At 38.8% G+C, this 60,336-nt stretch overlaps 7 protein-coding genes across 10 annotated transcripts in view; 6 read left to right on the top strand and 1 right to left on the bottom strand.

Annotated features, from left to right (window-relative positions):
- Positions 1 to 1,574: 1,574 nt before the first annotated feature.
- cfl2 (cofilin 2 (muscle)) lies at positions 1,575 to 4,438 on the top strand. Its single transcript, XM_058399635.1, has 4 exons — positions 1,575 to 1,733; positions 2,866 to 3,173; positions 3,277 to 3,353; positions 3,500 to 4,438. The coding sequence occupies exons 1-4, from the start codon at positions 1,731 to 1,733 to the stop codon at positions 3,610 to 3,612; spliced, it is 501 nt and encodes a 166-aa protein (XP_058255618.1). The 5' UTR covers positions 1,575 to 1,730; the 3' UTR covers positions 3,613 to 4,438.
- Positions 4,439 to 9,760: 5,322 nt separating this feature from the next.
- snx6 (sorting nexin 6) lies at positions 9,761 to 18,210 on the top strand. Its single transcript, XM_058399630.1, has 14 exons — positions 9,761 to 9,870; positions 10,011 to 10,061; positions 11,015 to 11,119; positions 11,465 to 11,575; positions 12,303 to 12,424; positions 12,534 to 12,657; positions 12,839 to 12,934; positions 13,159 to 13,264; positions 14,209 to 14,284; positions 14,785 to 14,824; positions 15,138 to 15,224; positions 16,729 to 16,888; positions 17,052 to 17,137; positions 17,230 to 18,210. Exons 1-14 carry the CDS (start codon positions 9,865 to 9,867, stop codon positions 17,281 to 17,283), a joined length of 1,224 nt encoding a protein of 407 aa, XP_058255613.1. The 5' UTR covers positions 9,761 to 9,864; the 3' UTR covers positions 17,284 to 18,210.
- Positions 18,211 to 19,501: 1,291 nt separating this feature from the next.
- eapp (e2f-associated phosphoprotein) lies at positions 19,502 to 24,466 on the top strand. Its single transcript, XM_058399631.1, has 6 exons — positions 19,502 to 19,676; positions 22,628 to 22,812; positions 22,894 to 23,004; positions 23,088 to 23,202; positions 23,580 to 23,705; positions 23,807 to 24,466. Exons 1-6 carry the CDS (start codon positions 19,606 to 19,608, stop codon positions 24,123 to 24,125), a joined length of 927 nt encoding a protein of 308 aa, XP_058255614.1. The 5' UTR covers positions 19,502 to 19,605; the 3' UTR covers positions 24,126 to 24,466.
- Positions 24,467 to 25,568: 1,102 nt separating this feature from the next.
- Positions 25,569 to 28,672, top strand: sptssa (serine palmitoyltransferase, small subunit A). The gene is made up of 2 exons (XM_058399636.1): positions 25,569 to 25,728; positions 27,602 to 28,672. Exons 1-2 carry the CDS (start codon positions 25,626 to 25,628, stop codon positions 27,703 to 27,705), a joined length of 207 nt encoding a protein of 68 aa, XP_058255619.1. The 5' UTR covers positions 25,569 to 25,625; the 3' UTR covers positions 27,706 to 28,672.
- A 2,854-nt stretch (positions 28,673 to 31,526) lies between these two features.
- Positions 31,527 to 33,070, top strand: LOC131359631 (egl nine homolog 1-like). The gene is made up of 2 exons (XM_058399633.1): positions 31,527 to 32,367; positions 32,744 to 33,070. Exons 1-2 carry the CDS (start codon positions 31,807 to 31,809, stop codon positions 32,753 to 32,755), a joined length of 573 nt encoding a protein of 190 aa, XP_058255616.1. The 5' UTR covers positions 31,527 to 31,806; the 3' UTR covers positions 32,756 to 33,070.
- Positions 33,071 to 33,281: 211 nt separating this feature from the next.
- Positions 33,282 to 43,757, top strand: LOC131359630 (prolyl hydroxylase EGLN3-like). Its single transcript, XM_058399632.1, has 5 exons — positions 33,282 to 33,809; positions 41,953 to 42,072; positions 42,164 to 42,300; positions 42,390 to 42,463; positions 42,550 to 43,757. Exons 1-5 carry the CDS (start codon positions 33,450 to 33,452, stop codon positions 42,576 to 42,578), a joined length of 720 nt encoding a protein of 239 aa, XP_058255615.1. The 5' UTR covers positions 33,282 to 33,449; the 3' UTR covers positions 42,579 to 43,757.
- Positions 43,758 to 55,280: 11,523 nt separating this feature from the next.
- LOC131359925 (neuronal PAS domain-containing protein 3) overlaps positions 55,281 to 60,336 on the bottom strand; it is a 236,202-nt gene continuing 231,146 nt past the window's right edge. For all 4 annotated transcript variants that reach the window (XM_058400072.1, XM_058400073.1, XM_058400075.1 and 1 more), the window contains 3 exons: positions 60,286 to 60,336; positions 59,804 to 59,919; positions 55,281 to 58,648 (listed from right to left, as the gene is read on the bottom strand). The exon at positions 60,286 to 60,336 is cut by the window's right edge and continues 97 nt beyond it. In XM_058400072.1, the coding sequence (XP_058256055.1) occupies positions 57,252 to 58,648; positions 59,804 to 59,919; positions 60,286 to 60,336 (1,564 nt within the window). In that variant the 3' untranslated portion in view covers positions 55,281 to 57,251. The remainder of the gene's footprint in view (positions 58,649 to 59,803; positions 59,920 to 60,285) is intronic.

The following is a 60,336-nucleotide window of genomic DNA, read 5'->3' as shown; positions in this document are numbered from 1 at the left end:
CTTTTACATTATGAGATGACCTCTTAATTATTTTAAAATCTAATTATATTTTTTAATATACATTTCTCTTTATAACTTTATTATTATTATTATTATTATACAAATGTGTAAAACAATGTCCTATATTCTACAATCACATTTTTTTTCATTTATCCAAATTATAAACATGATATATAGATATATATATAGATATATAAACTATGTTTACATTTACAACATTTACAACAAAGTTATTTTATTTTACTGTGCACTGATGGTCATTCATTGATTTGAGTATGGTATTGTATTCACTAGTGGCACTGTGTGTTTATTTGCACTGCAATCCCCACTAATGTACTGGCCAGTGGCAGTTTCCTGTCTGATTGCACTGTAGAACCTATTATTGTATGTTATTGAATCATGTTCTGATCACATACACTATATTGCCAAAAGTTTTGGGACACCCCTCCAAATCACTGAATTCAGGTGTTGGGTTTGTCCCCTTAGTTCCAGTGAAAGGAAGTCTTAATGCTTCAGCGTACCAAGACATTTTGGAAAATTTCATGCTCCCAACTCCGTGGGAACAGTTTGAGGATGACCCCTTCCTGTTCCAACATGACTGAGCACCAGGGCACAAAGCAAGGTCCATAAAGACATCGATAGTGAGTTTGGTGTGGAGAGTCCTGACCTCAACCCAACAGAACACTTTTTGGATGAATTAGAGTGGAGACTGCCAGCCAGGCCAAGTTCACTGGAACTAAGGAGCCAAGCCCCAACCCTGAAAAACAACACCTGAACTTAATGATAGGGGTGTCCCAAAACTTTTGGCAATACAGTGTATTTATTTGCAATCCAGACCTACTTTACTAAACTGTGATTCTTAATTACATACCATGCAGTGGTCTTACACTTGTTTACACAGCAAACCTGTCATCATGCCCAGAACTTCAATTTGCAGTGGTGGTCATGCACCTGTTTGCCTATCATGAGCTACTGTGTAGTGATGGTCTGCAAAGTAGAGTAGAATATACGTTTGCAGTGGTGGTCATGCACTGGTCTGTGTAAACAGAACTGCACTGTGCAGTGGTGGTCATGCACTGGTCTGTGTAAACAGAACTGCACTGTGCAGTGGTGGTCATGCACTGGTCTGTGTAAACAGAACTGCACTGTGCAGTGGTGGTCATGCACTGGTCTGTGTAAACAGAACTGTTGTGTGCAGTGGTAGTCCCGAGCCTCACTGCACCAAGGAAATATACCATGCAGTAGTAGTCACGTGCCTCTTTGCACCCCAGGACTGTACTGTTCAGTGGTTGTCATGTGCCTATTTGTACCGTGCAGTGGCTGTCCCGTGCCCGTTTACATCTCACAACTGTACCGTGCACTGGTCGACACGTGTCCGTTTGTGCCTCACACCTGTGCCGAGCAGTGACCGTCACATGCCCGTTTGCACTGCGTAATTGCACCGTGCTGTGGTTGTGACGTGCCCGTTTGCACTGCAGAACTGTACCGTCCAGTGGTGGTCACGCGCCCGTTGGTGCCGCATAACTGGGGTGTGCAGTGGTCACGCGGTCGCTCGCACTGCCACTGCAGAGTTTGTCCGTCACTGCGACTGTGCAGCGGTTAGCACACGCGCGCCTCTCTGCCCCCTCCCTCCTCGTGGTTTCGGGCTCACACGGTCGCGCGCTCACATTCCCCCATAGAAGTTAAGAAAATTCTCACATTTAGAGGCAAACTAGATACCATCAGACAACATGGTGAGTACTCGGTCTTTTTTATTACACTCCGGATATCGGATAGATCGCCGAAAATTAGCAATACACAAAATATTATTTTAACAACTCTTACATGATCATTAACTTTTGTCGCTCGCTCAGAGTCGGTCACTCCGCTGGACTGTAAAAGAGGCACGCGCTGCCGTTAAAATGAACATTTTAGCTTATTGCGGGTCCCGGTGTTTATATCTACGCGGTCCACTCTTATATCCCTTTACCATTCGCTAATTAAATCAGTTCCAGTTTGGGACATTTACGGTCAGGGCCTTGAGCCCAAGGCGGCCATTTTAACTTAATTTTAGCTATTACTTTATACCAGTAATCACTTTTAATCTAGCCAGCAATTTATTCAGCAAACTGCCCGGAACATTTTATACCACTAGCCAAACTGACACAATCACTGACCGAGAGAGAAGATTTTCTGTGGCGTGTAAATGAAACTTTCCAACTGAGCAAGCTATTTGTGGCCATGATGACTCTTGCAGGGTTTAGCTGTACCTCCACACAGTGCCGGGTTAGTCAGCTAATTCATGGCTACCTGACAGACTAAAAACTTCTTGCTAGCTAATGAGCTGCTCGCAAGCAAACGCAGCTCTTCAACTTTCAGACGAAGACGACAGATTTATCCGAATATAAATAGTCAACATTAGCGTTACATTCTCTTGTTAAATATAGATAATGCCTGCTTCATACTACTGAGTGTCCGGCCACGATGTCCCGGGGAAAGTGAGTGTACTGAAAACTACAGTTAGCAATCTCAGGTTCAGTGCTAACACGAGCTGTAAGGAGTGAAGAGAAACAAATGATGAGAAAATGGCAGGCTACAGGACCCAAGTGAACAACCATGAGCAATAATTAGCTCGTTATGTTGTCCTTAAACATTATTATGATATCTATGTAAGGTTGTTACTTGTAGCTACTACTGTATTAATCCTTTAATTATGCCTGAAGTACGTTTACATTGTGAAGATAAGGCTCAGGTGTCATTCACTGGAACCAATAGGAACCTCTTGAACCACCTGCTTTAGTTATGTACTATTTCTTTCCAAACTCTTTGAGACTTTTCGACTCATATTCATGAAGATTTCACTGTCTGTCCATCTCTCACCCCCAGGCTTCAGGAGTCACCGTTAATGATGATGTTATTAAGGTCTTCAACGACATGAAAGTGCGAAAGTCCTCAACCTCGGACGAGGTAAAAAAGCGCAAAAAGGCAGTGCTGTTCTGCCTCAGTCACGACAAGAAGAAGATCATTGTGGAGGAGGACAAGCAGATCCTCGTGGGTGACATTGGAGAGACTGTTGATGATCCATATGCCTGTTTTGTAAAGCTCCTACCTCTAAATGACTGCAGATATGGCTTGTATGATGCCACTTATGAAACAAAGGAGTCCAAGAAAGAAGACTTGGTATTTATATTTTGGTATGTAATCCCCCTCTTATTGTTATAAGAATATATACATTTTTTGTAATAATCCATTTTATCAATATCTTCTTGTCACTCTATGTGATCTGTGTGTATCCAGGGCCCCTGAAGGTGCGCCATTAAAAAGCAAGATGATATATGCTAGTTCAAAAGATGCCATTAAAAAGAAGTTTACAGGTAAGTTCTTATCTATATATCTCAATAATGTGTCCCTGACAACTAGTATGTATATACTTGATCTACTGATTATTTTGAAATGGTTCACATGGTTTTATAATGGTGAGCAATTCAAAATATTCACTGTTTAACATGTCTGTTTGCAGGTATCAAACATGAATGGCAAGTCAACGGCTTGGACGACATTCAGGACCGCTCAACCCTGGCGGAAAAATTAGGAGGCAATGTGGTTGTATCATTGGAAGGGCGACCATTGTAATCCGAATAGACACCGGCCATCTGGATTCCACTCGCTTTCTATCTTAGCTGTATTTTGATTCTGAAGGAATAGTTTTTGGTTTTCTCTCTTTTTTTAGGGTTTATTTTTTTCCATATGAAAAAGATCTCACTAACTATTTTCAAATCTTATTGGTTTTATTGCCAGCTGATGTTTTCAAACTGTTTTTGTATGTCCCCCCAAAAAAGTTGATCTTGTAGCATGTGTTAACTAACAACAATGCCATGCATCAGTATTTGAATAAGTTCAGTCCTCCCTGCACAACCATACAATGTCCAGTGTTTATTTTTTTTTTTGTATCACAGAGATATCACTGAGATATTACGTACTACTGTAACTGACATGAGAAAGCTTTCTGTTAATGCTACACAGGGTTGCATTAACCAATTGCGAGCACTTTGCACTCTACGTTTTGACGTATTTATTTGAACTGTTCTACCTAATCGGCCTAATTTGACATGGCTAATATGTTGAGTACTATGCAGCTGTGAAAGCCCTTGTTTATACACTACAAGTCGAGACATAACTGGGCATGGGGTCTATGGAATTGCTGTGTTTGTCACCATATTGAATTCACTACCGTTTTCATTCCTGCAGTGCATATGGACAGCCTTATTTTCTTTTGAATGTACAGTACACCACCAAATAAGGAGGAGGTGCTGCTTGGTTGTTGTTTTTTAAACACTAAAAGAGAATGCATAATATCTGTAAAGATGGCAATATCTGCGTTCGCAGCCTTAAATTAATTATTTTTTTTGAGATCTATAAATTTGCCACTTTGCAATAAAACCTTGTGGCATACAAATCAGTCTGTCTCGGTCTGACTGATTCACCCTTTTCCTGACATTTACATATTTAATTAATATTTAGTCTTGATTTATACAAGCTGTTGTTAAAATAAAAATGCAAGATGTGTGTTAAATTTTATTATGTAGGATTCAACGAAAATGAAATGAAACAGCCTTTATTTGTCACATATACATTACAGCACAGTGAAATTCTTTCTTCGCATATCCCATCCTTGGAGGTTGGGGTCAGAGCGCAGGGTCAGCCATGATACAGCACCCCTGGAGCAGAGAGGGTTAAGGGCCTTGCTCAAGGGCCCAACAGTGGCAACTTGGCGGTGCTGGGGCTTGAACCCCTGATCTTCCGGTCAACGACCCAGAGCCTTAACCACTTGAGCCACCACTAATTTAAATTAAGCCTAATTTATATATGAATGTTTTCTTTACCTTGTACAAGTTACTTTATCTACTGCTATAATTTAGCAGGAGTCGACAGCATTTATTTTTAACAGTAATATAGTTTGCCTATACTATATACGTGTCATATAGGCCTGTAATATAATACTCTTGCATAGTGTATACTCAACAAACAGCACTCATTTTTGTTGTCAGGTTTGTCTGTCCTACTTGATGTCAGTTATGACCTTGTGAAGTCTGATATATTTCTTGATGTTTCTTGATAGTTTTTAATGGACCACCCGTCGATGTTCTTGTGCTTCGAGAGTTTCAGTCAAAATGCTATGTGTCTTCCAGTTGAACTAGGCTTGAGGCCAGGGGCTGCTTCTCCCTTTGGAGAATTTGATCTGTCGGTAGCGAGCAATCCTCTGCCGCTTGGTGCTATTTATGGCCAGCATGCTTTTGTGTCTTGTCATCGTTGTCCACAAATGGCAAAACTGAGCATGCCTCCAAAGTGCTGCGAAAGGGAAGCCAGCTTGAGCAGCATGGGCACAGTTTCAAGGAGTGTTTTTCACACTTGTGAATGGTGGCAATAAACAAAGTGGTGCATTTAAATGCACATCTCTAGTCCATAATTAAAAATCAGGGTGAGTGCTCACATTGCCTACATGTCAGCAGTAGAAATAGTGTACGGATAATAAACCTTGTTTATAATATGTGGTGGTTTGGTAGAGTAGCCTGTGATTGTATCTCTATTGGTGTCGCAGATGATCAAGAACTTTCTAGTAGTGAATATGCAACTACCCAAGCTGTAGCCCAGACACATGGCTTTCTGTATAAGAAGTGTTACAAAACCCATCTATCTTAAGCTCTTTTATCACCAGCTCTCAACTACTTTAGTTTTTTGGTGTTTTGTAGGAAGAAATATTTCTGAGTGTTTTAATGTAATTTGTGCAGTGAAACTAGCACGAACATTCAAAATAGCCTTTCATCAAATAAATAGAAGAAAAATAATGCATGAACATAGTTTTACAATACATTTAGACCAATGGTCTTACTTCTAGTGAGGATTTTAATGTAATATGAATACATTTAATTCATCATCACTTAGGGCTTTTATGGGCTTGAAACAAAGGGCCTTTTATGTTAGTCCTGCATCTGTTTGGACAAGCGAGCTGAAAATAAACAAGTGACCTCTCCTTGCACTGAACAAGACTGTGCCCTCTGAAAGGCGGTATGGTGTGAGCACCAAGTTGGAATAGACATTGCAAAGTATAGGAGAATGTTAGTCATGTGAGGATTTGAGTCCAAATGCAGTTAAATAATTCTTGAAATTCCATCTCATTTAACCAGAACAGATGAGATACAGTCGCAGTAAGAATGCTGTGGATGGGGTTCAGATCAAGGATGGTGGAACCTGAACTAAGATGGTGCAATATTCACTTACCTAGAACAACATGGTGCAATACTTACTTACCTAGAACATGTTTTTATAATAAGTCTTCCAGTGTTCCAGCTGAATGTCCACTGCAAAATGTTGCTGTTTTAATCTTTCCCTCTATGCAACATTCTTTATTCTAAGTAACATGTTATGAGAATGTTTATTTGCAGAGAAACATGACTCATGATGGGAAAATTGACACTCTAGAGTCACAAGATTAAACCCTTGTACAAAGTTACTCAATGTGTTACTACAGAGGATGACAGCTGGGGTGATGTCTAAATGATCTTAATGTTGTTATACTATGGTTGATGTTTATAGGGTCAAAAGTCAGTCCAGCATAAAATGGATGTTTGAGTATTGGCTTTATTAGTATTCTCACAGAATTTCGAGACTTACAGTATGTACTTCAAAATGCTTATATGTGCACATTATACAAAACCTACAAACAATACAAGATAAACAACTACTGACCTAATTTAAAACAAATATGATTAAAATAGAAAAAAGTAATGGGTAAACACTTCCAGTAGTGTAAACAAGACATACCATTAAACTAAGGTGTAAATAATACAAATACAGAAAACATGATGTTTACAAAATGAATCACTCTTCGTTCGTTAAATTGTTTATATTAGTTTATATTTTGATGTAATTTCAGTGAATCCTGGCATGTTATTGCATCACTAGAATGTGATTAAACCACAGGACACTGTTGAGCAAGAATCACACCATATCTCCTGACTACATGGGCAGTGATGGCTCAACTCTTGGTTAGTTCTCAGAAGGTCAGGTGTTCCAGCTCCATGGGTGCTGCATCATGGCTAACCCTGAGCTCTGACCCTAGCTTCTTAACAAGCTGGGATATGCGAAGACAAGAATTTACTTTGCTCTAAGTAACACCTCCGCCTTGCGTGTGAAAAGTTTGCGTGATCTCACCATGCTTCTGGGTTTTCCCAGTCCAAAGACATGTGTTGTAGGCTGATTGGCATCTCTGAAATGTCTGTATGAATTGGTGTATGAGGGTGTAAATGTGCTCTGTGATGGGGTGGTACCCTGTTCATGGTGTCCCTCACCTTGTGCCCCGAGTCCCCATGGATAGGCCCACAACACTGTAAGGTAAGCAGTGCAGAAAATGAAAGGAAGGGTGGATGGCCTACACATAATGCTTGAGATGCCACCTAGTGGTTATATTGCACAAACCTCATTTGTTAATCATGTAAACATGCCTGCATTAGACAAAACAGGTATGTTGAGGCGAAAGTACCTAATACTCTTCCTGTTACTGTTCTATAAATAGAGATCCTTGAAGGCATGTGCTTTATGAAACAAGGTGAATATTTCATCACAATGTCTTTAAATGCAATTTAAGATCAGTGGTAACTCAGTGGTAAAGGTTCTCAGCTAGTGATCATACTGTTCACCTGTATTACTGGCAATGTTTTCTGCTTTGCAATCTGGTAAACCTCCCAGCACTTCAGAGACTGCTCATTACTCATGGTTCAGCACTAGATAGCTAGTTCCTACTCCTTGTTGACAAAAAGCTAATCATGATTCAAAATAGCTAAACTAATAGCTAAATTATCCTTTTGACAAAGTCAAAGCTGCTTTGTCAAACAGCTATGACATTTTTATTTAAGTGCACAGCTAATATACTGCACAAAATATAATGCATTGTACAGAGCGTACGTTTAATATCCACAGCATCTCATTGCTTTTTTGTTAGTAAACCACCCCTTGTAAGAAACAGTGGAAAAGATAAAAAGCAAACAAATACAAAGAAGGCCGTCTCAACTGCTAAAAGTGTAGTTAAGCTATTAACATATTAGTACCACTACCTAACACTGATGCCTTGACATCATGTCTCAGTTTTCCTGCACAAGAATCTGCCAAATAAATTAATTAAAGTTAAAAGAATCTACAAGAAAGCCGAAGTGAAGTAGTACTCAGTAGTGTTTATAAGACAATAAATTTATTTAAACAACACAGGGAAGGACACTGCAGTTCTAATCATCATAGTTCATGTTTTTTTTTCTAAAACAATATTTTCATATTAAATGGTTTAAAGCCTGATGCAAACACAGTGTATACATGCAGTACATAATACATGTCATAATAGGAAAAGGGCAAAGTAGGAAGTGCATTTCATTTCTACTTCACTTACATCAAATAATATTTCCTCCTTACAAATACAGACTATACACTGACCAGGCATAACATTATGACCATCTGCCTAACATTGTGTTGGTCCCTAATTTGCTGCCTAAACTGCCCTGACCCATCATGCACTGTGTATTTTGACACCTTTTTTTTTATCAGAACCAGCATTAACTTCCTCATCAATCTGAGCAACAGTAGCTCGTCTGTTGGATCAGATCACATGGGCCAGCCTTCACTCTTCACATGCATCAGTGGCCGTCCATGACCCTGTCGCCAATTCACCACTGTTCCTTCCTCGGACCATTTTTGATAGATACTGACCATAACAGACCGGAAACATCCCACATGTGCTGCAGTTTTGGAGATGCTCTGATCCAGTCGTCTAGCCATCACAATTTGGCCCTTGTCAAACTTGCTCAAATCCTTACGCATGCATTTTTCCTGCTTCTAACACATCAACTTTGAGGACAAAATGTTCACTTGCTGCCTAATATATCCCACCCACTAACAGGTACCATGATGAGGAGATAATCAGTGTTATTCACTTCACCCATCAGTGCTCATAATGTTATGCCTGATCAGTGTATTTTCTGCTATGACATGGTTATGGTTTTTCCTTCCTCAGACACATTAAAACCGTAAGCTCAATTAAAGCTTAAGCATAATTATTTTATATATCTTTGTACTTTGTAGCAGGAAGCATTGTTGCCTCACAGCTCTAGGGTTCCTGGTTTGATTCTGAGCACTGTATTATCTGTAGGGAGTGTCTGTGCACATCTTCCCCACTATATCCATGTGGGTTTTCTTTGGATTCTCCAGTTTCCTCCTGAAACATGCCAGGAGGTGGACTGGCTGTGCTAAACCGTGAACATGTCTGCATGATGCCCTGTTATGGACTGGTGTTCACATCCAGTATGTCCCTGTGATCCAGATCAGGATGAATGAAATCTTCAGTTGTCCTGTCCTATAAATATGGATTATTGTAATATGTTGCCAGTACACTGAACAGAACTGCAGGTTGTAATATTCTATATGCTCAACACAGTATGCATACTTGTGTTAAGTAGGCGTCTCCACCAATACACACTTTGTCTTATCTCCTCAGGCTCACACAGCTCTATCGCCACAAGACATGGGTGCACTTTGTACCACGTACTGCCCGAGACTGCACGCGCATTGCACGCTCGTGATCCTTCAATTACCAAATTCAAGCAGCAATTTTAATCAAACCCTTTATACAGATTAAGCAGATTGTTAGGCACACGTGTTTATTTTTTTATTTGGAGCAATGTCTTTACAAACTGCCGATTTAAAGCATTATTTACTCCGTGTGCGCTAGCTCGTGCTGGAGTAGCAGGGTGACGCTTCTCCGAGGCTCCGCCTACCGTGTTCGCGGCCTCACGTGACGTCACACCCCATCGCCGGATCCGTACTCCACCCGCAGGAGCAGCCATGATGGTAGGTTTTTCTTCACAATTCTTCTAACCTGCTCAGTGTTTTTAGCTTGCATGTCTTTTCTGTAGGTTTCCTCAGAGGTGAACTGTCGAGAAAATGTGTAAGCGACGCATTTTGTGCTCTCTGTGCTTTCCTTTTGACAGCAAGAAGGGCTGGACGATGGTCCCGATTTCCTCTCTGAGGAGGACAGAGGAGTAAGTTTTTTTGTTGTTGTTTTTTTTCCCCGTCTTTGCCAATTCCGTCGAGCCTGCTGAGGCATTTCGGGATATTTCTTCTATGCAGTGTTCACTGGATAATATTGGATTTAGCTGTGTCAATCACGTCACGTCATGGTCAATGTCGTTTAGTGCTACAGGCTATTAGCCAGGTACTGAGAGTCAGTTGACTTCCTGCTGGCAGTTAGCTAGCTGCTATCACGATTGGGAAGAAACGCAAACATGCGGAACCGTTAACCCACTTAACTCCTTTAACCCAGTGACAGCAAGTTTAGACAGCAGTCTGGGCCATTTTCATATTATTTCATGAGTCTGTATCAGCTTCTCTTGTGCCTTAAGCTGGGGGAAGTGTTAAGAGTAAAGGCTGTCAGTTCCAGAGAGTGGTGTTACTCTTACTGGATCTACACGGATTGATTGATTTTTCACTTCTTCCTCTGTCATTCTTCCTGAACTTCCCTTTCCCCCTCCAAAACCAGCTTTAGTCTTATTTTCATTCATTTATTCGTGGCCAGGGCTGTGGTTTGTACAGAGCTTACCTCAGCAACTGTGCATGAGGAGAGACACTGATCCATAACACTCCATCACACCTAGGGACAATGTATTGTAGTGCATTAGTATTACACTAGTATACCTGGCATGTTTTTGGGAGGTAAGAGGGAGCCAGAGAAGCTGGCGCAAACTTAGACTGGCATGAAAAGAACACCTTCTAACCCAAGCTTAGAATCGAAATCGAGCCCTTTTTCTGATATACTGTACATATTTACAGATTCCGTCCCTCAGTCCAAAACCAGTGATTGAGAACTGATACTTAGTTAATAACTTTAGAGATTCATCTTTCTAATGTGAGTTTTTGTGCACAATGTGTTGAATTCCTAAACACGCGAGTTGAAATCTGTGTGCGAGGAATAATTGATTATTCATATGTTTTACAGCCAAGGGCCGTTAATGTGGACCTTCAGACCGATGCTACATTACAAGTGGACATTTCAGACGCTCTGAGTGAGAGAGACAAAGTGAAATTCACCGTCCATACAAAGGTATGCAAAAATGCAGCTAGGGGGCATTTTATTGTGATGCAATTTTTTTATGCTAGGTTTCGATTTGATTTTTATCTTGCAAGGAAAAATATATAAAATTCAGTCTGCTTTATGTTACTGTGAGTAAGTTAGAGTACCAGTTATAGAAATGTGTGTTATGACGTAGTTTATTTCAGTAGTGACATTGTGACATAGCTCAGCCCCATTCAAGCATATATATATATATATATATATATATATATATATATATATATATATATATATATATATATATATATATATATATACAAACACATTGTTTTTGGATTGAATAATATTTATATATATATTGTTATGCCCTTATAGAGCACTCTTCCCAACTTCAAGCAGAACGAGTTCTCTGTGGTGAGACAACATGAAGAGTTTATCTGGCTTCATGACTCTTTTGTGGAGAACGAGGAATATGCTGGATTTATTGTAAGTACAGCATAAATGTAGAACAGACATTTTTGTGAGCCCTAGAAGTTCTTAACTTGCACAATTTCCAGAACTGGGATTAGAGGAAATGTACAAGGCAGTTGGCCTCAAGACCTCAGGATATTGTCTTAAACTGTAGCTCTGTACTTTATAGGTCAGGGAAATGCACAAAGCTTGATGCTGCACTGTCATAGGAGTGAATTTGTATACTGTTCAAGTCCAGTGCATCACAGGAAATAATAAAAATGACATTGGCCCAGTTTTCCAAAGGCATCACAGCAGAGTGGCCACTGTACGGAGGCAGAAGAAAAGCCATTACCTGCTAATAGAATTTTATTTTTTCTTTGCAATAGATTTTTGTGGTGCATATGACGTACTTCTGAAGGAGAAATATGTTGGGTATGACAGAACGATTTAGCTGCTCAGTTGTACCACTCTGCACTGGTTAATATTCTGGCTTGCTCTGTTGCTGACTGATTTATTTCATTTGGAAATTGTTTTGGACCCAAGCTTCTCTGCACAGAAAGCTATATAATACCTCTCAAGTGAATTATTCCTAGCACTTAACATTAGATGCAGTGTTTGCTATGTGCATGTAAAGAATGACACGGTGACCACTGATATCATTAGTGTGAGTGCTCCATTAGAATTACTCTCTGATTGTCAAAAGACAAAACAGCGATATAAGCAAGGAAGATCATTAAAATGATTATTAAAATGTTGCCAGATCCCACCTGCTCCTCCGAGACCAGACTTTGATGCCTCAAGAGAGAAGCTGCAGAAGCTGGGTGAGGGTGAAGGCTCCATGACCAAGGAGGAGTTCACTAAAATGAAACAAGAACTCGAGGCGTGAGTCACTTTCACTTACATATCTGTCAAATATAAAATGGTTAACAGTTTTATTGTTGCATTGTTTTATGAGTCGGTATCAGCACTACTAACTCGTATTGTGTTTCAGCGAATACCTGGCCATCTTTAAGAAGACCGTGGCGATGCATGAGGTTTTCCTCTGCCGTGTTGCTGCACATCCTGTCCTGAGGAAGGACTTAAACTTTCATGTTTTCTTGGAATACAACCAAGATGTAAGTATGTGTGCATGATAAGTATGCACCATATTTCCTGGCCTGTTATAACCAGTGATGCGTGAACCACATGTTCAACTGAACTATTTCAAGCTGAATATGTTTTATGAAAATAATGAGCTTGGTAAATCCTACGATTTAATTTCACTTCTACATTTTTGCTTGTCTCTGGCAATGGCAGCTAAGTGTACGAGGCAAAAACAAGAAAGAAAAACTGGAGGACTTTTTCAAGAATGTAGTGAAGTCTGCAGATGGAGTACTAGTGGCAGGTGTTAAGGTAAGTCATGTGAATATAATGTGACAGTCATGTGAGTGAAAACGTTGCAGGAAATGATTTACCAGTGGTTGCCTGGAATTAATTTATTGTTGCCAGTGTTTATATGAATAACAGTTAGACCTGACCACCACTTCTTTCATGATTAGTTTTTGAATTATTCATGGAAAACTTCTATGAAATTTTATTTTACACTTAAACCTGTCACTCTCTGTGTTTGAGTACAGGATGTAGATGACTTCTTTGAACATGAGAAGACATTCCTCTTAGAATACCATAACCGTGTCAAGGATGCCTCTATGAAGTCTGACAGAATGATCAGGTCTCACAAAAGTAAGTTTAATTTTCATATTTTTCTAAGCTTTTTAATATTAATGCGTTCATTTACACAGACTTTCTAAATGTAGCACTGCGGTTTATTTAACGTTGCGCATGACGTGACTTTGTTAACTGTCTAAACATGCATAAAGAAACATTAACATAACCCCGTCTCCTTGTTTTCTATTAACTTTTTGAAAGCATTCAGCGTTCAACGTTACTCAATGGTCCTGAGAGACATTTTCATTTTATTAGGTAGCGCCAAACAAACTATTTAGCAGAGGGAAAATGAGCGTGAATAAGTTTAAATGTAACCTACTTTTCTGATGATCATTTCACCATTATTCATTTCCACTGGAATAAACATTAATAGTTTAAATAAGAGCACAATATCTCAAAAGAAATTTCAAGAATCATTACATTTCATAATAGTCATGGACTTAGTTATCATACACACACCAAAATTATTTCTTTATGCCCCATGACAGAATGTTACACTTAAACTGACAGCTCAGATGTTTATCCTTCTGCCCGTGTTTATGCATGTGTCTGTCTGTGCATGTATGATATCCCACTATGCATTATTTCAAGTAGTTTATACCCTTTTTGAATGCATTAATTTACCCACAAATATGGAAAGCAGAAATTCTCAGAGAAAATAGTTGCCTGAGAAGGAAAAACTGATTACATGTTTCTCATGGCTGAATCATCTCTCTGTTGACATACTGCTCATTATGTGTATTACAAATCTGAGTGAGCTGCTCATTCTTTTTCCATGTCTGTATTAAATGACCCACAGATGTGGAGAATAAGCAGAGTGAGTTTGTCTTTTAACTGAGTGAAAGGATGACTGAGTCAGTGCATGAATGAGTGATGGCAGTGAGTTTTTCCAGAACGAAGCCTGGCACAGGAATAGCTGTGTTTTGTGTTGGAGCTGTGTAACACAAGCTCTGTTTCAGGCGCTGCGGAAGACATCAACAGAATTGCCTCCACGCTGTACACTTTAGGGACCCAGGATTCAACAGACATGTGCAAGTATGGCACTGATACCGTCACATTATCAGCATGTTTTCCCACTAACGTTCCATGTTTAATCTGCTAGTAGTGTGTTTTTTTGTTTATAAAGGTCCTCAGCACAAATGACTAACAATACATTCAACTGTGAATCTTTTCTTTTCTCCGTCACCGTACTAATGTTTTAAATCAGCCAATCTGAAGGTCTCAGTTTGTCATAGAATAAATAATCACCGAGTTGCTTCCCCTTTTTCTCAGTTATATATTGCAACCTCTGTTAATTTCCCAGGCATTGTACTATGTCTCATGATGCTTGATTACTGTCTTAGTCTTCCTGTCATTTGGACTTCTTCCCAGCGATTTAAATAACAATACTTTTGTGAAAGGGCTTTTGATTTGTTCCATCTATTTAGTAATCAGGCCCATGTGTGTTAGTATACAAGTGCACTTTAATGTTAACATCATTTCATGTGTTTAAAATGGCTAAATTTGTTTGTTGTTTTTTTTTTGCCCTCTTTTAGATTTTTCTTGAAAGTGTCTGAACTTTTTGAGAAAACACGGGTATGTAAATTTCAAGATCTTTTTTTTTTTTTTTTGCAGCATTTTTATGATCTCCAGCTTTACAATAGCTTCTAGTAAGAGCAGCAGCTTCTCAAGTCTTGTGATATGATGGGAGATCAGCTTAACTGTTTTAACCCCTTAAAATGTTTTAATCTTGGGAGGAAATAGCATACTCTGTAATTCTTTGGCAACCTCAGCAGTTTTACACCAGCACAAAGCTATAGGAATGAAGCACAAATGGTCAGTGTTCATAAGGTCACTTGCCTGTTTCCTGGTAATCCATTTTTTACAATTTTGTCTGTTTCCTGTGTAGAAAATTGAAGCACGAGTTGCTGCTGATGAGGACCTAAAACTTGCTGACTTGCTGAAGTATTACCTCCGGGAGTCACAAGCCGCCAAGGTACGCTGCCTGACCCTTTCTGCATATCATATCGTAAAACACGGTCAGATCCAGGATTAGTGGCACTCTTGGTAAAGAAAGGAAAGAAAGGCTCTGGGAAAAATGTTGTTAATGAGATAAATCTCCCACTGAAAATATTTTATTAGTAAAAAATATATATATTTTTGTCACAATTATTGCATGTAATACTTTACAGAGCAGGAATCTGTGATCACGCTTCAATACAGAGTCTCTTCAGTTCCTCAGTGGACTGAGGTCTTCCCTTCCGCACTGTCCTCTTCAGCTCATCCTACATGTTTTCAATAGGTCTTAGGTCAGGAAGCTGGTTTGCAATGTCAAAAGCTTAATTCTGTGAACATTAAAAAATGTCATGCTTCAACATCCAACCACAACCCAGTTGTATCTTTTTTAGCAGAGACAGTCTGATATTCATTTAAAAAGAATATCCACTGGATCTTCAAGATTTTCAGATCCTCAATGAAAAACAGCCCACAACATCACAGATCCTCCATTTTAGGTTTTTATTTTGTACAACCCTCCCTTTTCTACCAAAACCACTTCCACCAAAAAGTTTTATTTTTTTTCCCCTCATCTTATCATAGAACCTGGTTCCAGTAAACTCTAGAACTGACATTTTTGGGTTTGAATAAAGAAAAGGCTCTCTTCTAAGCTATTTGGCGCACCAAATAGTTTGTTGGCATAGAGCTGGCATGTGATTATATATTTGTAGACTTTGTGAGCCAGAAATATCTGCAAATCTCCAGCTCTAACCAACCTCCTTACTGTGTCTGGGAGCAAAATCTACTTTGCGTCCTCATCCAGGAAGACTAACTGTAGCTCTGTTTGGTTTTAACTACATAATTATTGCCTCAACAATGGATATGAACTTTCTTAGGTGTGGTGCTATTGTTTAACGTCATCACCTAATTTATGAAGCTCAACATGCTTTTGTTTAATTTCATTTATGTACACTCTAACTAGGGGAATTTGGCTTGTGTGTCACCTCATATATGAAACGGGAAGTCATGAATGACTGCTTACGATTTCTCAAGTGAATTGTTTTTTTGTTTTTTGTTTTTAAAAAAAAAGTAAAATATTAGGTGGAACATGCTTCATTTACATTCTGAATTTTTAGAGCTGCAAATAATTGTGACATTGAGTTTGTTAAAACTGTATATTTTAATAAGGCTTTACACTGACCTAATTTTGCCCTTCAAATTGTCAGTGTGAGATGACTGTTAAACCACAAAGAGGTTTTTTCCTTAACATTTCCTCTTCTGTTTGTTTGTTTGTTTATTTATTTATTTTTTATTTTTATTTTTTTTAAACGCCAAGGTTGCCAGTAGCTATGGAGCTGACCATTCAAGTGTAATTTGCAGTCTTACAGTAATACCACTCCTATATTGCAGCATGGAAATTATGGGGTTTAGGGTTACAAGTGTAGTCATGAGTGTAGGTTTAGTGTTTGTGCTGAGTTCTGAGAAATGCTATCATTGTCCTTCAGGACCTGCTTTACAGACGAGGAAGGGCATTAGTTGATTACGAGAACGCAAACAAAGCTCTGGACAAAGCCAGGGCTAAGAACAAAGATGTCCTTCAGGCAGAAACCACCCAGCAAGTTTGCTGTCAGAAGTTTGAGAAAATCTCAGAATCGGCTAAACAAGGTATTTGTTGTTTCAGTGTATTTCTTTCACTCTGAAGAGTCTCGTTGCGACTAACAAGTCGACATGTTTACATGTAAATGTCATTGCGTTTATCTGAGATTATATTGGCATCATGCAAAATTTCTGTTTGGTTAACAAACTTCCTGTTTTCATTTCCCCACAGAACTGGTAGATTTCAAAACAAGAAGAGTAGCAGCATTCAGAAAGAACTTGGTGGAACTAGCTGAGCTTGAACTCAAACATGCTAAGGTAACTATATATTCTATGAAAAAGCTATGAATGCGTGCAAATCCTATTTAGTTGTCATGGTATTCACTGTTCACTTGCCTTTTACATTTTAGGGTAATCTCCAGTTGTTGCAAAGCTGCCTGTCTGTTCTAAAAGGGGACACTTAAGACCCTAAACTGAGGTTCACTAGGGCTTTCCCTGTTTGGTCCCGTCTTACTGGGAGGATGGAGGGGGGAGAGAGAGAACGCATACCTGGGGTCTGTTTGTCAAGAAACAGTATGTATCACTGTTTATATCACTACCTGAGACATCATACTCCCTCCACAACCCCCTTAAACTGATGCGGCCCACTGTGGAAGATTTCCCAAGTCCACACAGCACAAGAATCTACAACAACTTCATCTAATCACATCTTGTAACTTCTGATCGTTAATTGACGTTTTCATGGGAGTCGCTACATCAACATATATACATTGATGTCTAATTGTTTTTCTATCTCTGGTTAATTTTTGGCTTATTGTAATCTTTAGTTTGGGTAATCCTTTTTGTATGGATGATGCTCAGCTGACTTGTTCACATTGAGCTAATCGTATGATTAAACTGTATGTTCACTCAAAGCCTTGTACATGTTGTATTAGTTTCCATTGTACTGCTCTTGAACAGCTTAATCTGACTAATAGTTCCTTTTTTTTTTGTTTTTTATTACTCTATAGCAAATTCAAATCATTTATTCTTTTTCATTCCTGATCATTATGTTTGCCTTAATATATACACTAATCTCATATTGTAAAAAAAACCCAATATGTATCAATCTGAAAACATTTCCCCCAGGCTTTTTAAGTGCACTGTATATGAATGTGTATTTTTCACAGTATGTGACCAAAGCTTCCATTTATTCAGATGGAGGAATGCTGATAAACAGTAATACCGGTGATACAGAAGGTGATGGACAAGACATTAAAACAAAAAATAAATAATACTGTTTACCTTATGTGATACAGTTGATTCCATGTGAGTGAAAGAGATGTCAGTTTTCCTCGGATTTTTAAAATGTACTCTCACCAGTTACAATAAAAAAAATATCTGATACAAGAGCATAGCTTGAAACATTGATGATGCAATTCATTTCATGCTTTACAAAAACCACATGGAACAGCAGGAGGCGGTGCTTAAGCCACACTGTGCTACACATTTACAGCGGTCATGTATTCTTCTCCAGGAAATGCTTTATCCTGGTCAGGGTAGAAGTAGTTTAAGGTTTGGTCACTAGAATCAACTAGGCTTTGTAGAAAACATTGCAGGCAAACAAAAATAATAACTGCTTCTCTGGAAGTAGATGGGACTGGTTGGAATTCCTTAGAGAGTGGTGGGATTGATCAGAATCCCTTTCAAGATTAAGGGTGATTAGTCTGAATTAAACTGAGACTCATAGAATTTTTCAGCAGGGCATGGTATTGTTCTGAATTTCTTCAGGAGTGAGTGGGAGTGGTCAAACTTCCTGCAGGACTGGGTGGGATTCTTCAGTTAATGAGGGAATGGGCCAATGGACAGAATTCTTATGAGAACATGAGCAATTGGTCAACATACACCGATCAGCCATAACATTATGAGCACTGAGAGATGAAGTGAATAACACTGATGATCTCCTCATCATGGTACCTGTTAGTGGGTGGGATATATTAGGCAGCAAGTGAACATTTTGTCCTCAAAGTTGATGTGTTAGAAGCAGGAAAAATGGGCAAGCGTAAGGATTTGAGCGAGTTTGACAAGGGCCAAATTGTGATGGCTAGACGACTGGATCAGAGCATCTCCAAAACTGCAGCTCTTGTGGGGTGTTCCCGGTCTGCAGTGGTCAGTATCTATCAAAAGTGGTCCAAGGAAGGAACAGTGGTGAATTGGCGACAGGGTCATGGGCGGCCAAGGCTCATTAATGCACATGGGGAGGGAAGGCTGGCCCGTGTGATCCCATCCAACAGACGAGCTACTGTTGCTCAGACTGCTGAAGAAGTTAATGCTGGTTCTGATAGAAAGGTGTCAGAATACACAGTGCATGACGGGTCAGGGTTGTTTTGGCAGGAAACAGGGGGACCAACACAATATTAGGCAAGTGGTCATAATGTTATGCCTGATTTGTGTATATTTGTTACCAGGTGGGATTGACAAAAAATCCTTCAGGATTGATCAGAATTACTTCTTTTTGCCATCTATATCTATATCTAATTTATTATCCCATCCTCTCTGAGGTGTGGGATGTATGAAAACCTTCAAACTGTGTAGCTTTATGGGGAATTGGTTGTTTAAAAGCTGTTTCTTTTTCTTTTACTGACTCATCAATCAACCTTTATTTTGATGCGTCACGTGCAGGGGGCAGGACGACTTAACCCGGAAACCCTTAGCGGTCTGTTCACGGCATCCGGCGTACTTCCGGGGTTTACGTTAAAGCAAAGTTTGTAATATTTCTTTAGTTTTCTTCTGGATTAAAGAAAACAATGAACCGAAAAGAAGAGTATGATTCGTACGAGATTGAGGAACCGAGTGATGAAGAGAGAGCATGTAGCAGGTAACTGCGTTCGGAAAATAATGCGATCATTAACTAAGCCGAGTGTGTGCTGTAGTGTGGAGAGCAGACTGCAGAGAGAGAGAGGAACGTGCTGCAGAAGGGGCTTTATCTTAAAGCTGTTATTGATTAAAATAAATACAGCACGACGTCTTTATCTTAAAGCTCTTATTGATTAAAATAAATACAGCACGATGTGTTGCTGAAGCTCTCCTCTAACTTTCTAGTTACAGCTTTGCTACGATTTAAAGTCTACTCTGTGTTTGCCTTTCTACATTTCATACCACAACTCTATTACCATTGTATCCCGGGCTAGGAGTGCTGTTTTTAGATAGATAGATAGATAGATAGACGGATAGCTATCTAGCTAGCTAGCTAGATATAGATAGACAGACAGACACAGACAGATAGATACATATACAGATAGATACAGAACAGATAGATTGATTGACTGACAGACAGATAGATAGACATATAGATAGATAGATAGATAGATAGATAGATAGATAGATAGACAGAGACAGAACGGATAGATTGATGGATGGATGGATAGATAGATAGATAGATAGACAGACAGACAGATAGATAGGCATATAGATAGATAGACAGACAGATAGATAGATACATATACAGATAGATACAGAACAGATAGATTGATTGACTGACAGACAGATAGATAGACATATAGATTGAGACAGGATAGATATAGATAGGCATATAGATAGATAGACAGAGACAGAATGGATAGATGGATGGATGGATGGATGGATAGATAGATAGATAGATAGATAGACAGACAGATAGATAGACATACAGATAGATAGGCATATAGATAGATAGACAGAGACAGACAGACAGATAGATACATATACAGATAGATACAGAACAGATAGATTGATTGACTGACAGACAGACAGATAGATAGACATATAGATTGAGACAGGATAGATAGATAGATAGATAGATAGATAGATAGATAGACAGACAGACAGACAGACAGACAGATAGATAGATATACAGATAGGCATATAGATAGATAGACAGAGACAGAACGGATAGCTTGATAGACAGATGGATGGATAGATAGACAGACAGATAGATAGGCATATAGATAGATAGACAGAACAGATAGATTGATAGACAGACAGATAGATAGGCATATAGATAGAGACAGAACAGATAGATTGATAGACAAACAGATAGATTGATAGATGTATAGATAGATAGACGGATAGATAGACAGACAGATAGATAGGCATATAGATTGATAGACAGACAGATAGATGGATAGATAAATAGACGGACATACACTATATTGCCAAAAGTATTCGCTCACCCATCCAAATAATCAGAATCAGGTGTTCCAATCACTTCCATGGCCACAGGTGTATAAAATCAAGCACCTAGGCATGCAGACTGTTTGTACAAACATTTGTGAAAGAATGGGTCGCTCTCAGGAGCTCAGTGAATTCCAGCGTGGAACTGTGATAGGATGCCACCTGTGCAACAAATCCAGTCGTGAAAATTCCTCGCTCCTAAATATTCCACAGTCAATTGTCAGCTGTATTATAAGAACGTGGAAGTGTTTGGGAACGACAGCAACTCAGCCACGAAGTGGTAGGCCACGTAAACTGACGGAGCGGGGTCAGCGGATGCTGAGGCGCATAGTGCGAAGAGGTCGCCAACTTTCTGCAGAGTCAATCGCTACAGACCTCCAAACTTCATGTGGCCTTCAGATTAGCTCAAGAACAGTGCGCAGAGAGCTTCATGGAATGGGTTTCCATGGCCGAGCAGCTGCATCCAAGCCATACATCACCAAGTGCAATGCAAAGCGTCGGATGCAGTGGTGTAAAGCACGCCGCCACTGGACTCTAGAGCAGTGGAGACACGTTCTCTGGAGTGACGAATCGCGCTTCTCCATCTGGCAATCTGATGGACGAGTCTGGGTTTGGCGGTTGCCAGGAGAACGGTACTTGTCTGACTGCATTGTGCCAAGTGTAAAGTTTGGTGGAGGGGGGATTATGGTATGGTGTGCTTCAGCATACCAAGACATTTTGGACAATTCCATGCTCCCAACTTTGTGGGAACAGTTTGGAGCTGGCCCCTTCCTCTTCCAACATGACTGTGCACCAGTGCACAAAGCAAGGACCATAAAGACATGGATGACAGAGTCTGGTGTGGATGAACTTGACTGGCCTGCACAGAGTCCTGACCTCAACCCGATAGAACACCTTTGGGATGAATTAGAGCGGAGACTGAGAGCCAGGCCTTCTCGTCCAACATCAGTGTGTGACCTCACAAATGCGCTTCTGGAAGAATGGTCAAAAATTCCCATAAACACACTCCTAAACCTTGTGGACAGCCTTCCCAGAAGAGTTGAAGCTGTCATAGCTGCAAAGAGTGGACCGACGTCATATTGAACCCTATGGATTAGGAATGGGATGTCACTTAAGTTCATATGTGAGTCAAGGCAGGTGAGCGAATACTTTTGGCAATATAGTGTAGATAGATAGATAGATAGATAGATAGGCATATAGATAGATAGATAGATAGATAGATAGATAGATAGATAGATAGATAGGCATATAGATAGGCATAGATAGATAGATAGATAGATAGATAGATAGATAGATAGATAGATAGATAGATAGATAGATAGATAGATAGATAAACAGACAGATAGACAAATACCGTGCCAGACTATGCCAGTTTTATAATAAAGAAAACCTTAGCTATGAGCCAGACAGCTAACACACATTGTTTTTAAGATGCCCACAATTCATAGTGACGATTTTGTCTGAATTTGTCAGAAATAAATCAACTGTAGGTCTTTCCATCTCTGCCCAAAAATCCTGCCTCCCTATGTAGCCACCTGAATGGTGCATGATATTGATGGTGCATGAAGTCCTTTCTGCAAATGAACAGTGTTTTCTTAACTGCTTTGGTTCCCTTAGCTCTGAGGATGAACTCGACATTCTTCTTAACGGCACCCCGGATCAGAAGAGGAAGCTCATTCGAGAGTACCTGACTGGGGAAAGCGAGTCATCCAGTGGGGATGAGTTTGAGAAAGAGATGGAGGCAGAACTAAGCAGCACGATTAAATCTATGGAGTGCAACTGGACGACTCCTTCCTCTCAAGGTTCCCATTACAACAAATGTGTCAGGTTTGAAGTGATCTTGGTGCATTTGCTGTGTAACATCACTGTATACTTAATTGTAGGTGAGACCTCTCAGACTAGCGGCAATACACAAAGCACTGACAGGAATCAGCAGCCTCAACAATATGATGACATATACTTTGACACAGATTCTGATGAAGACAGCCAAGCTGGTAAGAATGCCTTGAAGAGAATGTTGCATGTTGCCGCTTATATACGTGCATTAATAATTATATTTGATTGTTTTCGTGTTCAGGTGTCTCCCGGAGCCAGCGACGAAAGCAGCGAAGAGTACTAACAAATGACGAGTTACTATATGACCCAGATGAAGATGATCGGGATCAGGCTTGGGTAGAGGCCAAGAGAAAAGAGTGAGTACTGAAGAGCGTACCCCAGTGATGTTGAGTTCTCAAATCTGATTGGTCCAAATGTGTTAATTTGTATTCTAAATATATTCGTGGTCAGCATGACTCTGACTTTAAGAGAGAAAGTGAGCGTGGGAATGACTGTTTATAGCTGTTAAAACATGCAAGACTTTTGGCTATTTCAAAACAGTAAAAGGACAATGTGTCCTTCATTGATAAATAGAAAAGTATACAACTGGCAAATGGCTGTGATATAAAAGGAATAAAACACTTTGGGATGTGTTATACAAAAATAATTAACTTCACTTATTTTCTTAGAATAGCACAACCCTGTCATGTTTTATTCCTCACATGTATGTGTGTGTATATTTGGGTTGATAAAGGTACCGGAGCCGGAGACGACCAGCATCATCTGCGCACAGAAGAAACCAAACTCAGCCTCTACCAAGCAGCGATGCCATCCTCAACTGTCCTGCATGTATGACCACACTATGTCTGGACTGTCAGAGGTGAGGTGGCAATCAGTCTCACAACCTCAATAATAACTGCATTTCTATAATATCCATTTGTATATTTGCCTTAATAAGAAAGATCCTATTTTTACACACAGACACGAGAAATACAGGACACAGTACAGAGCCATGTTTGTGATGAACTGTGCAGTGAATAAGGAAGAAGTGCTGAGGTATAAAGCAGCAAAACAGAAGAAGCAGCGCAGGAAGAAGAGTCGTCAGGACCCGGCGGACACATCGGCAGAGTCAAAGCCTGAGGCAGAAGCTGAAACAGGTCTGACTGATTCCAGATTAGGTGGGATGGATGAAGAAGAGGTCTATCACCCAGTCAAGTGTACAGAGTGTTCGACTGAAGTGGCTGTGTATGATAAGGATGAGGTCTATCACTTCTTCAATATTCTTGCAAGCCACTGCTGATGAGATGCAAAGAACTCCAACTCTACTGAGTGAAGAATCCAAGCAGCTCTTGCTTGTTATTCAAACAGTTAAGAATACGTGTGTACTGAAAAAGGATTTAATGGTTTTGTGTATTCATGCACAGTGATGTAAAATATCTGTAAGATATGTTCTGATTTTTTCCCCATGTTTTAAAAACGTGTAATGCTTTTTTTTTTTTTTTAACTGTGTGATGCAGGACAGCCATTTGATATTACCTAAACTTCAGTGTAAAGTGTTATTACTAGATCACAGATGGTTTAAGTATGTTTATTTCTCACATTATGTGAATAAATTTGTTTCTAGGCTGTTGTTTTAAATGATCTGTTTTACAGTGGTCTAATGAATATGTTTTAGATATAGCAATTCAATGTTTGGCTCACTTCAGCACATATTTGATTCAAACACGTTATTTCTCATATCTTTTGACCATTTTGGCTTAGTGGTTAGCATTTTTGCTTCACACCTCCAGGGTTGGTGATCTGTTTGTGGGGTTGGGTGCAGAGTTTTTTCATGTTCTCCCTCTGCTTTGGGGAGGTGTCTTTCAGGTACTGTGGTCAAAGATGTCTTGTAGGCTGACTGACATCACTAAATTGTCCACAGTGTGCAAAAGTGTGATGGTGTGCAATTGTGCTAGGAGATGAATCCCCTGCGTGGTGCCCTCTCCACTGGGATGGGCTCCAGAATCTCCATTACCCTGCAGTTCAGAAAATGAACGTTGTCCATTTGTGTCCTGCTGAGATCTAACTCCTGTTTAACACAACATTGTTATAATACTGATCAGCCATAACATTATGACCACCTGCCTAATATTGTGTTGCTAATTCACTTCACCTGTCAGTGCTCATAATGTTATGCCCTGATCGGTGTATGTGCTATATATTAGTTAAGAATATTGAGTAAAGCCTAAATGTCACTATACACTAATTAGTGTTGTCATATTGTGCCTAAATAAATGACGGAATACCAAATGTAGATTACTAACCCAAACATGATAACCACTGTCCAGAGCATTTTATTAGGAACACTGGACTGATACTGGGTAGAGCATAATTATGAAGGTGTTCATCTCTGTCTTTAATTGTTGAGTGGTTTGTTGGCATTAACAAACCTGCAAAAAAAAGCACCTTGTAAAATAATTATGTACAATTCTCAGTTTTCCAGGTTCATTTCACACAGTAAAAAAAGCCTCAATCAAAACATATGCATTCAAATTCTCAGCTAAAATTCCTCCCATTTCTTCTTTACACAAAAGCTTACAATAAAGCTATTCATATACTTGTATGCATAAAAGTTTTTCCCCATTTTGCTTTTTATATCCAAACTCACCAGATCCCTTACGTCTATTCCCATATGATTCACACAGCCGCATGACAGCAGCTCGGCTCATCCCTACGTCACTAACGCCTTCCACCAATCAGCTTTCTGTAAAGAAACCGGAAGGGAGTGGAGGACCCGAGACGAACAAGACAAGCTGAAAACATGGCGTTAGGAGATGCGTGGAAACAAATATCGTGGTTTTATTATCAGTATCTTCTTGTCACGGCACTGTACATGTTGGAGCCTTGGGAGAGGACCGTCTTCAGTATCCTTTTCCAGAAAAGGTGGTGTTTATTTTGGGACAAAACTGTACCGCTGAAGTTACCGGCGCTAACCCAATTAGCAGGTAGCGTGTAGCTAGTGCAACAAGTTAGCGAAATTCTAAACGTTTATTAGTATACTGAGGAAATATAAACTTAACACTATTGGCATAAATCACCGTGTTCATATGTTTTGCGTATGATTCATATGAAATTACACTACATAAGGACGTATAATATTACTGTTATATTGTGATGCCCGCACGCGCTTGTACATTTAGTCAGGTTTTAAAGGTGGGTTAAATGTTACTTTCTCTGGAGATCGGGTTAGTTAATATAATAGTCCCTGTGACTTAATAGCTGAACGGTTTCTTATAGATTTTATCATGCATATTAGATGACGCGTTTAGAGCTTTACCGATACTGGCGTCATGGCGCCTCACATATATTATCATCAGGACAGACATCACTTGGATGCATCTCTTACAGCAACTTACTTCCGAGGTTGTAATTGATGGACGTCCTGTTTGTTTAAAAAAACAAAAAAAAAAACTTGTGTACTGTGCTGAAGTTTTACCACAGATTACATCTACTTAGATACAGTAGTGAGGGCAAAGTGGAGCTTCAGAAGCAGAGAGCATTACTCGAAGCGTTTCAACACATTAGACGTTCGTGACATCTAGTGGTCAAAAGCATGAAGTGCAGAGGCTCCGGCGAACAAAACTGCGCATGCTCGTGTTCATGCAAGCTAGTTTACCTAATTCACTCAAATCACCAGTTTTTAGACAGACCCTCCCAGTCCCAAGGTTGGGTGTTGAAATGAAGCTCTGAAAGTGTTTCAAAGTAAAATATTGTTACTGACGGCAGTTACTCTCTGTATGATACATATATAAAGTGTGTGTGTGTGTTTGCGCCTGTAAGCTGTGACAGAGTAACGTTTACATGTGCTTTTTGAACTGGCAGCAAAGAATTTTCTAACAGCAGGGTGTAAATTTACAAGTGGTAGTTAGTACAGTTTCCATCTGGACATTGGCCCTTAGGAATAACCCACTACATTCCCCTCTCCTATACATAGCACATCATTTCATCATTTGCCCTTTTATGTTTCTTTTCACTTCGCTTCTTTTCATTTCATTTGAAATACATACACCTATCCGGCATAACATTATGAACACAAGCCTAATATTGTGTTGGTCCCCCTTTCGCTGCCAAAACAGCCCTGACCCGTCATGCACTGTGTATTCTGACACCTTTCTATCAGAACCAGCATTAACTTCAACAATTTGCGCAACAGTAGCTCGTCTGTTGGATCGGATCACACGGGCCAGCCTTCACTCTCCATGTACATTAATGAACCTTGGTCACCCATGACCTTGTTGCCGGTTCACCACTGTTTTTTTCTTGGACCAGTTTTCATAGATACTGACCACTGCAGACCGGGAGCCCCTGACAAGACCTGCGGTTTTTCTGATCCAGTCGTCTAGCCATCACAATTTGGCCCTTGTCAAACTCGCTCAAAACACATCAACTTTGAGGACAAAATGTTCACTTGCTGCCTAATATATCCCACCCACTAACAGGTGCCATGATGAGGAGATAATCAGTGTTATTCACTTCACCTGTCAGTGCTCATAATGTTATGCCTGATCAGTGTATTTTCTTATCAAATATTTAAACAAACACTACTACTACTACTACTAATAATAATAATTATTATTATTAATGTTATTATTATATTTAACTTTCATTCATTAAAATTGTGATCTTTATGGATGGAAAAAAGTTACTCCTTTTTTGTCCTTCAGTCTTTATACACTTGTTTTAATGTTCATGTTAGACCTTTTCTCCAAACAGCTGAATTCTTTAACCCCATATCAGATTCTCTCCTGATATCTGTAGCAGCCATGGCTGTATACACTGGCTTCGTGTTTATGCCACAGCACATCATGGCCATTTTACACTACTTTGAGGTGATCCAATGACCAGCACGCCAACGGCTGCCCCAAGGTTTCCCCCTGGTGGTTCGAAACAGGAGTTCTCCTGTCAGCCTCTTATTCTCTCCTTGCATTTAGTGAACTGAAACTGGGGAAATCCGATGACAAGCAGGCAGAGGAGTCGTATAAACCATTCCATTGTCGTATCTGTGGCTATGGACCCTGTATGAGTGCACAACTTCTGAGACTCTAAGCACATACTGCCCTGTTAGTAAATGGTGCCCTGATAGTCAGCGATCATTGTATATACAATGCTGCAGTTTTTATAAAACTTTTTTTTTTTTTTTTTTTTTGCTTCGAGGGCAGTGATTTATTGAGAACGCTAAATATTTTCTGATAATAAATGTGTATATTTAAGTGTATACATATTTGTATCCGTTTTATAAAGATTTATTTTGACTGGTGATTAAATGATTTTGTTTGCCACAGTGGCACATTGTATACACTGTATGCATTGTATAGAACTTGTATCCTTTTCATGACCTTCTGTGAGAGCCAGTGCAGAGATCTGCCTGTACAGAAAATTGATTCAGGCTGCTATTTTAAACTTAATCTGGGTGGTAACACTCTGGCTCCTTCTCCATATATATTATTAAAAAATATTATTAGTATATTATTAAAAAAAACACAATCCAGTAAAAAAAAAACCTCTTTTACTTTATGTTGAACCTACATTTTCTTTTAGATGGCTTTACACAAGTTTCAGAAGTTATTTATTTATCTTCATGGAGTGTTTTGTATGTTCTTAATACTGTGTGACTGTCATTCTGCCTGAAAAGCAACTAGAGTCTCTTTGGAAATGTTGAACCTCCCAAATCTCAAGGTCAATGATCTGACACACACTAAAAGAGGAATTTGTTTTTGATGTGGTTATCAGTCAGGAAACTATAGTTTAGTCTGCGAGGACCAAAATTCCTACAGTATGCTTGAATAAACATACTTTATTTAATCTTCACGAGTTGATAAAAAGTTATGCTTCACTTTTCTGGACTTGGTAACTTGCACTAATGAGATGTATTGAGAAAAAGAAAGTTAAGGATAAGGAAAGTTACATGTGTAAACAAAAAAAAAAAATATATATATATATGGAAAAGCTGTAGATCCCATGTTTCAGACATATTTCAATATGCATTCGGATTCTTGTGGCAATTTAAAAAGAACTAATGAAGCTGAAGAGACTGCTTTGGAAGTTGGCTGAAGTGTAATGTACGAAAATACATAAAAGGCAGTACGTGCACAGACTTACCACCTGCGAGACCTTCTGTGGGAGGGTTCTTACAAACCAACCAATGACATCCAGTCTAGTTCTCAGATTCATCTCGCTGGCATGGAGTCAGAAAGAAAATAGCAGCTGGTTACTGTTTAAACTGCAGGATGAGGATGTTCTCACGTACATGCTCAAGGGTTGCCTGGACCTCAGATAGAGTGCAAATAGACTGGTCTGCCAACTCTGCAACTTTAGTGGGTTTAAAAAAAACTACCTGAGTTGTTATGGGCCTCTTTTTGCACTGTATATAGACCTATATACCCATGAGCTATACATGCCTGCTATAGTGCAGAGTTCATTCATTTGATCTTCATAAGTTATTTAGCATGAAACTGGTGCTAATAATTATGGCATTAGCATTGAAGGTTTGCCAATTTACAGTCCTGTCCGGAAGTATTAGAACAGCAGGAACAGTTCCTTTGTTTTTACTATACACTGAATTCACTTAGGTTTGAGATCAAAAAAAAGAATAAGACAATAGATCCGAATTTCAGCTTTCGTATATTTACGTCTAGATGGGTTAAACAACTTAACATGGCACCTTTAGTAGCAGTCCACCTCGATTCTCTTTTGCTGGTCAAAAGTATTGGACCATTGTCTTTTAATAAAATAACACTTCATTTTTGGTTGCATATCCAATAATTCAATTAATGTCCCAAAGCAGCTTTTACAGAACTATGGAAACAGAAAAAAAGTTACTATTTATCCCTAATGAGCAAGCCTGAGGTGACAGTGGTGAGGAAAAACTCCCTGAGATGGTATGAGGAAGAAACCTTTAAAAGAACCAGACGCAGAAGGGAACCCATCCTCATTTGCAATAGACTTGCACAGACAACACCAAACAGTTGCATTCTTTTTTTGTGGCAATTTTCCAGACACGTACCACAGCATTTTGAGCTGTTGTATGTTCCAGGGGGCTTTCTGTAAATGTAATGACTTCTCCAGTCAGCCTCCTCTTCAGCTGGTGAAACGCTGCTCTGTTAGGGGGAAGGTCTGGTGACTGACCTGGCCAGACTAAAACCTTCAACTTATTCACCTGATAAAGTTCTTTGTTGTGTTGTCAACGTGTTTTAGGTCATTGATTTGCTGCATGATGAAGTTTCTCCCAATTAGATTGGATGCATTTCTCTGTAAATTGGCGTCATCAATAAAGATTAGTGAGCCTGTTCCAGAAGTAGCCATGCAAGCACGAGCCCTGACATTACCACCACTGAGCTTGAACAATGAACTTGTATGTTTTGGATCATAAGCAGATCCTTTCTTTCTTCATACTTTGGACTTTCCATCACTGTGGTTAATCTTCCTGAGAGGCTAAGTTCCAGAACTTTTGTGGCTCGTTTATGTATTTCTTCGTGAAGTCTAAATCTGGCCTTCTGATGCTTACTGTTGATGAATGGTTTGCATCTTGTGGTATGGTCTTGATATTTCAGCTCTTGAAGTATTCTTTAAATGCTGGATTGTGATAACCTTTACTACGGCCTTGTGGCGGTTGTTTGGGATGTCACTGACTGTTGTTTTACTTTACAGCCCCAACAATATTTGTCATCAACTGATGTTTTTCTTGGCTGACCTGTCCATGTCTGAATTCTCAGTACACCAGTGACTTCTTTCTTCCAAAATGCTTGTGCAATGGCTCTGACTGATTTCTAAAAATGGCTTGTTCTTCTCCCATAGACAGCTCTCTGGTCTTTATGATGGTTTATCCTTTTTAACAACAAATACAGTGTTCACCATTAAAACCCAAGAATTAAAATTAAGAGCTAATCTTAATTTAAACAGCCAATCGAACAGTACACACCTGGGCATCAAGAATCACCTGTCAGTCACATATTCCAATGTTTTTTGTTCACTTGGGTTGGTTGAAAGAACATCCCATGTTCTATGTTGTTTAACACATCTAGCTTTAAATATCAATTAAATCTAAATCTTTTATCTGTTGTATCATATTCATTTTGTTTTCAGTGCATAGCAAAAACAAAAGAATCGACCTTGCTGTTCCAGTACTTTCGTAATGTGTGGTCATAATTGCGTGGTCTTGGAGCACCATCTGTCCTGCACATTTCAATGGTTTGCTGTAACACATCCACTTCAACCCAGGAAGGCCCGTTAGCTGGCAGATTAGTAGGATCAGGTGTGTTGTGAGCAGGAAAACACTGAGACGTGCAGGACCGGGTATACGCCGAGGCTGGGAACCTGCGTTGCTGCCAAAATAGTTTTGATTGGTACATCATTTTGCAATATGTTATCAGCAGGTATTTATGGTGCCTCTACAGGAGCCTACCAAGTTTATGAACACTTGGCCTAAAGTAAACATTGTAAGTTTATAGCAAATCTCCCACTATATAACAACAAAAAACAGCTGTACGACTGTAAGAGAAAAATGTTATGCAAGGTTTAGGCTCACAAACAAGTCGTCTCAAAAGTACAATCAAATTTCAGTTTTAATATATTTATAAGCTTTTAAAAGTCTTTTAATGAACTCAGGCTTGATCATGTTTATGCAAACGTTTTTTTAAAAAAAAGAAAAGCAGCTAAAGGTCAAGCACACATCTCACACAACACACCAAGATCTTTAATCGTTACACTGTGTTCAAGTGATAAACTCTGATTTATACAACAGCTAAATGTATACAGTGAGTGACCATATAGGTATTTTATATGTTTCGAGACAGCTAGATTTAGAAACTACTAAAAGTAATGGGCAGTAACGGAGAGCCTTGTTCTGCGAACGCGATAAATTTGGTGCTGCTCACGTAGCGCAGAAGGCGCGCCCATCAACTGAGGATGATAACGAGCGCACGGGGGATTTACTCTACCGGCAAATGGCAGAATACAGCGCGGATCATATCCCCGAAGAAGAGCCATGCTCCACTCCAAATGGTACCGATGGGATGGAGAAGAAGCCTGGAGAGAGAAGGGGTGAGCACAGATCCCCGAGCACAAGCTGCCACGGCGCGGAGAGCGCAGAATCAGCATGCGCTGGGGACAGCGGTCTGCCGCGCGAGCTCCTTAATCCGCGCAGCAACCGGTCAAAATCTAAAGAGCACAAACGACTCAACGCTCACAGACTTGTATTACAGTACATCGCACCTTGTATGAACTCGTACGGTTTGTGTATCGTAGACAACTTTCTGGGAGAGAAGCTTGGAGACCGAATTCTGCAGGAGGTAAGGCGCGTGCATGAGGATGGGAGCATGCAGGACGGACAGCTCGCGTGCCAAACACTGGGCCAAACTAAAGCTATTCGCGGGGATAAAATTGCCTGGGTCGAAGGCACTGAAACGGGCTGCCACAACATAGGCGTTCTGCTGTCAAGAATAGATAAGCTCATCACGTTCGCTGATGGCCAACTTGGGAGCTACAAAATTAGAGGGAGACACAAGGTGAGTGCTGTTTTCTGCGGTAAAAATAAGTTTTGATAACGACTATAGTATATGTACTGTCTATGCGCTTTCCTTTAAGTAATGTAAAAAAAACCCAAACAAACCATGTAACATCTAACTGAAAATGTAAAGCACAACACAATATCTAAGAGCTATGATACTCAAGACACATGAATTATGCAGGATGGTATTTATTTCCAAGACTTTAGAGTATCTTTCTGCCGCATCATTTTTTTTTCTACACACAATGCATTGCATCTACAAGAATCCAACACAACGGGATGATATAGCTTACATTGTGGACATAATTTCACATATGGGACACGTAAGTTTATTAGTGACACGATGTGGTTACATTTGTTCCTGTTTCTGCTAGATGCGCACTTGAAGGCTTTGTGGAGATGTTTGCACGTCAACAGGCGAAGCGATGCTGCCTACATGCGCGCGCCACAATCCTCAATGGCGGCTACGTGCGCTTAACATGCATTAACAAATGCTGTTTCTAACGATACGTCTACTGTGAATTCCAGATACCTGATCTGAAAAAAAATAAATAAAATAAAATTCTAAGGACATAGTTGTTGTTTGTAAACGAAAACATTGGTGTATGAGAACAATGAAAATATAACATTAAGATCACATGTGCTTTTTTTTCGTTGATACAGTATAGACAGTACAGGCTACTATACGTTGCAGTTGCGTGTCACTTATCAATATACAGCCACGTGTTCCGGAAGCATAATAAAGTAATCAGTTTAGGATGGACACGTGCTGCCGGGCCGCGGTCCAAACAAAGGCCAAACAAACGGAATGGGCGGAATGGATTAGGCCCCGCCCCCTGAGAGCTACTCCACAATCCGCACGTTCCACATTCCCAGGCAGGTGTGGGTGTGTGTGTGCGCGCGCGTGTGTGTGTGTGCGTGTCCGTGCGTGTGGGAGAAAGTTACTTAAGTTCAGCGAGGAAACTGAAGCTGTAAACGAGACTGTCCCAGTGTTTTTTTCTGTATCAGATGGCTAAAAATCTCGCAGACTGAAATAGGAGGCTTCACGTTTCGCCGCAGCAGCTTTAAGCTCTGGTCAGAATGCCTTTTCTCCAGCATCTAACGGACTCCCAGTTGGAGCAGCTGGCTCTGGACCACATCGTACCAGCTCTGCTGGACCGAGGCTTCTTTTACCTCGACCATTTTCTCGGTGAAGCAGTTGGTCGTATGGTCTTGAGCCAAGTGAAACAGATTCATCGTTCAGGCGCACTGAGTGACGGGCAGCTCGCTGGTCGAGGCTCCGGAGTTTGTAGAAGTCATATTAGGGGAGACAAAATAGCCTGGCGTAGTGGCTCTGAGAGAGGATCTGAAGCCATAGGCTTCTTATTGAAACAAACTGACAAACTCATATCACTGTGCACTGGGAGACTGCGCAAAAACTCGGTCCGGGAGCGCTCCAAGGTAAGCAATACACACTCATATCATTCGTTTGGTAGAAGATGCAGTCCAAAACGATTGATAAGTGAGAATCTGTTGTAAGTACATGGCTGACAAACTCCGTTTCTGAGACACCAACCGTAATCAATGAACCACTGCAACCGCAGACAAGTCCATGTCTTTTATTTTGTGTAATTTAGTAGTAAAAACAACTTGTTCTCTCAAGGATTATGCCAGCTTTAATTCATAAAGTCTCATCATGTTTATACCAACTGTTCATCTGGGTTCTAACAGTGTTTACACAATCTGTAGTCCCTAGGATCTCATAATGTTTACACAGACTTTGGATTTAAGTTCTCATATTGTTTACACAGATTGGTGTTCCTAGGTTCACACAGTGCTTACATCACCTGTAGATCTTAGGCTCTCGTAATGTTTACATTGATTGTAGGTCCCAGGTTCTTGTTGTCATGTTTACACTGACAAGATCTGGGTTCACATAATGTTTACATTGACATTAAATCTAAATTCTCATGATGTTTACACTGAGTGTAGTCCCTAGATTCTCATGTTTATGTTGAGTGAAGTCCCTAGGTCCTCATGCTTATGTTTAGTGTAGTTCCTACTAGGTTCTCATTATGTTTACACCAACTATAGGTTCATTTTGAATCCTTCTTACAGTCATTAAATGCTAGCTTCTCTATTTTAAATCTGTATAGATGTGTAAAGATATATATTTCTGATCAAATGAAGTTTTAGTCGCACAACAAATACCAACTTCCTGAACAGCAAACTCTATTTTTATCCTCTGAAAATTACACATTTCCTAGTATTTATGGTGGGCCAGTAACTGGAAGGGGGGTGGGGTGGCTGAGAAATCAATTGTTTTTAATAACCAGTCTTCACAATCATTGGACAGAAACAAAGAGTCAGTTAAAATTTTATACTGTAAGATTTTATACTGTGTGTGTGTCCACAGAAATAAAATACCATATGTATGTGTACATCCTTGTTTTTATATCTTCATTCATTTTCCACTTGTAAACTGCGTTGTATCTGGTATATCTGTGTATCTGTTAATTAAAGTGATCGAAACCACTTATCAGGGTTGAATCTATAGAACTGTTTGTTCTCTCATAGTATTCATTAGTATTCTTAATGATATTTGTAAGTAATGCAGTGTAAAATGGCAGACTTGCCATTTTATATACATACATACTCAGCTGAAAAAATAACAACTTTACATAAACTACCATAAGTTAGTATGGTAAGGTAGTTTATGTAAAGTTGTTATTTTTTCAGCTGAGTGGATTCTTTAAAACTATAGCATTAAAAAAAATTCTAAACTATTAAATATATGATTGTAGTTACACTATAGCCCATAGGTCAACACAATGAGTAAGAACTGCAACCATAATGTATATAGAGAATATTAATTGCGTCTTCTAATTGTGCTCTACAGTAATATAATCAGTGCAGTAACGTGTTTATTATATGATTAAATCGACTATAGCAGTTTGCTGTAAATGTTTTTTTTCCCAAATTAAAAAGTAACAGTATTGTGATTTGGTAAATGTGGTAGCTTACTTTTAGTTTAGTGTTACATGATACATGTTGGTATATCATCATTTTGATAATTAAAACAGTTACAACCATGTTAAGCAAAAGGTTCTGTTATAAACCTATAGGCTACATATCTCTGCCTGACATGAACAAATACCTAATTACCTAATAATTAGCTAAAACGAACAATCATACCACCATTATTGGTTTATCATTTACAGGCAAACCTTTGCCAGCTACTCAGAAACAGCTAGAGGTAGACTACAACCACAAATCCAGATTACCCCTACTAAGTGTTGTGGCACTGGCAGGGGTGAAATATATAATATATTTATTTATTATATGAAAATGGCCAAGCTTGACTGTGGCAAAAACCTATAATTAGCTGCTTTTATAACTAGCTACTATTACCCTTTAACAAGCTTACCCTTAAGCTTTCACAAACTGTTTAGCAGTACATTTTAGCTGGAATTCTAGCTAAACCTATTTACGTGACTGTTTTATTTTTTATTTTATTTCATTATTTTTTTTGCAGCAGGCAAAGAATTGAAGCAAGATTTGTGTGTTTCCCCTCGCAGGCCGTTTTGTGCTTATATTTCATGCAAAATTAATCTTTAAAAAATAAAGCAAGTTGTGATTATACTGTAATTATAAATCAAATGATTCATGCTGTAATTATGGTGTTATGTTTTGTAAAATTCACATCATAAAATACATATACAGTTTTATCTTGTATGATGATACTGCAGGATTAATGAACTAGTTAGTTAACCAGTTAGTTGTTGTGCGTTTGTTGCATGTTGGAGATACAGTATATATGAAACAGTGATTATTCAAATAAATGTTTAATTTTAACATGTTTTGTGCTTAACACGGACAAAATCCTAGAGTCATGTGTTATAGGTTCACAACATAACAAAATGAAAAGATTAACAGAATGGATGTGACATGATCTGCATACTTGTTCAGTTTAGTGAGGAGTATGAAAAAGCAATTAGAGTGAATGCTGAGGTATGCTAATGCAGTTCCTGTTTCCCAGTCCTCTAAATAGATCAAGAATCAAGACCGGCGGTAAATACAACACTGAAGACTGGACAGATTTTCATTTATTATACATGCTCATGAGGGTATTAGAATTAGTCTGTCAGCATACTGTATATAGTTGGGTCTATAAAGTCATTTTGCATCTGTACACCACTACAGTTGATTTGAAATTAAGCAATTAATATGTAAACTTTCAGCTTTAATTAAAAAGGGTTTAACAAAATAATGTTGCATTAACCACTTAAGAGCTACATGCTCAAAAGTTATTGGACAAACTAGCTTAATATATATGGATATAAGTCTGGAACCCATGGACATCACAAAATTCTTACTTTTCTTCCCTGAGATGCGTATCCAAGTCTTTTTGTCTGCCGTTGCCTTCGGTTGTTGCTTGTTTGTGGGTCTTTCTGCCTACAGTTTAGTCTTTAGTAAGTGAAAAGGGCCTTCAGTAAGTTGAGGTCAGATGACTTACTTGGCCATTTAAGAACATTCCATTCTTTGCCTTAAGAAGGTCTTAGGTTGCTTTTACAGTATGTTTTTGGTCATTAGCTATCTGTATTTGAAACACTGTGAAACACCTTTTATAGATGTTATTTGATATGGCCTTTCTGTTCTTGAGTGCTCAAATGTTTTTTTTTTCTCCACCAAGAAAAACCCACAAAACCCACAAGAAAACCTTTTTTTCAATCCACTTTAGTTTTCTTCACCAGTCTTCTACCCCTTGTGGTGTTGCTGAGCTTACAAGTGGATTCCTTCTAACCTTCTTAACATACCAAATTGTTGATTTGGTCACTCCTAATGTTTCTGCAACCTATGATAGCTTGGTCTTGGTTTTTCAGCCTAATGATAGCCTTCTACACTTGGACACTTCTCTGGACCACGTATCCAGATATATTCCCCTGAATATTTACCGACTCATGGAATCAATTCCAGACCTTTATCTCCTTAATGTGTCAGGAAATAACATGGAAACAGTTACTTTAATTACTTTAAAGCCTTTGAAAATTAAGGGACTACGTAAAAATGGCTGTAAATGGTTGATGCAATATTTCTGATAAAGCTAAAAGTTAAAAAAATCTTTAATCACATTACTTCATGTAACATCTATTGTTGTGGCCTTCTCAGGCAACATTATGACAATTGTATCACTTTCCAAAAGCTTGGACCTGACTGCATATAGGAAAAAGTGAAGGGAGTGTACTACTAACTGAATATGCTGAGCTGACGTAAGTGGAAATGTGTGGGCTATTAAACTTGGCAAGCAGGGTCACAGGTCACATGACTGTTTTCTTCATACACGACATGTACAGTGTACAGTGGCTGAGTGACCGTATGAACATTAAACTATATATATATATATATATATATATATATATATATATATATATATATATACTGTATATATAATTTTTTTTTTTTTTTTTACATATTATTTTCTTAATTTTTCCTTAATTTACTCCACCACCAACAAAAAAATTACATTCTGCTAGGAATTTAAACATTTTATTAACCAGTAATACAGGTTGAGGCTTATTTGTGTTGTTTTTGCAGTTTTCAGGAAGGAAACGGATGACTGAAATATAAGGGCGGAAAGTTGTCTGAATGTTTTTTTGTAAATTAGAATGAGACCTTGGTAGAAGGTTTAAAACCGGTGTAGTCCAGTCTGAATAAATGAATGTACCCATAGTTCCCCAACTATTCACCAACAATAAGGACGTTTCCCCTCAGAGTTGAAGAGCAAGACACAACATTAGCCTGTACTCTGCATCACCCTGGTTCCAGGCCAGCAGTTAACTGAGAACTGGGATTTTCTTTTTTTCTTTCCTTTAACCACAGAAATACCATAGAAACTAGTGAAGCAATTCAAGATTGGGCTAGTAGCATGGCCATGCTGGTTGATCAAAACCTTGCTGATAAAGATACTTGATGAAAAGATACAAATTAATAATAAATGAGTACAGTAGGGCTAGATGAATAAGATTAGTGTTGCATAAAAAGTCAGAAAGCATAAAGTCCAGGAAAAAAATATAAGCATATACAAGGCACTGGGCATTATCTAAACTGTGGTACAAACACTTAACAGCTGAAATAATTAATAAACTGGTGGGAAAATGTCATTAGTAATTTTTATTTTTAAAATGTTATTTAGAACTGAGAAATATATTTGTTAATGATTTTGGATGCTGTTTTTATGTCTCAGTTTTTGAGTGGTAAAAAGGTCATTTGCACCGAGTATTGGTCTATGCCCTACTTTCTTTTATTCAACAAGCTGTGTCATCGTCTTCCTTTATTTTGAATGCACAGTACAATTACAGTAGCTGTTTGTTGTGATGCAGTGTGGTTGGTGATGAATGCCACAGATAGGCTGTCAGAGCTAGCCATGCGAAAGCTGATCGTGAGTAGTACGTGACTCTTCCCACAGCTTCTCCTTCACAGGAAACACAGACTGAGGCAACGGGAAGTAAGTAAGTGAGGGTTTTTTTTTTACTTCACAGCCTGTGCCATTTTCCGATAACCTCCGTCTGGCCATGGTAAAATTGTCTAGCTCAGATTCAAACTCGGAATAAAAACCCAGAGCTTGTTGTCCAAGAGTAGCCTTAAGTTTAGTAGGAGTGGCGTGGAAATGAGCTGGATCTGCTTGCTATCTGACCCCAGGGGGAGGGGGCTTTTGAGGCAGAGCTGAATACTCTGTGTGTGTGTGTGTGTGTGTGTGTCTGTGTGCGAAGCAGCGCACTCACGCTCAACACGTAGCACTGTCATTAAACCTTCACAGTCCTGGCAGTCAGCCAGGCATGCTCTCTCTCTCTCTCTCTCTCTCCCCCTCTCCCTCTCCCTCTCCCTCTCCCCCTCTCTCTGTTTTTCATCTCCCCCTGTCCTTCCAGATCTCTTCGTAGGTGTTTGCATTGGGATATGACGGCAAACCTACGTGTGTGCCCTTATTGTGGGAAGGAGACCATGATAAATATGCGTTTGCAGAAATGTAAACATGCATGGCAGTGAATAGCGACTGCTCACTTGAGTGGTGTGGTCTGTGGAGACAGTAATTATAGGAAAATGGGGATATGTTTCGGAACAGGCTCATCATGTTTTATGTTTGTGACATTTAATGAGACAATTTATGGGACAGCAGAAAAAAAATAAACCCAAACCGAATTTTTTATGATTATGGTTATTATTGTTGTCAGGGTTGATGACCTATTTGAAAGTGAAGTCATTTGCATATTACACAGGCTGATAGATAATAATAATAATAAATTATTTTTCTTGAGCATGTTTAGCAAGTTTAGTGATGGCAAATCCAAACACAAAGACAGTAATACTTTGATAAACAGAGCCTCAGTGAGTGGACACAATTGGTGTAGTTAGTAAATAAAATGTATTAGATTATTTGACCTTTAATAACAAAAAACAATTTTTTTTTACTATATTGTGTATCTACTGCACTGTTTTACTTCATGACTGAGTGAAAATGTATCGCAGTAACTTTTCAAAATCTGAAATCTTTCTATCGCTGCCTAAAAGGACTTTTTTTAACTAGTCTAATGACTTGTAGGACAGGAATCCCCTAATTATTCAAAACTATCATTTCCAAAATTATTTCCTACAGTTGCCCCACACCCCCACCCTCCACGGATTCTGAATGCCAACTAATTGGACAAAAGTGGCTGCCAATGAATAATTGTAAACGTATTCACTATAAGCACGAGCGTTTGATTTCAGAGCCATTTAATGAGGAAATACGTGCATGTTCTGTGGTAGTGCAGGGTATATTGCGTGCTAAATTATGTGCAAGAGCAGAAGGTCATGTGGGGCTGATGTGATATGGAGGGGGTTTTGCTTCCCGTTTCATTGTGAGAGTGAGGCGTGTTGCTATTGTACTGTGCAACCTCACGCAATCCAGGACCTGGTGAGCTCCGGCTGCCAAACCTTTACAACTTTCTGCGGAGACTGCTTTTGATAGATGGGAAGAGTCTCCAAAGAGCTAGATAAGAAGAGGAAGCCTGCTAACATGGAATAAAAGAGTACTTAGGACCGTTATCATAGCACATTATCATCTGGTTTATTTGTTTAAAGTTGATGATTAAGGAGGAAAACATGCTATATTAGGAAAGTAAGCAACAATGTGTGACTGGCACATTATCATTACCAGGACCAAAGTGTTTTATTTCTCTTTATACCATAGGAATATTTACAACTATTACAATTTTGATTTGTAACTATATATACAGTGAGGGAAAAAATTATTTGATCCCCTGCTGATTTTGTACGTTTGCCCACTGACAAAGAAATGATCAGTCTGTAATTTTAATGGTAGGTTTATCTGAACAGTGAGAGACAGAATAACAATAAAAAAATCCAGAAAAACACATTTCAAAAAAGTTACACACTGATTTGCATTTTATTGAGTGAAATAAGTATTTGACCCCTTTGCAAAACATGACTTAGTACTTGGTGGCAAACCCCTGTTGGCAATCACAGATGTCAGACATTTCTTGTAGTTGGCCACCAGGTTTGCACACATCTCACATCTCAAGGAATTTGGGCCCACTCCTCTTTGCATCCACGACCCATTTTCAATGCCCTGGCTGAGGGAAGGAGGTTCTCACTCAAGATTTGACGGTACATGGCTCCGTCCATCGTCCCTTTGATGCGGTGCGGTTGTCCTGTCACCATAGCAGAAAAACACCCCCAAAGCATAAGGTTTCTTATGCTTAACACAGTCCTTTTGTGTTTCTTCTATTTGGGAATAATCGCACCAACTGTTGTCACCTTCTCACCAAGCTGCTTGGCGATGGTCTTGTAGCTCATTCCAGCCTTGTGTAGGTCTACAATCTTGTCCCTGACATCCATGGACAGCTCTTTGGTCTTGGCCATGATAGAGAGTTTGGAATCTGATTGATTGCTTCCTTCTGTGGACAGGTGACTCTCCCCGAGAGTGCTCCTACTGTAATCTCAGCTCGTTACCTGTATAAAATACACCTGGGAGCCAGAAATCTTTCTGATTGATAGGGGATCAAATACTTATTTCACTCATTAAAATGCAAATAAACTTTTCTGAAATGCGTTTTTCTGGATTTTTTTGTTGTTATTCTGCCTCTCACTGTTCAAATCCACCTACCATTAAAATTACAGACTGATCATTTCTTTGTCGGTGGGCAAACGTACAAAATCAGCAGGGGATCAAATACTTTTTTCCCTCACTGTATATATCAACATTTTTTGACGTCGGTGAGTCAAGTTATTTCCTGTTGTTACTAATGTTACAGCATTATGGACTTATCTGGAAGCTAATAAAACAAACAATGATGTTATTCAGTAAGGTTTTTTAAAGGCTGATTTAATGAGTTATCAGAAAGAATAGAATTTTACCAGTTACAGGAAACTTAACTTAAGGTAACAAAACTTTAACACCTGAGACTCCTTCCATAAATGTTATATAAACATCTTCTTACAGAAACTTACACTATGTCAACTATCAGGTATTTTTCTCCTTTTTTTTTAAATGTACATCACTGAATATTTGCTCCAACATGTCTATTTTTGTGTTTGTCTGTTTCAGGCAATGGTAGCATGCTATCCAGGCAATGGTGCAGGTTACGTGAAACATGTGGATAATCCTAACGCAGATGGCCGCTGTGTCACCTGCATCTATTACCTGAACAAAAACTGGAATGCCAAGGTAGGCTGGATGTTAATAGCTTGTGTGTTATGAATGGCACTCAGGGTGCTGCAGGTATGCGCTTATCATGTGTTTTTTTTTTTCTTCGCAGGAGCACGGAGGAGTTCTGCGCATTTTTCCTGAAGGAAAATCGTATGTCGCCGACATTGAACCTCTGTTTGATCGACTCCTGCTTTTCTGGTCTGACCGTAGGAACCCTCATGAAGTACAGCCATCATTTGCTACCAGGTCTGTGTGTGTGTATGCATAAATAAATGGAAAAATAAATGATTTGCTACAAGGAGAGTTAAATTCTATGCACTGAATTTCTGTTGTAGGTATGCAATCACTGTGTGGTACTTTGATTCAGAGGAAAGGGCTGAAGCAAAAAGAAGATTCAGGGACTCAACAGGTTTGTTTTGCTAATCCTCAGTGTCATGACTCTCTTATTCATTCATTCCGAGTCACTTGAGTAACTCTGCCTTCTTTACATTTTAGCCTCTTCACAAAGCAGCACCACATCTTAGCAGAAGAGCTTGAGACAAAACTTTCTCTGCTGAGAAGATTTATGTTTGTGTGTGTGTGTGTGCATGCGTGTGTGCGCGTGTGTTTGTGGTTTTTAGCCCTTTTGCACTTAAGGTACCGGCGCTTCCTCCTCAACCATGCCTTTTTCGTTGGAATTTTTTGGAAACTCAGACTCCATGTAACTGTCTTGCAAAACTGCATTCTGTAACATGATGCTTCTGTAGAAAAAAAAACACTCACACAAAAAACATAACCAGCAGCGATTCTTATTATGTTATTGTAAAAGGAATGACACGACTATTCAATACTTTCTAGTGGGTATGGATGATGGATGAAGTGAAACATATTTTCATTATTCTTTTGATAAATGTTTGTCTGTATTTGAAATATTTCCAGTTTCTAGTGCTTTTCCGTTTTCCTATAGGAGAGGAGCTGTTTCCATTTACAATTTGGACCTCAAGCAAATGGTTAAAACCATAGTGGAACTGTCACCAGATGATTTTCATGGCCTGTGTGGCCCTAAACACTTACATAGAGTTGATTATTTTTCACAATAAATGCTACTAGTTTTCCAGTGAAATGTTTCTAATACTATATCATTCTGAAGTGCTCTAGCTTTATTATGTGATATGTGTGGTGTGTGTGTGTGTGTGAGATGTGTGTGCTTTCTCCTTATCAGAATGTAAGTGTTATATTGATTTGTTACATTACAGTATAACATGAGAGTTTAACACTGTATAGGCAAAAGAATAGTATTTTTTTTTTCTGGTAGTTTAAATGTATTAAACTGCCTGAATATTCAGAAGGTAAATACTTCAGAGAATCCCATAATTTTTCAAATTTATTATACTTTTACAGAGTGAATATTATAAATATTAATTCTAATGGTAAATGTCATTTTAAAAAAATTAAGTGGTGTCCCTGATGATACTAACAAGTCACAGTGGTTTATAGGACAGCACTAGTATTCACTGTCAACTGGAAATTTTCTGAAAGCTCTGTCATTGTTTAGAAGCAGCTGTGCTGTGTTCAACTACATGGGCGTCTGACTGTAATGTCTCGAGTGAATGCTTGTAAAATGGAATGAAAATTATAATTTGGCTTTAACACTTCTAAGGCTGGCTACATGTAGATTTTCTCTCTCTGTGGCTCATCTGTAAATAAACAAGTCAATCAATTATTTGTGTTCATGTTTTATGCATTGCTTTCTGAAATGTTAATGTTGTTTAAGTGACTGGAGTGCTTGTAAAAAAAACCACCTTTATTTGTTGTTTTGAAACTGAAACACATTTGTTTTTGTCACTATCATGCAAAAAAAACTTTTTAGGACATCTAAAAAAAAAAATCTGAAGCTTAAAACTTTTCATAAAACATACATAATGGATATTTAAAAAAAAATCTACACACCTCTGCTAAAATTGCAGATGTTTGTGATTTTTGTGAAATTTTGATAAATCATTTTCCACTCTCGATGTGAAAGAAATTTACATTTGCATGCATAAGTTTGCAAAGTTTGCGTAATCACACCCCTAAATTAATACTCTGGTTTAGTTTAGTAATACTTGGTTTTATTACACCACTCAGTTTTTTTGGGTTAAGGGCTGATCAGTGTGGCACATCTTGACTTGAACATATTTTCCAACTCTTTCTGGCAAATAAATTCTACATTCTGATGTGCTTCAGGACACCCCACATATTTTTAGCTGGATTTAGGTCTAGACTCTAGGTCTAGTCATTCAAAAACACTGACCTACTATTGGTTAAGGCATTGCTTTGTTGTCTTGGATGGATGTCTTGGGTCATTGTATTAAAATGAAAGATGAAATGCCTTCAGCTTACTAGCAGATATCTGAAGGTTTTGAACTACGCTCGTTGGTATTTGCAGCTATTTATGATCCTCTCCTTGATAAAGACTCCAAAAATTCCAGTTCTGACTGACGAAAAGCTGTTTTGGTGATTTGGTGATTTGCTTTTTGTTTTTTTTTTAAAACCAACCATATTGGAATGATGGACTTATTATTCCTTTTGGAATTAGTCTTATCATACCATAATACATTAAACTACATGATTTTGTTGAGCATACATGGTATTTTTTGTGAAAATGTGAGATTGTTGTCAGAGAATAATCAGTTCTTGGCAGATATTCTTGCAGCTCTGATAATATTGCCGTAGGTCTAATATCAGCCTCCCTGGAAAGCTGTTGTCTTGTTCTTTTATACATTTTGGAGGGGCATCCTGTTCTTGGTGAATTCACTGTGTTGCTCCATTTGATCTATTTGTTGAAGATGCCCTTTATGATGTTCTATGGTATATCAAGTTACAAATTCTTTATAATAGCCCTAAACTGATCAGTACCTTTCAACAAGTGAGATACCATGCATGCTTTGGAAGCACTTTGCAGGTTACTTAGAATAATTTCATTTTTGACAGCTGTGATAATTACTTTTGAGAATTAGATTGGTTATGAATGAGAATGTGGTTGGTTCATTCTGCACACAGCCATATTACCAATTATAAAAGGGGGTGAACATTTACACAGCAATGTTACTGTAACATCCACTCCCTCTTTTCTCTAAAATGTTTGATTGTTTTTCACTTCAGTTGTATAATCTGTTATTTCACATTGAGGGTTTTCTAACATGATTTATCTTGATTTCATTTTCTTTCTTTCCAAAACCTGCCATTTTAACAGGAGTGTGTAGACCTTTTAAATCCATACTATTCATCCAATTTTTCATCCACCCATCCATTTATTCATACTGTTCATGCAATGTGTATAAAACCTGTTCGTCTTGGATCACAACCATGGGAGTTTTGTCTGAACTGGTTCTTCAGAGGAAAGGATACAAGGATCTGAACTTTTGTACAAAGACGTTACAATTTGTCATACATTTGCTTAAATTTAAACAGTGACCAGCAAATTTTGTTATACTGTATAGTAAACATGTATGCTAGACAGAGCCAGCAGTTCAGTGACATGGTAAATTAACTTGAATATTAAAAATGAACATTAAGTGTAAAGAAAGGGAGTTACATCAACAATGTAACATATTTGAATATTTCAGAGATTCAACTTAAGTTGTGGTGAACTTTTGCCCTGCTTAAATCTATAGTTATATTGACTTTGTCAATCAGATAACAAACTCCAACTGAATGGAACAGAGTTTAATATGACCAAGTTTCTTTCAGGGGACAATGGTGAGTTTGAGTCAACGAGGTCATGTTAAAAACAGTAATGTGATGAGTTCATATACAGTGTGATGATAAAACTTTGTTCTTCCACTTTGCTCACGTCCACTGTTCCATGCATGCACTGAGCATTATTGAGAAATACATTATCCCATGGTGCATTGCTGCTGTCACAACATGCCTTATTCATTCGGGTTGAGTTACAACACATCCAAAGGGCACAGTGATATTTGCATGAGTCATTCTGTAATTGCAGATAAACTTGATGTCCAAAGTCATTCATTTTTCCTCATTATAGCTTTGTTTAAATGTTCTAATATAGTGCTCCAAGTCTGCAGGGACTTTTACGGCTTGTACTGTAAGCAAATTTATGACGTTTCGCTGTCCAAAATTCAGAAATCCAGAATTAAATTGTTATTTTTAAATTGCTAAAAATGATTGTCATGATAGATCTGCTACTTCTTTTATTAAATAATAATGAAAATAAATATTTTTCATTTTAAATAATATTTTATTTAATCATTTTATTTTAAAAAAAAAATCCATAAAAATATATGCATTTGCAAAATCTAAATAGAATCATATTTGAACATTTGAGAAATATTTTTATGTGAATGAATGTATGGAAATTCTTTTTTTTTTTTTTTTTTCCAGTCAGAAAGGTCTCTTTTGGCCTGATAAGCATGTGTATTTTCTAATTGGTAACAGCAGTATTGTTAGTTATCCTAATTCAGTTTTTTTTTCTTTTTTTAATAGGAAAATGAAGGAAAATGCTGGATATTTGTTATGCACTGGCTTTGTAAAAAAGTAGCATATGTTTGAAAATAATTTTTTCTTTATGCCAAAATGTATGTATAATCATAGAAGGACCTGCAGGATTCACATAATACTCTCATCCTACTCTGAAAAAGTGCTCTTTATGTCGAACCCCTGCTTGTTCTCAAAACATTGTGGCAAAGTGTTGAAGTCTGTAAACAGTGTTTCACCAGATGTAATGAATAGGATATCCATTTCTTCCTGGAGCAGTACCTGAGAATTTTGCTCATTGTGAAGCAGTCACACTGACATCATTGTGTATATTTGCTCCTTGTATTGGATCAGCATTGTAATATTTTAGTGCAGTCAACCTGGCACAACCTGGATATTTGATCAATATGTGTTTAATCTTTCCTTCTTCCCCAGAACTCAAGCACAAGACGTCATGGAAGTGAATCACTGGTTAATCCCCAACCCACACTTGGAACTCTCTGGGATTTATTGCACAACTACTTTCGCATGTGTATTCACCAGAGTGTGTTTAACATTAACATTTACCGCCCTCTAGTGGCTGAGACTTGTTCGTCTTAAATTTTAATAAAACCCGATATTTTGAATTTGTAGGTCACCTTATTGGTTCTTCTTAAAAAGTGCCATAGTCAGTTACTTAATTTTTAATAGTTTATTTCTTCCTAGTTATTTACAATTAAGATGTTAGTTACAATTAAGATATGCCTACAGCCAATCACAACAGTGCGCTCTTGTTGTTGTTGTTTTTTTTATATTGCTTTTATACAACAGGTCAATTAATAAGAAATTAAAATCAAGTAACTGACATTTCAGGAACAAACAAAAATGTTTTTGCACCATCAATAGAAATAGTTCACAAGAAGAGACAGCTAGATGGAGCATTGTGTGTTGCCATGCCAACAGACAGACTGACTGACAGCTTGTAGTGAGTGTAGGCTTTATTGTAACAGTGCTCTGGCTAGAAGTGGGATTTTATGTAAAAAAAAAAAACAAAAACAAAAAAACACGAACAAGCCGAGGGATATGAACAGTGAAATGTCCCAGTGCTGTTACACTAAATAGCAGCACTCTCGGAAGTCCACTGATTCATTGAAATTAGTGGACTGTAACTGTTAAACACTTGTGTATGCAGTGGCACTGGCAAGGTTGTGAATTATGAAGTTGAGAGAATCCTTTGGAAAATGTGGTCCAGACTGTATTGCTTATCATATTTACATGAGCCTCCTGCTGGATTTTATAGACACTCCCTAATGCCTCTTCACTCAGCCCCATCTCAGTCTATTCAGAAAGAAAAACATGTTGGAAACTGTTAAAAACCTAGAGCAGTTACTTTTACAGTGCCATGCCAAGAAACTAATGAGAATATAAACAAGGGGGAAACATGTATTACTGGCGAAGAGGATAGTCAGACACAGAATTAGGAACACTGCTTCTGGACATGTATGAAATGCAATCTGTATAAAGCATTAAACTTTATCAATGGCCGAATATATGGTGTATGTTACTTAGTGTGCATGCTATTTTGTGTGTGTGTGTGTTTGTGTGTGTGTGTGTGTGTGTGTGTGTGTGCATTTTAATTTGAAATAATATATATTTTTGACAACAGACATATTAGGACACAACTCTGTAGTTACTTAATTTTAGCTAGCAAGCATTAGTTATCCTTTCAAATCATATATTAGGATATACACTATATTGGCAAAAGTTTTGGGACACCCTTCTAAATCATTGAATTCAGGTGTTGTTTTTCAGAAGTTAGTTACAGTGGAAAAAACGCTTGATGCTTCAGCATAACAAGACATTTTGGAAAATTTCATGCTCCCAACTTTGTAGGAACAGTTTGGGGATGACCCCTTCCTGTTTCAACATGACTGCACACCAGTGCACAAAGCAAGGTCCATAAAGGCATGGATGTGTGACTTGACTGTCCTGAACTCAGCCTGATAGAACACCTTTGGGATGAATTATATTGGAGACTGCAAGCCAACATCAGTGTTTGGCCTCACAAATGCGCTTCTGGAGGAGTGGTAAAAAATTCCCATAAACACACTCCTAAACCTTGCGGAAAGCCTTCCCAGAAGAATTGAAGCTGTTACATAACATTCATGTGCATGTAAAGGCTGATGTCCCAAAACTTTTGGCAATATAGTGTAGCTGACTGCTATTTCTATGAACAAAAACCAGTATATCTTAATATCGTTTTCTAAATTATTTCTGTACAATATGAATAGTTTCTATATATATTTTCTGTTTCAATACAGAAAAACCAAGATTTTATCCCACCCTTTATTTTAATGTTTAGTGCTCTTAACAAGATGTCTGAAGAATCACAATCACTGAAATGTATTTTATGCTTGCTAACTTTAATGTAGAAAATCTCATGCAAACTCATTATAACTTTACTATAACAGCAAAAATTGCATGAGTTGATTTTTATGTTTCGCATTATAATTTGGCTATCAAGCAGCTGGATGGTCTATTGGGTAAACCCACAGGTCAGGCTAAAATGCTAACACCATCATCCAGCCTGCACACGGAAGACATAGGTGTCTGATGCAGGTTGCATTATAAGAGGCTAAGCTGCACTGGGGCAGTGAAATATGAATGTGAAGACGGGTACATGTCATATTCCCCCTTGGAGGCCATAGTGCCCTTTTTTGGCATTTTTTAATGTGAAGGCCTGTAATCAATCAGCAGAAGGGTGAAGTTGCTAGTTGCCATGTTATTAATTGATTGATTGATTGATTCATTGATTGATTGATTGATTGTACATTATCTGTGCTTTCTTCATGACTGACAGTCTAAATTAAAATCTGAAATGTTGTCATATCTAAAATGACATGACAGGCGAGCTATTTTTGTACTTCATACAGAGACATCTACTCTGCAATGCTGAGGGTATTTCAGCTCACTGGATCTGTGGATGCTGCTAAAGCTTGGTCTGTATAATTGTAACTGTATACCTGTATAATTGCCTTTATTCATATTTATTTTAAAAATAGTAAAAAAAAATGTTAAAAAAGAAAAGAGAAAAAAGAAAGCAAACCCTAAGTAATGTAAATTTGGATAGCCAAGTCCTAGCTTGTAGTTACAAATACAGGCACTAGATGGCAGTAGTGAATAAGGAATAGTGGAAGCATTCAGAAAAAAAATGTAAACAAAATATAACTACATTTCTTTAAATGTACGTAGGTTTAATTACAGTGTATTAAATGTAGCACATCTGGGGTGAAACAAAACAGAATAACAAAACAAGATTAGGTTTAATAATATTATTCATTTATAGAACCTATAGAGTCTTTTTAACTGTAATCATAAATTATAAATCACAACCTAATGTTGTCATTAACCCCCAATAGCTCTGTGCTTTGGATTTATATGATTACAATTCACAAAGCTCCTTTTGAAATCTCTAGCAGCTTGAAATTTTATATACTGAGAGTAAAGTGGTTATTAAGAAACATAAAATTGCACTGATGATTTCTGAGTTTTAACTTTTTATGGCCAACATAAAGTGCATGTCAGCATCTAAATCCAAAGCCAGCAAATCAGCTACATCATCATCATCATCATCATCATCATCATCATCATCATACCAAAGAGTGCTGGAATCCTCCTACTGGAATCCAGCTTTGTTTCGGCTCTACTGCCGGCTCTGCAAAGTGACAGAGAGAAGACTAGAAGCATGCCTGACACCACTACATTTTTTTTCCTCATTTTTTTTACCCAAAACTAAAACGAAATATCAAGCATACACCATATTTTTCAACTATTTAGGTAAATTGAATGTAGCATAAATGTTATGTATTCAAAAAATACATATTGTGTTACATTTGCAACTATCTATAAAGCAATTATGAAAAGAAAATGATGTCAAAATGAGCTTAGTTACCAAACTGTATTTGAAATAAAAAAAAAAAATATTAGAATGGCTCTTAAGTTGGTGAGGGAGAAATGTTGAGTATAGTATGTTAGAAACAGTAATGGCCTGGATGTTTGTTTGCATTGTTAATTACTCATAATTAAAATAGATTTATGAAAGTATGCATTCATCTTAACCATTCTATCATTTGTTCAGTCATCTAATCCTGCAGTTGCGTTCATATATAACATTTTTTTCTGCAGGAGTATCCAGGTTTGATAGCATCAATAAAGAGGGCTTTATTCATAACCCTAATCCTTTAACTAACTAACCCAAAGCAATATCTAGCATGATCACCCTCTGCCTTAGTTATATTTATTACACTGTTATACAGTTTAATAAGAAAATCAGCTAGGGCTTTGTTCTGAACTCTTGTAAAAAGAATCTGCCACACTTCTTCAGCACACTTTGGCTCTTACATGTTTCTGCAGTGTCCAGGCAGCATTGATGAGGTTTTTAACCTGGAAAGTGGTTCTTTATGTAATTTTTTTTTTTTTGCACTGATGTTCTTGCAACATTTATGCACAACAATGCATTAGACACTAAGGAATATTTCATAAAAAGCATCTAAGATGAAATCTGTATTTTAAATGTAGGGTGTCCACCGTACTGTGGATAGCTGTGGTCATATACACTCACTGGGCACTTTATTAGGAACACTGTACTAATGCTGTGTAAGACCTGGCTTTGCTCTCAGTGTTTCGTGACAAGCATTCAGCAAGATGTTGGAAATATTCAGTTGAGATTCTGGGCTATGTTGACATGATTGCATCACACTATCCCTGCAGAATTTTTAAGGCACACTTTCATGGCTCAAATCTGCCGTTCGATCACATCCCGGAGGTGTTCTACTGGGTTCAGATCCGTTAAATTGGAAGAACATCGTTATGTTCAGGAAACCAGTTTAAAATGACTTATGCTTTGTGACATGGTGCATTATCATGCTAGAAGTAGCCATTAGTAGATGGTAAATTGTGGCTGTGAAAGGACGCACATGACCAGCGACAATAATCAGAAAGCCTGCGGTATTCAGGTGATGATTGATTGGTATTAGTTAAGGCAGGTTGGGTTCATGAATTCATGCTGTTGCCATCAAATTATGACCGTCTCAGCAGAAATCCAGAATCATCATCACACCAGCCTACACTGCAACTTCAGCTTTCTGTTCATTTCTGTTCTGACATGGTCTTCTGCTGTTGTAGCCCATCTGCCTCAAGGTTTACATGTTATGCCTGCTGAGATGCTTTTCTCCTCACCACAACTGTATAGAGTGATTATCTGAGTTACTGTAGCCTTTCTGTCAGTTTCAGCTCTCTCATCAACAAGGTGTTTCATCTGCAGAACTGCTGCTCACTGGATGTTTTTCTTTACTGCACATTCTGAGAGACCATAGAGACCGTATGCCACAGTAAAAGTCACTGAGATCTCATTTTTCTACAATGTACACATGGCTGATGTGTACATTCCATGAACCTTCAAGTGTGTATCTTCATGAGTTTATACATTGCACTGCTGTCACATGATTGGCTGATTAGATAATTGCATGAATGGCAGGTACAGTTCATCCTAATAATGTGTTAGGTGAGTAAATGTTTGTAGAAGTTTGCAAGTAGACCACTTCTGCCTGAACAATCCTGACCTGCGCACTAGATGTCACTCTTGCCACACAGTAAATTTGCTCCTTAGCCAAAAGTCTTGTATTCCATCATGATTTATAAGGTCTAGCCATTGTAACCCTAAGAATCATTATCTGTTATTGATTTAATAAATACATTTGTGTCAGTGATTATGTCCTCTTTTCAATAAACCTAAAATTAGATGAATTCAAATTGTAGAAAGTTTAGGAGCCCTTATGTGCATAGTGCTGTTTGTTGTAATCACAGCCCTCACATGATTTACCGTTTAATGTGAATGGATAGGACAGTAGTAAAATACTATGACATAACAAGAAGGAATATATATATTTTTAACTCCTCCTATCAATAAATCATAGATAAAATGCAAAATATATTCTAAAGCAGCATACGGTTAGCTGGTAATGTGTGTAATGTCATACAAATGTAGCTTTTTATCTCATGATAGACAGACAAATAATTCATTTATTATGATACGATTTAGAATTCGGTACTGTGTGTCAAACCCAATTTCCTGATTTATTCTGAAATATATTGAACATAGCAATGGGATACAACTGCAACAGCTGTCTGTGATTATCGGCTTATAAAATTGCCTTATTTTCATAAACTAGGATTCACTAGTTAAAATGTTTTAGTGAAAACAGCAGATATGAGCTTTACAGAGATTCTACAAAGAAGTATGTATTGGAGAGGAATGTGTGTGTATCATTAAAGAAAGTTACATATTGCTAAAAAAATAAGGCCACTTTTCAGATTACGGAATTTGACTGAGGATGTCTAGATGCTGCAGAGACATGGGGGGGGGGGGGGGGGGGAGAGAGAGAGAGGGTGTGCTGTGGTGGATTATTAAAGATACTTAAAACAATGTACCAGCTGATTTCCTTCTATAACTATACAACAGTGAACCTTAGAGAACTGATTATGATTTAAAGGTAAAAGGTGCTCATGGTAAATGTTTTGTTGCAATGCATTAATGTTAACTGCTCTGTACAGTGTATTGTTGCTTTAGATGACATCATTGCATGTGCATAAGAATGTGTAAAGGTGTGGTCATTTCTGTGTAAGAGCTCTCTAGATATTGTTCAGGTTACAGGTATATGAGCACAGATCCAACAATCTGATTCCCAATAAGGACAGACTGGGGAGATGGACAGCTTGTGGTCATTAGAGAGGTTTCAGGTCTAAGCTTATTTTTTCCCTGCCTCTCTCTCTCCTGTGATCTATCATTCATGGCCTTCATTTAAAATTGCGTGAAATATTTAAAGTTGGCTGGAGTTTTTCGCTGGGCTTTGCCTGTGACCTCCCCTCAGAGCCTGGAGTCAGGCGGCAGAGGGGGGATGGAGTTCAGGGAAACAGGAAAGGAGGTGGGAAGTGATGATGGAGAGTCCGAGTCAGAGTCAGAAAAAGAGAAACTGAGAGAAAGTGACTGAGGTTTGTAGCTTCGAGAGTTGTGTTGACCTGTTCCAGTTATTAATAACAACAGTTATTGTTTCGAATAAAAAAGTTCTAAATAAATTCTAAAATAAAACACTATTAAAATGAATGTTTCCCCCATTTATTCAGCTTTTTGCTGTTGGAGTTACAGTGAGATCAGTATGGCAGAACGGACGGTGCAGTCTAGATTAAAACCTGCTAATTAAAAACCCAAACTGAATGATATTGTGAGATATCATAATGCATCACATAGACCCATGAGCGCTTATTTAACTAGGTATTTGAGTGCACTGCATTGCCACAGCCCTGGAGAGTAAAAATGAGCAGTGAGCTGCAGAAACACACTTCGGTGCGGATTATGGACATGTCAGGATGAGAACCAGAGCTGCGGCCTCATCACGTCCCCTGTGAGTTGTGAATCCAAGTATGACATGAACGAATGGAGTATCGGCCATATATCTGGAAAAGTTAAAAAAAAAATAAATAAATAAAAAAAATAAAACATAGGAGAAATAAACAAAGAAGTCAGTGATGTGTGATATTCACTTAGGATGAACTGAATGGGAAAGAAATGATGCCAGATAGTAACAAATCTGAGAGAAGTTTATTATGAATATGGCACCTGTAAGATGGTAAAAAAAAAAAGCCATTACAGAAAGACAACCATGTATGACATGTTTGCTTAAACTGATGAGAACCTACAAAAGTATAAAAGAACCCTGTTGTAAAATGAAGTATGTACATTTCTGAATTGCAGCATTATTTATGGTAAATGAAAAAGAGATGTTTTTCCATAGAAAAAACAACAAAACAAAACAAAACAAGCCAGGCACTCAGTTAGCTTTAGTTAGTTGTTTCTTTTTTTGAAAACAAAAAAAAACAATAAAAAAAACAACAAACAAAAATAAAATAAAAAAATGTACCATAGTTTTCTCTTTTTAATATTTTAATTTGTTTGTATTTAGAATTTATAACACTGTTAACATTGATACTAAGAGAATCCCTTTCTCCCGTATTCATCTACTTGGCACCAAGTTCCTCATAAAAGAATCTGTATAATTGTACAAGAAATAGTTAAAAACACAGACACAGTTTTCACAGGTAATGAAGTGATTTATCATATTGTAATTTTTAAACACTATTTATCTGACAGCAGCTGAGATTAGTTTAAGATTAAATCACCAGCAATCATTTTGACACAACACAGAAACACTGAGACAGCTCAGCCGGCTGTTCTGTTTGTAACATATGGGTGTATTTCCTGGTCCACAGTGTTTTATTTTATTTTTTTTGAACCACCCCCCTGTACAGCACAACTTTTTCGTAATGTAAAAAAAGCTAAGACTCTAGGATCTAAGAAGCTAAGCTCCAGTGGTGACGCCAAGTTCTCCTGCAACTGCCCCGACAGCAGCTATCGGTTTTAAAAACATTAATATCATGACCTGGGTTTGAGTAACAACACATTTTCACAGAAACCACAGAGACGAGTTTCCTGATGTAGGGGAGTAGCCTGATTCAGTAAAAAGACAAAAAGGCTCCCCCTTTGCCTTGTTGGACAGACTAAAAAACACTAAACGCTGGCAAAGCTGCTGGACCGAACGAAATCAGGTAAACCAAACAATCAACTTGGTAAACATGCATTTTCAAAACACCTATAAAAATAGATTTTATAGTGTGATTTTTTTTCTTTTCTCATTAGAAATCCTTAAAATTGTTTATTGTCCTGAAATACTGTCTTTTTTTTTTTTTTTTTTTTTTTTTTTTTTTACTTCCTGTGAGTTGCAGGGTCCTTGAAGTCAACTGGTTGGTGGAAACCAATGAAATACACCCAATGCACATGAGAAGCACAAGGGACTCTGGGAATGTTTCACAACTTAGGCCTTTGAGGTTCCAGACGTTACATCTAAATGCTACTTCGGTTTTATCCTTGTCAGTTTTGAGGTGGAGACCGCAATCCCAGAATTCCCCAGTGGCAAAAAAATGGCTCCTTAAACCTTTGAGCTAGTTAAGAGTCTTTTATCTCTGAGAGGAAGAGAGAGGTCTGTAGACTACACGACAGCAAAGCAATAGCAGGAACAGAAAAGTAATACAGACAGAAAAGAAGCAGCAAAAAGGTGACACTACATTGGAAGGCCACCACACAAAATCCACTAACCTCCACTGGTTCACTAAGACTGTAGAGGGGAAGGAGAGGGAGAACGAGTGTTTCCCTCATCCAAACCCACACTAGCACAGAGAGGACAAAGGACGAAACAGCTACATCAGCTCGGTATATACTGCATATAGTAACACACACTGAAATCGCTATGAGGACTGACAGCCAATGACACTTACACATTGTACACGTTTACGCTTATCACGCTTGGTAATAGATGACGTGATGGATGGCTGCCAAAAGATGAAGCGACAGTTTTCTTCCTTTTTATTACTTTCTTTTTTTTTTTCCAAACAAATTCACAGTGTCTTGACACCAAACTGTGACGGTAATTTTTTTTGGCAACAGTGGAAAAAAAAATTAGGAATGTGATTTCTCAAAACACATTTTTTTGATTGAAAATGCATGTCCTTATTACAATCTTGTTGATATGTGGTTTTCAGAGTTCATGTAGGAGTAGAGGGAAACTGATTTTGGGAGACTGATGGGAAAAGCTACTAGGCTTCGAATATGAGAAGGGAGAGTAAAAAAAAAAAACTGAGAGAAGCCTGTTAGAGTTTCACATTCATCTTCAAGTTTATGATGTAAAAATTAGCCTCAGTTACACTGAGGGGTAAGAAATGATTCACAGCCTGGTCCAAATCCCTTTTCTGACTCAATCAGATTGAGCCACAGCCAAACCCTTCTCCACTCTCTGCAGGGGATAAACACAAGAAAAATGAACTTGTCTGTTAGAGGTTTGAGTTTTCAGTAGAAAATCTCTCAAGCCATCATTTGTTGAGCTCTGGAACAATACCTACGTCAGCCAGCTGAGTGAGGGTTAGTTGATGATAGCACCATGGATCTGCAAAAGGAAGATGGAACTGGAGGAATCTCACACTGACCTGTTCCAAAGTCCTGGGAGTTTGTAGTAACATTCGGATCAGGTCAATACCCGGCTAAAATTGCTTTTAAAATGCATGATTTGTAAGTTAAATCTGAGCTATAAAAAAACGAAGAAAAGCATTATTTCTAAAATACTATTCCCTCGTTAAGAAAGAACCCTAAAACCCTTTCAACTATGTCAAACAGGGTAACATCCTTTTGTCAGTGTCAGCCTTGATCACATCAAGATATTGATAAAAAAAAAAAAAAAACAGTTTCTTTTTATCTCCTTTGTGAATTGCCTTTAAATACATAAGACATCCTAATAAGGATGCACTGTAATGAAGTCAAAAAAGCACATTTTATTTCACCATGGAGAAACCACACACCTGAGTGGTGAATTCTCTCTGGCTCAAAGGAACTCTGAAATAGAGATGAGCCTGTTTAGTTTGTTTAAACAAAATGTCATTGGCTCTAGAGAAGGGAGGGAGGAAGAGGGGAAAGAGAAAAAGAAATGGAGAAAGACACAGGAAGAGAAACCATTTGTTTCAATTACACAAGCTTAACTGCTTGAAATTCAAAGTGCTAGAACAATTAATTCCCACCCCCAACTTGAAACACAGTCATAGGCCTCGAAAGAGTCTCTTGATTTAAATTGAACACAGTAATATGGTCTCAGTGTTTTGCTTCAATCCTCTTTGCGCTCGAGAGTCTGTGTTGTGTGGATGCCATTGCTGTAGACAGGGAAGGGAAGCGTAGAGAAGAGTCCCTCCGCCGTGGTGAAGACGTTGGCAGTGGGCATCTGTGCAAGACTGGCCCCGGTGCCTGCGCCACCAAACGGACCGGACATGTTGAGCCGGTGCACGTGGTGGTAGAGCATTTCCATGGGTGTCTTGGCATCAATACCAAAGCCAGGCCCGTTCACGTCCACAAAGTTGACTGCGGCGTGACCGCTGGGTAGCAGGTTGCCCTGCACAGCCAGTGTGACATCAGCAGGCGCGTAGCGAATGGTGCCTGCCGTGTAGACGCGTGGTGCCGCTGCTGTGCTGGTGGCAGCCAGTGTGCCTGCAACACGCTGCACCAGGGGAAGCACCACGTTGCCTGTCTGTAGCCGCTGTAGGGCCTCCAGGTCGCCACTGTACAACAGGGAATTCTGGGAGGTGGGTGTGCCCTGTTGCTTATCACGTGGTGAGGCTGAAAGTGGAGGTGATAGGGGGTCAGAGCTTGAGGAGTTAGACAGTGGGGGTGCCAGGCCGGCTGAGGTGGGGGCACTGTTACTGCTACTACTGCTGCTGCTGTTGGTGAAGTTGGGCTTCCTGATGCCCGCTCCTCCTTCAGTGCCCGGTGGAGTGAGGACTGAGTCGGGGATGGCAGCGGGGAAGGCTTCATGGCCACTAGGAGGCTTGGTCATGCTGAAAGGTGACTCGTTGCGTGAGATCTCCCGGTTAGGCGGGAAGTTCCAGATGCTGCTGTCGTTGTCAAAGTTGATAGGCTCGGCCATCTCTGTTTTGATCTTGAGCACTGAGGCAGTCGAGGGTGATGGAGGTGGCAGTAGTGGAGGCTGCTCTCCTAGTGCTGGCTCCAGACTTCCTGGACTCGCTGTGACATCCTCTGGTGGTGAAAGTCGCAGACGCTGACGGCTGCCCTCCCATTTCTGCTTTTTCCTCCTTTTCTTTCTCTTCTGCCGTTTACTTGTCAGTGGACCGCTCAGTTCCCCTTCACTGTTGTAGTCCTTCATAATCTCATCGTTGTCTTCCTCTTCCTCCTCCTCCTCGTCCTCTTCCTCAGAGGAGGATGAGAGAGAATTGTGAAGCTCTGCCCCTTCACCATCACCATAATGCTCCACTTTAATGGGCAGACCACTGAGATGAGCCAAGCGGCTCTCCTTGTGTTCGGCTTCACAATCGGAGGGTTCCAAGCTGTCCTCGCTCTCCTGGCTCTCGGCATTACTGGAACTATCCTCCTCCTGATGCCTCATCTCTTGCTCAGAGTGTCTGGTGGGCTTCTTACTGTCTGACTCTGGCTCTTCACTGTTCTCAGAAGACTGATTTCCTTTCCCATCTGACTTGGAGTTCTCATTGTCTTCTAAGAGAAAAAGAAGACAGGGGCATTCAGGCAGGTATAGAAGATCATAGTTATCAGAGGATTAAGTGTTTCTTAACATTTTATTTAATCAAGGTTTTATCATGAACACTGCTCTCATCATGCATAACATTTACCTATCCATGGTGTTTCCTCTGAGGCATGTTAAGCTAAAGATATATTTTCATTTATGAGTATGCCAAGCATTTATGATGTATTCCACAAGCTTCAACTCCTCTGTAATGTATATTTAAGTTATTAGCTTTTCCTTAAAGACTGTTATTAAAGCCATTTGTGTGATGCATCTCCAGATTCTTTTATAGACCTTTATCACTGATTCGATATTTTAAAGCTATATAAATGATTTGGAAAGCAAAAGCTTTTAAATCGGACAGCAGTACAACAGAATTAGTCATCACTCAGTGACAGTGACTCATCGGTCACTTCTTTAATCATGAGTGTCCTTTAAATGCCCCAGTTTATTCCACTTTAGGTCAAGTTCCCTTGAATAGTAACTAGAACAGTGTGGCTTATTAATCATTGTTGTTCCCCATCACTACCGTATTGAAGTCACATCTCAAATGCACTCTTTTGTGGTTTGGTGTTATATGGAATGGGCCAACTGCCTTGTGAGACTGACCGAGTGAACAAGGAAGAGTAAGACAGTGAGAGAGACAGAATGAGGAAAAAGGAGTCGGGGCATGATCTAGTCCAGCTGCAACTGGCACAGACGGTAACCTTTATGATGAAGGCTGGCAGAGGGCTGGCCATGCTGAGGTGCCAAGAGGCAATATGCTGGCACCCTCCCCAATCTGTCAGTCTACCTCATCCTCTCAGTGCCCCCAAACCCATCTATGGAATCACACTCAATCTTCTGCTGGAATGCATAATTAATATCTCCAGTTGACTGCCCAGGCTTAATCAACCTTTTAACCAGGTTTACTAGGAGTGTTGAAGCCTCATGTCTCTGTACCTTGCAGGGCATAATTGGCCATTTCATGAAAGGTGAACACTTGAAATGGTATGTTGTCTGTACTACATGAAGGCAGCTAATACGATGAACCGTATTTGTGCAGCTTTTATTTTACCGTAATAACTGTATGCTATCAGTTCATAGAATGTGCATAATCCAGATTTTGAAGTAATAGTTTACTGTACCAGAGTTGTCCTTAGAGTCAGACTCTGAGTCAGATGTTTCCGAGGACTCTGAGGCTTTCTCTGGCAGATTTGGAAGCTGTGTGATATCCATGGGTGTGTCTTTGTATTCCGGATTACTGTCCACAAAAAAAAAAAAAATACAGAGGGAGAGAGAGCAGAGAGTTATTCACAGAGCTGAACTGCTTCCAGTACATGGTGGAATAAAGGTGAAATAACCTAGAGTACACTTGTGCTCCTGAACATTTTAAACATCCTGATTGATCCAGTGTTCGCGAGCACACATCTCTCTAATGATCTCAGACTAAGGCGCTGCTCGCGCCCACAAAGGGAGAGGAGATTAAATAGAGGCTTACAGAGATCTATTTATTTGGCTGTTGCTGCCTCGCAATCGCAAATGGAAATCCTCTAACTTTCTGATGGGAATTGACAAATAAGCGTCACAGTAATTTGGGATAACACTTAACTGAAGGAGCACTGTTTACCTAAGCACGTAGTTGACCCAGATGATGTTCTTCTCATTGGCATTCTTGGCG

Source organism: Hemibagrus wyckioides, linkage group LG09 (genome assembly GCF_019097595.1).
Source record: "Hemibagrus wyckioides isolate EC202008001 linkage group LG09, SWU_Hwy_1.0, whole genome shotgun sequence".
Lineage (NCBI taxonomy): Eukaryota > Metazoa > Chordata > Actinopteri > Siluriformes > Bagridae > Hemibagrus > Hemibagrus wyckioides.
Note: the sequence above shows the minus strand (reverse complement) of the source record. Positions and strands in the feature narration are given on the sequence as shown.

Bases quoted from the DNA above. Each gene is read 5' to 3' on its own strand.
- LOC131359631 (XM_058399633.1), top strand. From the start codon at position 31,807: ATGGCAGAATACAGCGCGGATCATATCCCCGAAGAAGAGCCATGCTCC.
- LOC131359630 (XM_058399632.1), top strand. From the start codon at position 33,450: ATGCCTTTTCTCCAGCATCTAACGGACTCCCAGTTGGAGCAGCTGGCT. The intron at 33,810-41,952 runs GTAAGCAATACA...TGTCTGTTTCAG, and splicing joins CGGTCCGGGAGCGCTCCAAG to GCAATGGTAGCATGCTATCC. The intron at 42,073-42,163 runs GTAGGCTGGATG...TTTTCTTCGCAG, and splicing joins ACAAAAACTGGAATGCCAAG to GAGCACGGAGGAGTTCTGCG.
- cfl2 (XM_058399635.1), top strand. The intron at 3,174-3,276 runs GTATGTAATCCC...GTGTGTATCCAG, and splicing joins GACTTGGTATTTATATTTTG to GGCCCCTGAAGGTGCGCCAT. The intron at 3,354-3,499 runs GTAAGTTCTTAT...GTCTGTTTGCAG, and splicing joins CATTAAAAAGAAGTTTACAG to GTATCAAACATGAATGGCAA.
- eapp (XM_058399631.1), top strand. From the start codon at position 19,606: ATGAACCGAAAAGAAGAGTATGATTCGTACGAGATTGAGGAACCGAGT. The intron at 19,677-22,627 runs GTAACTGCGTTC...TGGTTCCCTTAG, and splicing joins GAAGAGAGAGCATGTAGCAG to CTCTGAGGATGAACTCGACA. The intron at 23,706-23,806 runs GTGAGGTGGCAA...TTTTACACACAG, and splicing joins CTATGTCTGGACTGTCAGAG to ACACGAGAAATACAGGACAC.
- sptssa (XM_058399636.1), top strand. From the start codon at position 25,626: ATGGCGTTAGGAGATGCGTGGAAACAAATATCGTGGTTTTATTATCAG. The intron at 25,729-27,601 runs GTATCCTTTTCC...ACCCCATATCAG, and splicing joins TTGGGAGAGGACCGTCTTCA to ATTCTCTCCTGATATCTGTA.
- snx6 (XM_058399630.1), top strand. The intron at 11,576-12,302 runs GTAAGTACAGCA...AAATGTTGCCAG, and splicing joins AGGAATATGCTGGATTTATT to ATCCCACCTGCTCCTCCGAG. The intron at 15,225-16,728 runs GTACGCTGCCTG...ATTGTCCTTCAG, and splicing joins GGGAGTCACAAGCCGCCAAG to GACCTGCTTTACAGACGAGG.